At 42.8% G+C, this 63,747-nt stretch overlaps 1 protein-coding gene across 1 annotated transcript; it reads left to right on the top strand.

Annotated features, from left to right (window-relative positions):
- The first annotated feature begins 15,802 nt into the window (after positions 1-15,802).
- Positions 15,803-46,390, top strand: luzp1 (leucine zipper protein 1). The gene is made up of 3 exons (XM_068006747.1): positions 15,803-19,008; positions 33,898-34,119; positions 39,849-46,390. The coding sequence occupies exons 1-3, from the start codon at positions 16,030-16,032 to the stop codon at positions 39,885-39,887; spliced, it is 3,240 nt and encodes a 1,079-aa protein (XP_067862848.1). The 5' UTR covers positions 15,803-16,029; the 3' UTR covers positions 39,888-46,390.
- Positions 46,391-63,747: the final 17,357 nt, after the last annotated feature.

Below are 63,747 nucleotides of genomic sequence, written 5' to 3' on the forward strand. Positions count from 1 at the left end.
TTCGTGAAAGGCCTTATACAATTGCGTCTTTTTTTCCTTTTTTGACTTGATGAGTCATATGGATCAGAAAGGTCGTAGGTTCGATCCCCTAGTCTGTGCTGAGTCAACTAAACTCAGTTAGGGTGAAGCCACTACAACTAGCCTCTGCACCCCTGAATTAGGGAGGGGAAAACTTCCAGCATTCCCACTCCTAATAGCTATCCATAGCCTCTGCTGGAATCGTGCTTGTGTGTGGAGACTGGGTGGTGACGGGATTGGTCTTGGCTGTGATGTCCTCAACAATCAAATAGCTTTGGACCAGCAACAACAAGTTGCATTTACACAGTACCTTTAACATAGTAAAACATCCCAAAGCACCTCACAGGTGCATTATCAAAAAAAATGGACACCAAGCCAAAGAAGGAGATATTAGGAGGGGTGGCCAAAGAGTTGGGTTTTAAGGGAGGCCTTAAAGGAGGAAAAAAAGGCGGAAGGGTTTAAGAGAGGAAATTCCAGAAGACAGAGACTAGCGCTGAAGGCATGGCTGCCAATGGTGAGGCGAAGGGAGAAGGGGACACACAAGAGGCTAGAGTCAATGGGTTGGAGAGTTTGGTGGTGGTGGGGCGGGGGGGAGGTTGTAGGGGTGGAGGAGGTTACAGAGATTGGGAGGGGTGAACCATGGAGCGATTTAAACACGAGGAGGAGAATTTTAAATTTGAGTCATTGGGGGTGGGGCAGGTCAGTGGCGACAGGGGTGATGGGTGAACGGGACTTGGTGCGGGATAGGATGCAGAGTTTTGGATAAGCTGAAACTTAGAGGGTGGAGGATTGGAGGCCGGCCAGGAAACCATTGGAATAGCCGAAACTGGAAGTGGCAAAGATGAGGTTTGCAGAGGCAAATGAGCTGAGGGAGGGGCACTCATTGCCAAGGCAAAAAACGAATAATGGGCATTTTGGCAAGGTATTAGTGAGCAAACATAGAACTGAACCTTAGAAAGGGAATCAACACCTTCAAGGTATGAGAGGCATGGAGAGAAAAAGAAGGGAGGGAAACACACCATTTTACAAAAATCCTCGCAGCAACATTGGAGAAGTGTCAATGTGAACACAGAAAGTCAAAGAGTGCTAAGCCATTGGTGGTGTCCACACTGCATAATTGTCACATGATTCTGTGCTACATCAAGACATGATGTACAATTAGTTACCCAGAGATTCTACAGCCAATACATAGTATACATTCTTTAGCCTGCACATGATTAGCGATGGAATCACATTGTTAGCAAATCGGATCCCAACCGTTCCTCCTTATCATTCCTCAAAGACACTGTAAACATGGCCTTTAGGACTAAATGTTGCAATAAGAATATGGATGAGCAGTAAACCAAAACTGGACACTGGAAACTTTAAGAAATCTACTGAAGAAACCGAGTTATATAAAATATTTAAATTATTTAACAGTTTCCACTGAATGGAGAGATGTTATAACTGCAGAGCACCAGAAGCAATTATTGTATATGTAAGTTTCATACATTTTTCAAAGGAGTAACATTCTATTGGGATTAATGCAATATCAAATTGTGCAATTTTTCAGAGTGTGTGAGTAGAACAGAATCTTCTGTAGCACAATGCTATCTGCTTCCAGAAGCTTTAAATTCTTCTCTATTATTCCCCCCCGACAATTGTTTCCCCCTTTCTCTCTTCCTCTCCCCAAAGCAATTACTTTTGCTGGGCTGCTGTGTCATACGTGGCACCCCTTAAGTATCTTGCGGACATTTCAGCAGGCTATTCGACCATGTGCGGTAACACAATTCCTTCTATCTTTAAATTTTAAAAAAGGAACTTTTTGTTTCTATGTTATTCTGCACCAGGCGAGGCCTTTTTTCCCACAGGCAACTTATAGTTGTTTGACAGTGTTATACTTTGTGTAAGAATTTGTTTCAGCACCAACATTTGCTGCAAATGATTTACACTGCAAAATCAATGATGACATTAGTGCGCAGTATATCCAGAGTGATTAATTAGCAGTCCACGGAGCTCCATGGACCACAATATGATTCATCATCATGTGATCCGTGCACTGGTATTTAAAAACTATGGCTAATTTTACTCATTAAAGAAAACAACTCTGGATTGTGCCTCTTGGCTGTCCTGTTTTAATTGTCCAGAGGGAGGTGAGGGTTGGACATCCTGCCGTCAAAAAGCACCAGTAAGAAAAGCAAAATCAGCTACTTTGCAAGTTCCACAGAAAACCGTGCCCGCATCCCAGGCATGGAGCAGAATTTTCACTCTTACAATACATTGCAGGTCAAGAGATTTGCAGGACAGTAATGCAAAGCCCATCAGTCTACCTAATCTTATCTATTGCTCAGTTGATAGAACTCTCGCCTCGGCATCAGAATGTTGTGGGTTCAAGCCCCATTCCACGACTGCAACACAAAATCTAGGCTGACACTCGAGCGCAGGATAGTCTGAAGTGCTGTCATTCGGATGAGGTGTTAACCTGAGGCCCTTTCTGCTTACTGAACTGGTTCAGGTGAACCTTTAAGATCACGTGGCACTTTTCAATGAGTTCTCCCAGTATTCTGGCCAACATTCCAACACGCTGTCTATGTTTAAAAAATGATCGCTGCATTTGCCTGCATAACAACAGCGATTGAAATCCATTGTACGTGAAGTGCATTGGGACATTTCCAAGAGAAGTGACAGAGCATTAAGTAAATACAACTTCCTCCTTTCATGTAGATAACACTGCAAAGTCAAAATAACTCTGCGTGTTTGTTTTAGCGAACAAAATACGGCCTCTTGATTGATGTTATAGCACGGTTCAATGAGTCTTGTCTTCACAAGGTCAAAAATTATTCTAATGAAGATTACGGGCTGTTCTGCGAAACAGGTATCACAATAGTCAGCAAAGTTTTATGATCGGTTAATCAATGTTCATGGCTTACTAAAGAAGAATTAAATGATTGTTAGAACTATAGTCCATTGGGGCACACAGCTTATGATTATTCTTTCCTGAGGTTATAACTGTTCGACCCTTGATGTGTGAGGGATGGTCAGATAGAGCATGAAGTTTTCGACATTAATCACAAGGCGTTTGTTTTTTCTCTCCAATTTTCTCCCCCCTCTCCAGAAGGCACTGGCTGGTGAAGGGTACAGTTTCTCAGGTGCTGGTAGCCCTCCCAGTGCCTTGCTGTAGGTTTATAAACATAGCCATTGGTTGCTGGCAAGCTGCTTAGCAAGTGGGGAAGGGGGTGAAAGTGCATCACAGATGAAACCAATCATGTCCTTGCGTGACTTTTACACTCATATACTTTTCAATGGATAATGATCAGATGTGGGAACTTTGGTTCATTTTTCCACTGTCTAGTGCATGGATGATGTCACTAACTGTGGCACCCCAACTGAGATCAGCCAATGTCACAGAGACCTGTGATCAAACTTGGCACTTTCCTGGCCTCTGTGGCTCAATATCACAAACCACGCAATGCATTTACCCACTAAACCATTGGGAAAGTCTATGGAATGCTTAAGCACCGCAAAAATGCAGACAATGTGACATGGTTTGTCAATGCTAAGTTGAAAACAACATGCTAAAGTATTCTCATACATGCAACTACTAATACACATCACAAGTCATTTCTTACGCTGCATCTATACCATGCCTGTAGAGTCGGTCTGAAGTAGTTTCACTTTGCACCGACACAGACATTGGAATTTAAATGCAGCGTTAGAAACCTAGAGAAAAGCAGAGGCTGGGGAGACACGGTGTTCCGTGGCTATTCGCCAGTCCTCATACTTACCCTTTGCCGGTCTTGACTCTGGTTGGAACTGTAGAAATCTCAACACAATAGTTGTGTTTGTTTACAAGGCATTGAGCCTATGGGGAAGTTGCAACTTAAAAGATGCAGGGGGTGAATTTCTGCAGAGGTTCTCCTGTTCATGCACTGAGACTTGGAATCCCGGATAGACACATAAACGGGGTTTCCATCAACCTTCTGCCAAAGTTACGGCAGCCAATCAAGAGAACTCCCAAGGAAATTCCTGGCGGAATTCCCACTTCAATCCTGTGTTTGATTTCTGGAAGGAGAACCCAACATCACTGATTACTTTTCATGCAGCAACTTACTGACCCTGCACTCTTTACCATTTCAGGTTCATTCCGATCACAACTGAGCTTTTGAGCTAAAATCTCAGCCACGGTCCATGCATCTGAACTATTCCCTTTTATGATAAGACAAGATGATCTGGAAATGGAGATGAGCACAGCTCCAGTGGAAATTTTAATGCCAGCGATGGTCATATGGACCATGCTTACACATGTCTTCAGGCCTTGGTGTGGAATTGGATTTGTTGAATCTACCACAGTTTGGACTAGACTGAAGCATAATGTTGAATCTCAACTGCCCTCCACATCTTTAATAAGTGGGAACAAGATGGGTTTAATGCAATTTGATTTAATTTGAATATGAATTAGAAAACACAAATCCATTATTCTTGGCCGCAAACTGCAACTTTTAAATGCCAAGTCATTAAACAAAACCCTTCTGCTGTTGATACAGTCCTGAAATAGGTGATGGAAAGGGTTAAGCAGAACCAGATGCTATTTTGCAGTGTACTTTTCTTCAAATGCTTTAAAACCCATGAATGTTGCAATGAAAGTCATTGGATTATTAGAAATACATAATAACATCAGCAGAAAGTCTTAGAGTGTCATATTTAGACAAGCTTCAGTATTCAAACTATTTCAGTAGTTCATGAATTATGGTTGCAAGAGCCATATTTTATTGCATTCAGTTTGAATTTATTGACATTAATCGACCTTTAGCTTGAACCCTGAACTCTGCAGGACCACTAGCATAATTGCTTCTTAAGAACTCCGGAGTCAGTAATGCAGGCACAATATATTGGCTCTGTTTCACAGCAACAAACAAATTATAAATTGCAATTATATAAAGATTGATACCAGTAAAGTAATGTGGTATGTCAGACTTGACAGTCTGTGGGTCCATGAGCTGTTTTTGGTCCCCAGTGAGCTTCTGGATATTGTCGTTCTAAGCTTCCACCATAGGGACAGAGCCAACTCGTCTGTATACACAGCCAAGACCAAAATATGAATTGGCATAAAGTGGAATTGGCTTTGGGAATTTCTGGCTGCCAGCAATTCTTTTCTGTGAACACAGGCCAGTTGTAGGGATAGTAAAAATGGTATCCATATTGTGAAAGTGACATAAAGATTTCAACCCTGCCATCGTTTTTGATATCTCTGCAGCTACACTGTCCTTACTTGCAATGATTTACTTGTCCATTGTTTCTTCTTTTGGTACTATCATGATTACACTTCCAAAGTAATTAATTGGATGTGAAGTGCTTTGGGATGTCCTGAATGCATGATGAAAGCAATTTCTTTCTTATTCCTTCCTTTCTTTCTTTCTCCTACCACACACAAAACCCTTGGTGTGAAAGTGAATTTAAAATAAAATTGCTGGACTATAACTTGGTGTTGTAAAATTGTTTACAATTGTTCTTCTGTAAATACCTGAAAGAAGATGTGGAGATGCCGGTGATGGACTGGGGTTGACAATTGTAAACAATTTTACAACACCAAGTTATAGTCCAGCAATTTTATTTTAAATTCACAAGCTTTCGGAGGCTTCCCCCTTCGTCAGGTGAACGATGTGAAATGAAATCCTCGAAATGAAATCGCATTTATAATTCACAGAACAATGCTTGGTGATTACAGACAGTTTTTTCAACTGCCCGTTGCCAAGGTAATCAGTGTGCAGACAGACAGGTGTTACCTGCCAGGTCTCACAGAATATACAAATCACCAAAAAAAAAACAACAAACAAAAAAAAAACAGAGATAGAGAGGTAGAAACATAGAAAAGACAGCAACTGACCCGTTATATTAAAAACAGATAACATTTGTTCGCTGGTGGGGTAACGTGTAGCGTGACATGAACCCAAGATCCCGGTTGAGGCCGTCCTCATGGGTGCGGAACTTGGCTATCAATTTCTGCTCGACGATTTTGTGTTGTCGTGTGTCTCGAAGGCCGCCTTGGAGAACGCTTACCCGAAGGTCGGTGGATGAATGTCCATGACTGCTGAAGTGTTCCCCGACTGGGAGGGAACCCTCCTGTTTGGCGATTGTTGCGCGGTGTCCGTTCATCCGTTGTCGCAGCGTCTGCATGGTCTCGCCAATGTACCATGCTCTGGGGCATCCTTTCCTGCAACGTATGAGGTAGACAACGTTGGCCGAGTTACAGGAGTATGAACCATGCACCTGGTGGGTGGTGTCCTCTCGTGTGATGGTGGTATCTGTGTCGATGATCTGGCATGTCTTGCAGAGGTTACCGTGGCAGGGTTGTGTGGTGTCGTGGACCTAGTAAGAACGGGATATGACGCTCGACTCATCGATCGACAGTTCCGACGGGCCACAGCAAAAAATCGCATAGACCTCCTCAGGAGACTAACACGGGATGCAACCAACAGAGTACCCTTTGTCATCCAGTACTTCCCCGGAGCGGAGAAACTACGCCATGTTCTCCGCAGCCTTCAACATGTCATCAATGAGGACAAACACCTCGCTATGGCCATCCCCACACCTCCACTACTCGCCTTTAAACAGCCACCCAACCTCAAACAGACCATCGTTCGCAGCAAATTACCTAGCTTTCAAGAGAACAGCGTCCACAACACCACACAACCCTGCCACGGTAACCTCTGCAAGACAAAGGGTACTCTGTTGGTTGCATCCCGTGTTAGTCTCCTGAGGAGGTCTATGCGATTTTTTGCTGTGGCCCGTCGGAACTGTCGATCGATGAGTCGAGCGTCATATCCCGTTCTTACTAGGTCCACGACACCACACAACCCTGCCACGGTAACCTCTGCAAGACATGCCAGATCATCGACACAGATACCACCATCACACGAGAGGACACCACCCACCAGGTGCATGGTTCATACTCCTGTAACTCGGCCAACGTTGTCTACCTCATACGTTGCAGGAAAGGATGCCCCAGAGCATGGTACATTGGCGAGACCATGCAGACGCTGCGACAACGGATGAACGGACACCGCGCAACAATCGCCAAACAGGAGGGTTCCCTCCCAGTCGGGGAACACTTCAGCAGTCATGGACATTCATCCACCGACCTTCGGGTAAGCGTTCTCCAAGGCGGCCTTCGAGACACACGACAACACAAAATCGTCGAGCAGAAATTGATAGCCAAGTTCCGCACCCATGAGGACGGCCTCAACCGGGATCTTGGGTTCATGTCACGCTACACGTTACCCCACCAGCGAACAAATGTTATCTGTTTTTAATATAACGGGTCAGTTGCTGTCTTTTCTATGTTTCTACCTCTCTATCTCTGTTTTTTTTTTGTTTGTTGTTTTTTTTTTGGTGATTTGTATATTCTGTGAGACCTGGCAGGTAACACCTGTCTGTCTGCACACTGATTACCTTGGCAACGGGCAGTTGAAAAAACTGTCTGTAATCACCAAGCATTGTTCTGTGAATTATAAATGCGATTTCATTTCGAGGATTTCATTTCACATCGTTCACCTGACGAAGGGGGAAGCCTCCGAAAGCTTGTGAATTTAAAATAAAATTGCTGGACTATAACTTGGTGTTGTAAAATTGTTTACAATTGAAAGAAGATGGATAGGATTAGCTTGGGTTCACTCACCCTCGTTGCTTTTGCCAAGCAAATTTCTTGAGTAAGGTAATCACCATGTGGGGAAGAATTCGAGTCCTTCTGTTAAGATAATATTATTGAGCCACCAGATTGCTTCACATGCAAGGATTCTCAGCTTGCAAGTTCAAACATACCGCTTTAAAAAATTCTCCTATAACATTGCAACATTCAGGCTTAACATCTGGGTTTTGGGAAAGCTGCAAAGTGCAAATGGAATAAAGTGATTTGAAATGCCAAATAGTACAGAGTGTACAACACTTGACTTGCATCAATCGAGTACCAGGTGAGGGGGAGACAACCTTGTCCTCGCAGTTCCCTGAAATCTGACAAAAAATGCCCTTCCCGTTCATTACAATGCAAAGAAGAGTTCTTTCAAATTTTATTTGTGCATTTTCTTCAGTGTTTTCTGTGTAGGATCTTGAGAAGAAGCTACAACGTAATCTCAATTGGTAACCTTCTAAGATAAATTATGGACTGATTAGTATCAAATAGTGCACATTATTTGACTATCAATCAATTGCTGGTGTGCAGACTGGAATCCTAACTTATAACTTGGATAGCTCTAACGCATTTCAGAATATAAGCAAGCCTAAAACAAGAAACAGCCAAAGTGGAATTGGCTTTGGAAATTTCTGGCTGCCAAGATTTCTTCCCTGTGAACCTGTGCCAGTTGTAGAGATAGTAGAAATAGTATCCATATTTTGTGAAAATTACATAAGAATTTCATGCCTGTCAGCTTTCTTTCACTACTGCTACACTCTCTTTTATGTACAGATATCTACAGTCCTTTATTCTTTCATTCCATCCTTTATTTAGTCCCACTATACCGGACACAAATCCCAACCCAAGGGCAATAGGTAGCTGGCCTCAAGTGTTGTTCTGTAGTTGCCTGCTAACGGGCTCACGAGATTAACGTGAGTTAACTCACCCTCACTCCTTCCCCAAACCGACAACAATCGAACCCATCATTTAGTCTTTGAAGGAAAGTTCTGTGTAATTATTTTCAGTAAGAAAAAGAAAGTGATAACTTTGGGAGCAGGGTTACATCAGTGCAAGTGAAAACCATCCATCAAATTATGAATAACTGAGGAAAATCAGTGTTTCAGAGCAGGAAACAGATCAAAGCACGGGCAATGTTGTCCAATGCTGCTTGTCATTTGTCGTTGCTTTTGGTCAGAAACAACACCTTGGGTATGCTTCTAACTCGCAACCGAAAATTTCACACCAAGGAACAGCCCAGTTGTGATGGCATTGATTAAAGTTACAGTATTTCCTGATTTACGACGTTTTTAGAATAAACCCAAAACTTTTTAAAGGCGATCGGTTGGTCCTCACTCCTCTGATGGTCTAGTAGGTAAAGACAACATTTAGTATAGTTCCAAACTATACAGACCATGAGGTCCCAGGTCCATTTCTGGTCTTTGGTGAGTTACCTAATTTCTGTTGGGGTGAGAATTGGGGAGTTACAATTTGCCTCAGCATCCTGGGCAAGGGAGGGAGAAAATAACATAAATCAACCAGAGTTCCTGCTCCTGATTGCTGTGCATCACCCTCTGATGTAATGGCTGACTAGCGGATGGCAACCATTGTCTGGGCTCACACATGGTTACCAGGGTGAGGTATCCTAGCATGAATCAGAAGAGGGGGAGAAAATATCAATGTCTTCATGAAAAATTGTTTACAAATCTTTTGAAGAGGACAAAAGGCCTATATGTCATTTTCATCACAAGGATATCAATCGTAAATGGCACGCGATACATTTCTATGATTTGTCCAGTGTTTGCTCTTCCTGTCCTTGCATCCTCTTTAAGTTGTAATCAAGAATCGTCTCACCATCTCCTACTCTGATCTATTTTTTCCCCACAACCTTAAATCTGTGGAACTCTTTATTTCTCTTGTCCTCCAACAATCTACAACATAGGTTTTTGAATTGGGTTCCATAGACCTGGGGGTCTTTGAGGGGATCTATGAGGGCCTCAGATTTATGTCCATCTGGGGCCAGGCATGCCATGTGTACAGGGTCTTGAGAATTCTTGATTCCATTTTTTTTCTGCATTTGTTCATTTACTAGCATGTTATTTGTCTTGCTGTATGAATAAAGTAACATTTTAAAACTGCATTCAGCCAGGTGGGAGCAGGGAAGGAGTGGGTAATTACCCCGCTCCATTTTAACTGTCCCGAAAATCAGGCGGGGGGGGAGTTAAAATCGAGTCCTATGTTTCAGAAGTTAGGACATGAAGTCCTTGGGAGTGGATCAATATTTGCCAAAGTTCCCCGTTCTCCAGACTTTTAAATCCCAAGTTTGGCATCACTTAATCACTGCTTGCTTTACCATATCTTCTCTCCCACTCTTTTCATCCATGGTGTTGTCCTTAATGTGAGCTATGGTTTCTCAATTTAAAAAAATGAAAAACAGATTCCATTTTCTGATAAACTTTGATGAAGACAGAGTCTCTTTAAATCTGTTTTTTTTTGTTGTTGAATTGCCACAGCAGTCTTCAAAGAGTTAAAAATGTTGAGGCAGGGAGGCAACAAAGATTGTGTGTGGAATTCCTCCTGCAGTGAAATAAACTTGTTTTACTCTAATGATGTCACGAATGGGGAGTGAAATCCATTCAGGAGTTAGTGTAGTGTGGACAACACTCCCCATTGGTGAGATTATTGAAATGGCACATGATGATATCCCAGGAGGGGAAATTCTACACAATTATGTCTGTTCCCAGTTTGCCTGTGCTCAGTTGTTTGATTTTTAAACCATTTTTTTTCTCTCCTGGAGCTGTTGGACTCGTTGCACCCGTTTAGAAGGGCCAGAACGAGGGCCAATTTCAGGAATGAACCAAATTGGGTCGGACGATTTTTCAGGTGTCCCTGGCGGCTGCCAAAACAGGCTGTAGTCCCCTTACATGTCCCCTATTGCCTGTTTTAGGATCCCTCTGCCATATTGAGCAGCGCGAAGCCAGGCCTGCCCCGCTAAGGATTCTTCAATGGCCACTGTTGCTCAGACAGTGGCCATCAACAGCTGACGGGACAAGAGGCCCGGGGTTCATCTATTGAAAATGGGCGATCTGCCAGTGGAAGCGCGACAAGCATTGGCAGCTGGCCCAAATAATATTAACGAGGCCCAAGGCCCAATTTCGGGCCGGCCTCAGGCCTCCCAGTTGGAAAGCGCAATTGGTGTTCATTTCAAGCTCGAAAACAGGCCTAAAGTAATTTCACCCCCATTGACTCCTTTCTGCAATACGGTTTACAGGCTTCACCAGTATCTCACCTGCATATCCATTATTCACCTATCAGTCTTGACGATGAGACAATAGGCTACTCTACTGCAAAAGGCCTCCTCTCATGGAGTCCAATCCCGTCTTCACCCAATATCCCCATTTATGAATTTATTCACTCCTGCTTACCATCAAGTGACTCCTGCTGAGAAGTGCAAATGTATGGATAGCAGTGAAGGACAGGATTGGGCATTAACAACAACAACAACTTGCATTTATATAGCGCCTTTAATGTAAAACCTCCCAAGGCGCTTCACAGGAGCGATTATCAAACAAAATTTGACACCAAGCCACATAAGGAGATAGTAGCACAGATGACCAAAAGCTTGGTCAAAGAGGTAGGTTTTAAGGAGCGTCTTAAAGGTGGAGGGAGAGGTGAAGAGGTTTAAAGGGAGGGAGTTCCGTCGGTTTGAAAAGGTCCTTTTGAAATCTTCCACTTGCACAGGGACTGACAGAATCCTGTATAATTTTTTTGCCATTTTGCCATCCCCTAATAAGGTCACTGAGGGATTCTGGGCTGATATCATCACTCCCTAACCCATGGGGGCACTGATTTTATTCTCTGCAATCCAGCAGCAAAATATAATTATTTCCATGAAAATAATAATGTATCCAGGTTAGTACTGATGTTCTGTGCTGATTTTAAGTAAGAATGGCATATACAAATCCAAACTGATCTATTGGATCTACTTGCCTCGAATTTTGGTCTCAATTAAGTGTGACTTTAGATGACAAGAGCTTGCTGACCAGATTTTTGAAGCTGAGTGTTAATTTTAAAAACTTGAAAGTGCTCAGTAGAATCCAGAATCAGAAATCGGATTCAGATGCCCCCTCCCCTCAAAAAAAAATCAATTCAGATCGACCCAACTGTGTTCAATTCTAATCGCTAGTACCGTCATTAATTGGCTCCTGGTAGTGGCCAACACTCAAACTCAGTTCCTTTGTCTCCAATTCGGCCACTCGTCTCCACGGTCTTTGGCGCGGTCCTCTCCCAGAGTGAAACTGACTTGTCCAATGTCAGTTTCTCCCCAGTAAGTGCAAACCCGCTGCTTGCTGATCCACCGGACAGCAGTCAATACAAGGTCGCGCTGTAGCCGAAAGGTCTATTCTAACCCAAAGAACCGCGTACTGACGGCGACCGGCGCAGCACATGGGAACTGGGAGAAAGCATAAAAAGCACTAAGCAAATTCAGGAAGAGGTTTCTTACTTGGCAAGCTAAAAGTGATACTTTTTGTGTAGCAGTCTGGCAGATTCAGATATCCGACAGTTTGTGAATGGCAGAGGCTGACACTGTACGCGCGATTGGTGATTGAATCTTTCCAAACAACTGATTTATCGCAAGCGAATCTGTGTAACTTAGTCTTTTGTCGTAGGTCAACAGCATAGCGGACGTGTAGTCTAAAAGATAGCATAAATTACACTGAACTGAGCGGTTTGTCTTTGGCCAAGGGAACAGACACTTCAATGTTTAAATAATGTAGGTACGAGCCATTATAAGATTGCACTTCAGCAATGAATGATTAGATAGTCTTGATTCATACCGACCTGGAAATTCACTGAAGGTTAATAAGGACAGGTTTACATTCCAACACCACTAGTGTCTTCAGATTTCTGCGTTTATGCATTAGGTTGGACCAGGCTCGTTGGAGGATTCGGTTTATTCACTAACTCAGATTTGAATGTAATCACTTTTTTTTAAACGAGTGATAACATGCGTACATCTAATGAGATAGTCCCTGTATGAGCCAAGGTGGCCCTGATGTGCGAGAGAAGGAGACTCATTAACAAGCGAGACACCGCATACAGAGTCATAAAACACCATCTGCCGGTGGGGGTTCAGGGAGGTACAATTCATATCCACTAGAATCAGCACTTCATCAAAGAGGAAATCAATGTCACTGAATGCAAAGTGATCTATGGGCTATCAGCAGGGCACTAAAACTTCACACAGGATATCTGAAAGTGTACTAACATTTTTTGGGGGTGCTTTTTATCCTATTCGCTGCTGGCCGGAGCAGCAGGAGGAACAATCGGATTCTGCACCTTAAGCTAGGAAGTGATTTTTAAAAATCAGTTAAGAGTTCCCGTTCCTGATTATTATTCAGTGACTCCTGCTGGAAAGTGCGAATGAGTGGGTGTCGGGGGAGGACAAGATTGTGCTCGGGTTTGAAGATGTCCTTTGAAATCTCCTTGCACTAGGACTGTAGTTTCACACCATATTGTCTTTCCCTAGCAACAAGTCCCTGTTTCCAGTTTTCTCCCCCCACCCCGTGAATGGCCTGTTGACATTCATGGTTTAGGCTCACACAACGAATCGCTACTCGGGTGAGACATTGGCTTGCTGCAGAGCTGTGTCCAGCATGTAGGGAACGGGGGATTTCAAATCCCTCCATGGCCACACCACCTCCCCCCATCTCTGGAACCTCCTCCAGCCCTACAACCCTTCCAAATCTCTGCCCTCCTTCAATTGTGGCCTCTCGTGCATCCCCAATTTTCATTGCTCCATCACTGTCTAGGCCCTAAAGCTCAGGAATTCCCTCCCAAAATCTCTCTGAATCTCTACCCCTCTTCCTTTAAGACACTCCTTAAAACCTACCTCTTTGACCAAGCTTTTGGTCACCTGCCCTAATATCTCCTTATGTGGCTCGGTGTCAAATTTTGTTTGATAATCGCTCCCATGAAGCACCTTGGGACGCTTTTACTCCGTAAAAGGCGCTATATAAATGCAAGATGTTGTTGTAAGGTCAGAAAAACCCCAGTATGTACTGGAATATTGCAAGCTGTCATGGTCCACATGGAGTTGGATTAATTTTCTGAGTTCTCAATTTCATTGTACAGGGTGTGAGGGACTGGTATTAAAATGGTGACCCACATGACCTTTTATAATTTGAGTTTTTTTAAGTTCTTTAAACATGGAACACATTTTTCATCAGGTAACATAAACAGCACCGTAAGAAAATGACCCCTGATTTTGATTAATTTTTTTTTCTCTATTCATCTGTGTTGGTTTTAATAAGTCAGATGAAGTCAGCAACTGCAAAAATATTTACTAACTCAACAATATCTACAAGTCATACCCTTTCATTACAAGTGTACAAATTAGTCATCTTGTCACATTGATTTTCTAATGGTTTTGTTTTTTTTGCAAGTAAGTGCACAATATTATTGTTATATTTCCACCCAGAACCAGTATCCACTTGGGTATCAAAAGTGTATTATTTTCTCAGAAACATCTCAAGATGCTTGACTGGATGGTGCAGTGGGCTGGAATACTAACCATTTGCCTCCGGGGCATTAGCCCACACTAATGGGATGATAATCTCGCCTCAGCTAACTGTAAGGCCCCTAAGTGACATAAATCCCAAGTCCTCCGTGGGCACGGGTCGGTTGCAGAAAAAACCCGTAATTGAGCACAACCTGTCACTAAACTGCCCGTCTTACTCAGGCCTACAAGGACGGCTGGTTCAGAAAAAGGAACATAAAAATGCTGCTGATGCAGCAGGGTGCTGTGGTGAAGCTGGGGTTGAGGTAAAATGTTGGAGCAGAGTGAAGGGAACTCTAATGTACATTTGACCGTGCTAAATTGACCCGCGTAAATGAAGTTGAAACATTCCAGGTCGAATAGCGGGACCTGTACAGATGGTGATTCAGCTCTCATACACTATCTGCCTCTATAATTTCTCCAAGTGATAATTAACCAGAAATATATTTTCACAAAAAGACATGAAGGAACAAAATATTAATATTAAAAGGTGTGAAAATTTAAGTTGGCTAATCTCTTCAATTAGCTTCAGTGCCCCTAGGTCAGGAAGAGGAAAAATGTGCAGTTATACTGCTTCTGATTGCTATCCAGTGATCTCTACTGGAAAGTGCATATGTATAGACATTGGGTGAGGATGGGATCAAGCTCAGCTGTGATGTCCTCCATAATTGAATAGCCTGTCAGGCTCACACAGGAATTGGGAACTTAGGTAGTGTACCAGAGGGCTGCCTGCAACAGTATCAGGTGTCAGCCGTGGCTCAGTGGTAGCAGTCTCGCCTTTGAGTCAAGAAGGTTGTAGGTTCAAGTCCCACTCCTGAGACTTGAGCACATAATCTAGGCTGGTATTTCAATGGAGTACTGAGGTTGTGTCATACTGTTGGAGATGCTGTCTTTTGGATGACACGTTAAACTGAGCCCCATCTGCCCTCTCAAGTGGATGTAAAAGAATCCATGGCACTATAGCAGGGGAGCTTCCTGGCCAATATTTATCCCTAAAACAGATGATCTGGTCATTTATTTCATTGCTGTTTGTGGGAGCTTGCTGTGTGCAAATTGGCTGCCACGTTACCCTACATTACAACAGTGACTACACTTCAAAAGTACTTCATTGACTGTAAGTGTTTTGGGATGTCCTCAGGTCGTGAAAGTCGCTACATAAATGGCAAGTCTTTCCTCTTTCTGTATTACTATATCTCGTCAAGAGTCAGCAGCTTCAGGAGGGGAGGGAGGAAAACTGTAGGGAGGGCAATAAAGCTTTGTCATAGTCCAATCTCTTAAAAGGGATACTAAAAGTGACACCCTCACCAGGAATTTCCTCGGGGGTCCTCCCAATCGGCTGTTGTAACTTTGGCAGAAATCCCGTCTACGCCTGTACCCAGGGTTTCCGCCAAAGTTACAGCAACCAGTCGGGAGAATCCCAGAGGAAATTTGCGGTGATTGTCTTTTCTCAAGGGTTATAATCACCGTTCACTGTGTATGCAAAGTTCTTGACTGAGGTAACTACATTGAATACTGTTCATTAAAACTCCTGAAACCACCCTGGCGAGATTTCTCAAGTGTCTTCTTTTTTTCTTTACAGGTTAAAATGCTTTTGGATCCTAAAAGATCATTTCAGGTGCAAAGGAAGAAAAGATTTCCATAGAACCGAAAATAGTGCTTGAGGATAATTTGGGACTGAAGAAAGAAAGTCCAGCCACAAGAAGCGGCAGTGCTTAAATGCCCAAAAGAGGGAGGAAAAAGTGCACAGAAGAAAGATAAATTATTTCCCCCCTTGAACCTGGCCTTCAGCAAGACCTCTGAAGGAAAGGAGATGACTGACACAATGAACCTCAAAGAGACTTCAAACCGGCAACTGCGGCTAAAGCTGACCAGCTTGGGCCGCCGCATTGATGAGCTAGAGGAGGCCACAAAAAATCTGCATCGAACGGAGGATGAGTTAATGGACCTGCAGGATAAAGTCATCCAAGCTGAAGGCAGTAACTCCAGCTTACTGACCGAGGTGGACATCTTACGCAAGAGGGTACTTACCATTGAGGGGAAGGACGAAGAGGTCAGGAAAGCTGAGGATATGTGCAGGAACCTGAAAGAGAAATTGGAGACAGAGGTTAAGCTGAGTATAGACCTAAAAGTGGAGATTGAGAAACTGCAGGACAGGATGGCAGAACTGGAAAAATTGGAAGAAGCATTTAATAAAAGTAAATCAGACTGCACTCAGCTGTGCCTAAGCTTGAATGAAGAGAAGAACCTCACCAGGAAGTTGACTACGGAACTGGAGGTACTTAGATCAAGAGTAAAAGAACTTGAGTCATCGGAAAGTAGACTTGATAAAGCAGAAAAAAACATAATCGAAGAGCTAGAAAAATTAAAATCTCTGACCGTCATTTTAGCAGAGGAAAGAAAGACCATGAATGAAAAACTGAAGCAAAATGAACAAGTTATACAGGACCTCACAAAGAAATTAGAACAAAACAACAAGATAAATGTTTCAGATCAAAGTAGGAACTCCTCGAATTTCAGGACAAATGTCAATGAGAAAACGTATAATTACACAGGGGACAGAGGTGATCTCAGGATTGAGGAAGACATGTCCATTGGCCTGTCTTCTAAAGTTAGCCTGGCGAAGAAGGGTTTAGACTCTCTAAAGATAACACATAATGTTGGGCTCAGAAACAAAGAAGCCCAAGAAGGACAGGAGGACAATAAAATTAAGGATCTCACTCAAGAAATAGAAAGGTTGAAGAAACGTCTGAAACTGCTTGAGAAGGTGGAGGAGGACCTGAAGAAAACAGAAGCAAAACACAACGAGTTACAAGAAAAGTTTCTGAGTGAACAAAACAAGTCCAAACTGCTGGCCGACCAGATAGAGGAAATGAAATTGCAAATGTCAAGGAACAAAGCCTTAGAAAATGGTGAGACTGCACATCAGGAGATTCGCATTAAGTCTCGACATGACAAACCAAAGTACAAAGGCGTTGCAGCTGAACCACAAGTCCTGAAAGAAAAGATTCACGAGGTTTCATCTCAGCCAAGGTCACAGAGGGAAAAAGTGATAAACAGAGACTTGTTGCTAGAGGATGACAATATAGGGAAAAGTTATAGACGCCCTCTCAGTCCCAGTGCGAGTAGAAGATTTCAGAGGACCTCTTCCAACCCAAGAATGACAGCTACCAATGAAAAGAAATCAGAAGATAAGTCTTCTGTACACAGCTATAGCTCTGGACAGAAAGATCAGGATCTGCACCCAGAGAAGCTTAAGAAGCCTAGAGAGCAACCATCAGTGCTCAGTCGCTATCCTCCAGCAGCCAACGAGCCAAATGTAAAGAGACCCTGGACCACTCAGAGTAAACAGAGTGAAAACGGACCAAAGAATAAACCGGAAAAAGCATCCAGAGACTATAGTGACTTGGAGCAATCATCAGCACTTTCTGAAAGACAGAAGAAAACTCTCAGCTATTTACACAATTCTGAAAATGAGAATATTACGGTTCAAGATGAGGTTAATGATTCCGGTGAGGACTCATCATCAACAAGTACTCCTGCTACCCTTTTGAATGGAACAGTACCATCTTATAGGAATCATACATCTTCTCCAACATCCCACGGTGAGCCCAAGAATGCCTTTTTGGTTGAGGTTGAAGTACCCCTCGCTACCGATAATGAATCCCCTATGGTAAAGTCTGCAGAAAAATTGCCATCATTCGATGAACCAGAAACCATCATGGCAGTTACCTCCATGACAAGACCACGCAGGTCAAGATACTTGCATTCAACAAGGTCCCAGGACATCAGTTTGGAGTACACTGCTGTGAAATGTTACACAGACGAAGAACCAATAAAATATAAACACACTGAAGCCATTGCTTCCGAAGATGTAACTGTGAGTCAAAAGCCAGGCCCAGAGTTGAAGAGAGTTTGTAGTCCTAGAGAGGGGCTAAGATCCAAAGCAATTATTAAGCCTGCTATCATCGCCATAGATAAGAAGGAAGTGATGACAGCTGGAACAGAGCCTAGTGCTGGAGAGCAAAGGCTCTCACCAAAAACTGTGCCAAATAAAGTGACAAGTAGCATCACAATACTTCCATCAGATTTGCCTTCTCAAAGAGTCAATAGCTCTGTAATGCCAAAGGAAAAACATACTTCCACAAGCAATATTACTATAGGTTCAAGTGAAACATCTTTACAAAGGAGCAATATTAGTGTACCTTATGAAATATCAATCCGTAGGAGTGATATTACAATGAAGCCATCTGAGTCAGACAGCTGCGATGAGGACGAGACCGAATCAGAGTCTGAGGTGTCAGTTAGCAGCAGTATTACAATAAAGTCTTCCGAGTTTGCTGATGATAACAGCAGTGTAACTTCCTACGAATTGAGGAGGAGGAATCGCACAACTAACCAAGCGGAAACAGAGACAAAAAGTCCTGTGAATGTACTGGAGAGGGCTTCATGGAGAAACAGTCGCACAGTAGCCCAATCAGAGTCTACTAGATATGAAAGCGATGCCGGCACGGATTTTTCTAGAATAACCGTAAGGAGAACAAATCGTACCACTGCCTCAAATGAGGCAGCTGAGCAGAACAGCAGCGCTAAAGGAAACTTATCTGAAGGGTACACAAAGAGGTTGAATAACTTTTCAAATTCTCTGGACACAGTGGAACCTAAAAGTAGCCTAACGTCAGAAACGGCTCCACATCGGAGCTACTTCAGTTCAGCAGAAACAATTATACGAAGGAAGCAGAATGCCACAGTTGCATCCAAAGTGGCAGACTGGAATAACACCTATTCTTTGGTAAGTCCCATTTACAACAGTGGTGGGCCACTGCTTTCAAACTAATGGCGTGATGATTAATTTAGCAATACAAGCGTTTGAAATAGCAAAACATTTTCCTATTAATTTCAGCCTGTTTTATGACACAGTGATGGTCTGCATTTCTTAAGTGCCCTCTGAAGTGGTAGCAAGTTACTCAGTTCAAAAACCACTACTAGTCTCTCAGGGCAACTAGGGATGGACAATAAATGCCCATTTCAGCAACACCCACATCCCAAGAATGATTTTTTTTATTCAAAACCCTCATTTAGCATCCAGAAATCGGGCACAATATGGGCCAACTTCACCCCAAAATCTCAGTGGCAAAATGATTCCTTTCATTGCCAACTTGCATTTAATTATTGGGATCTTTTCTCAACTGTTTCTTAATTCTCTGTTAAATGCATTCTGCGCTCACTTATTTAAACCATTTTTTCTACTAAGACGTATAGGTAACTGAAGTCTCTGCAGACTCACAATTCCCATCTAAAGCATATCCCCAGTCAGATTATCTACAAAGCTATGTATGTACCAATTTAGGTCAGTTAGAAGCACTCATGCCTCTGAGTCAGAAGATTGAGGGTTCAAGCTGCCGCTGTAGGATGCTAAATTCAGAACTTAGGCCGATGCTCCTGAACAGTATTGGTGAGGGGGTGCTGCAGTTTGGATGAGACTTTAAACCAAAGCCCGAACTTCCTTCCCTGATAGGACCTTTTAGCATCCACCTGAACCGTGAGACTAATTGAAGAGGAGGAGGAGAAAGTTAGTTCTCCTGGTGTCTTGGCCAATATTCCTCACTCGGATAACACCCAAAAATATGATAAAGTGGGACCTTGACATGCACAAAACGAGTGCTGTGTTTGCCTAAGCAGTTAGTACAGAATTCACTATAGGCGAGAGATGTCAAAATACAAAAGAATAATTTGATATGTCTGGTTCCTTTTTTCAGGTGTACAACATTTTCATTAAAATATGTTACCATGGTAAAAATATTAATCTTAAAAAACTTTTCCTACAGTACGAATAAAATATGTAGAAAAATTCAGTGGTGACATTGATCGAACTAAAAAGGCCCCCTTTTAGGATAGCCTTGAACCTCATTGTGAACCCCTTGGATGTTTCCCTTCTGTTGCAGTAGTAGGCACAATGTTAAAGCATTGGTTAATTATTCGCCTCCTACCTCAGAATGATACAATCAGTGGGGGTATAAATTTGTCTTGGGGGCAGTAGTGCAAAGCAGGCGAGAGTGAATCGGCCGCTTGTTTTACACTCTGTCCGATTTTTATTTCCATTGACTTCAGTAGACAAGAAGGGGTGTAAAACAGACTGTCGATTTGCTGTCACTTGATCTGAGTCACAGTCCAAAATGGATTTCACCCCTAGTGTATTCTCAACATACATTAATAATGTGACATACACTTAAATAGCGCAAGTATGGCTATTTAAGTGTATGTCACATTATTAGTGTATGTCACATTATTAATGTATTGTCAAGGCAGGAAGACCCATACATTGATTATGAGTACTTTATCATTGATCGAGAATTTGCAATGAACGATGCCAGCGGGCTAAATGAGTGAGTACTGATCATAAGAACAAAGAATGGGTGACATAATTGAGAAACTGGTCATTTCAGTGGGGATGATTGTACCAACTGGATCGCTTGAGGTTTGGCTAGATTCGGGCTGAAACTGACCAAGTCAGCTGGTTTGAGCACTTCAAGATGTTCAAAATGTAAAAAGCATATAGAGGAATTTTTTTTTAAAAAAAACACACCGAGGCCAGAACCACATCAAACACGCTGCACCAGGGTCTGGTAGGAGGCATGCTTGTGGCCTCGGTTTACCCTTATGGCAAATTCCTGATCTCAAGCTGGGCCAAGCCATGAGGGAGCCAAAAAGAGAATGGTGTGCATTTCCTCCACAGGAAAACCAGAACAAAAAATAACTTCAGCAAGTCAGTCACCTTGGGTCTCTCTTGTGCACCTCCTAGTGGCCAGTCCCTGAACATCACTGGCAAAGAATCAACAACAGCTTGTCCGCCCTGCACGCAGGGAATGATGTACAGCACTAAAAGGACCCAAGGGAGCTTGGAAAATTTTTTTTAACAACTCAAAAATATTTTAATTTAAAAAAACAAGTATTCTTGGAACTTTGCAATCCATAATCAGGAATGGGACGAAAAATATCCTGAACGAAGGGGCTGTTTTTAACTGTGAGGCCAGTCATTACTCACAGGCCACACGATGTTCTTTTCGAGAAGTTAAAAAGAGCTGTACTGATTTATGGTTTGTGTATCACGCCATTCATGCATTAGTCACCTTACTTTTAGGAGAGGGGTGGTCTTCCACTGTGAATCTGCCCAAAATTGGGTGAGATCGCAGCAGAAAAAAGGGTGAAATTGGGCACTGAGGACTACCCCAACCTCACCATCCCAGCCAGGATTCTCCTACCTACCCCCCCGCCACTGGGACTGTCCCTTTCCCTATCCACCCCATGCAAATGAAGGGTGGTGGTGCCCGGGTCCCTGGCGGGTTTCCCTTTCATCCATCTATGTTACCTCTGCTTCCCTGGGGGAGGTGGCGATAGACCCTGGGAAGCCACGGTAATGGACTTGTAACGGCTTCCTCTCCCTCTGCCCCACATCCAACACTTACCTGTTGAAAGCCTCGGTCTTGGCCAAGGCCTTCAATGGGACATCACTAATCTCCGGGCCCTTCTGCCCTTTAACGCTGGATCTTGTGGTGCTACAGCACTTCCCTGGCAAAATGGGTTGCCATAAGCAAGCGAGTGAGCCCATCACAAGGAGCATTGCAAAAAACATACAACGGTTGTGTGTAGTTAGTATAAAAGTTTTGTGGATTATTTTTTTTTATTATTCGTTCACGGGATGTGGGCGTCGCTGGCGAGGCTGGCATTTATTGCCCATCCCTAATTGCCCTCGAGAAGGTGGTGGTGAGCCGCCTTCTTGAACCGCTGCAGTCCGTGTGGTGACGGTTCTCCCACAGTGCTGTTAGGAAGGGAGTTCCAGGATTTTGACCCAGCGACAATGAAGGAACAGCGATATATTTCCAAGTCGAGATGGTGTGTGACTTGGAGGGGAACGTGCAGGTGGTGTTGTTCCCATGTGCCTGCTGCTCTTGTCCTTCTAGGTGGTAGAGGTCGCGGGTTTGGGAGGTGCTGTCGAAGAAGCCTTGGCGAGTTGCTGCAGTGCATCCTGTGGATGGTACACACTGCAGCCACAGTGCGCCGGTGGTGAAGGGAGTGAATGTTTAGTGTGGTGGATGGGGTGCCAATCAAGCGGGCTGCTTTATCTTGGATGGTGTCGAGCTTCTTGAGTGTTGGAGCTGCACTCATCCAAGCAAGTGGAGAGTATTCCATCACACTCCTGACTTGTGCCTTGTAGATGGTGGAAAGGCTTTGGGGAGTCAGGAGGTGAGTCACTCGCCGCAGAATACCCAGCCTCTGACCTGCTCTTGTAGCCACAGTATTTATATGGCTGGTCCAGTTAAGTTTCTGGTCAATGGTGACCCCCAGGATGTTGATGGTGGGGGATTCGGTGATGGTAATGCCGTTGAATGTCAGGGGGAGGTGGTTAGACTGTCTCTTGTTGGAGATGGTCATTGCCTGGCACTTATCTGGCGTGAATGTTACTTGCCACTTACGAGCCCAAGCCTGGATGTTGTCCAGGTCTTGCTGCATGCGGGCTCGGACTGCTTCATTATCTGAGGGGTTGCGAATGGAACTGAACACTGTGCAGTCATCAGCGAACATCCCCATTTCTGACCTTATGATGGAGGGAAGGTCATTGATGAAGCAGCTGAAGATGGTTGGGCCTAAATGTGAGGAGAGTAAATGTTCTTTTGTTCAGTTACACTCCACTTCCTCGGAATGCATAATTTTTCAAACTGGGGTCCCCAGACTCTAGGGGATCCACAAAGAGAGGGTTCTTGATGTTATTAGATTTTTGACCATCACCATGACTTAATAGTACATTATTTTCCCTGTACTAATAAGCAACAACTTGCATTTATATGGCGCCTTTAACATAGTGAAATATCCCAAGGCGCTTCACAAGAGCATTATAAAACAAAATTTCACACCAAGCCACATAAGCAGATATTAGGACAGGTGAGATAGATTTTAAGGAGCGTCTTAAAGGAGGAGAGAGAGGCAGAGAGGTTTAGTGAGGCAATTCTAGATCTTAGGGCCTAGGCAGCCAAAGCCACGGTTGTTAATGGTGAAGCGATTAAAATCGGGGATGTGCAAGAGGCCAGAATTGGAGGAGTGCAGAGATCTGGAAGGGATGTAGGAGGAGGTTACAGAGGTGGGGAGGGGAGAGGCCATGGAGGGATTTGAAAACAAGGATGAGAATTTTAAAATCAAAGCGTTGCTGGTCCGGGATTTTGTGCGATACACAATTCACAACCCACTAAGCCATTAAGAGATCTCCAAGACAAAAATCTTTAATGCCCATCAAGAAATATATCAGGACTTGCTGAAGTAAACTCAGAAACACGTTTGCAGGGCATTGGCTATTATCACAAAGGAGTGGTTAGGCACTGTTGAGGCTCTGCAGGAATGGAGACAAGCAAATGTAGTACATTTTATTTGAAAAGGACAATGAATTTTACCTGGACAACTATAGGTCCATTAGCCTAAATTCAGGAATAAAGTAAAATAATGGAAGCTATTCGAAGGGATAAACTAGAGAAATGTTAATATAAATAAGCTCGCCTAATGGCAGATAAAGTCATTATCCAGTGTAATACTAAGCCATGATGATGAGGAGGTTCCAGGTTTAATTCGTAATCTGTGTTGATTAATAATAGAGGCACTACAATTGGCCTCAATGAATCTGAGCTAGGGAGCAGCGGGTTGGGGGAGAATCACCCTGGGTTCCTGCTCTAGATCGCTATCTGGTGACTCCTACATGTGTGGCTATCAGCCAAAATCAGGATTGGGCTCAACCTCTGAAGTGATAACATTGTTTCCTTTGGGCGGCTGTCACCGTCTTTCGGAAATTAGGACAAGGGGTGCCCCAGGAACATGTAAATATTTGCAGGGGGTCACCCACCTCGAAAACTACCAGTGGCATAGAGATGTTGTCAAATACTGATGACACACAATGAGCGACAATGACAGTAAGGGTAAACATCTAAGCTTGCTACTCTCTGGCTTGGTATTCCAGTGGTCCACCAACTAAGCAGCAGGAAGGTTCCTTTAAATAGTTTTTTTTTAAAAAATAGTTACAGTAATAACATCATTTGTCACCGTTGTTCAAAAACTGCTGTAACCTCCCTGGCAAAGTGTCTCAGCGGAAGATGCAGTTTCTCAAGCAATTTGTGGAAATATCTTTATTGGGTGGAAGTAGCCAATTAGTAAAAGAAAAAAAAAAGAGCAAAGCAGGAATTTTTATTATTCTGGCAGTGCCAAAACCAATATTATTCTTAATACTGCCATTTATCATGGTCTAGCTAACTCTGGACAAAAACAAATCCTTCATCAGGGCTTTCATATAGTGTTTACTGTAGCACAACTATTTGCTTCAACACTGAAAATAAACAATCTGCTGTAACTGTTTCCTTAGCTTCATCATATTTATTTATTCTCGGGATATGGGCACCGCTGGCAAGGCCACATTTGTCGTCCATCCCTAGTTGCCCTGACAAGGTGATGGTGGTGGTGGGCCTTCTCCTTGAACCACTGCAATTCCTGGGGTGATGGTGATCCCACAATATGGTTAGATTGGGAATTACAGGATATTGACCCAGCGATGATGAAGGAACAGCCGATATACGTCCAAGGCAGGATGGCGTGTGACTTGGCGGGGAACTTGGATGTGATGGTGTTCCCATGACATTGCTGCTCATCCTTCTCGGTGATATAGGTTGTAATGGAAGGAGGGAGGTGCTTGTCAAAGTAACTTTGCTGAGTTGCTGCAGTGCATTCTGTAGATCGTACATACTGCAGCCACAGTCTGCCGGTGATGGACGGGGTGGAGAATGAGCCTGGCAAGAGGGGCACCAATCAAGGGAACTTCTCTGTCCTGGATGATAAGTTTCTTGAGGTGTACATTTCAGAAATACCCAGAAGAGACACTCTGAGACTATCCTTTATGATGTTATCCAACATAGGATTGATGAGAGAGGTGATTACCTCGCTCTTAGAGAGAGGTTCCGTGAGTCTCTCATCTAACCATACATAAGGTCTGGGACCTACAGTCCATATTGTGGATAAAATCCAAACATTGGCCTTGTACTCTCTTAGCATTCAGCTTCTCGATGAGGGCCAAATGAGGCACCACATCAAAAGCCTTATGAAAATCAGTGAAACCTGTGTGAGCCTTACAAGATTCCATGCTGATTACTTGTGCAGGCCTTAAACGCATGCCATGACAACCCAAAGAACCACCTTAAGAGCCATTAATATCAGTAAAACTCCACACAAACAAATTTTGAGACAGTTTGGGGGCAACTAGCGAGAAGTGCCAGAGGCAGTAAAAGCACTGATTTCCATCAGCAAATGGTAGCCAGGTAGACAGGACTTGGGAAACACTTAATGCCAGCATGAAACACTGATGGTTGGCACGTATGAATAACGGGCCCTAGGGTGAGGTCCTGAAGAATGACCAGCACCTGTAGCACCATAGAGCAGCAAGGAGCCAGCATTTTCAGGAGCAAATTGGCGAGCGATTAAAAAAATATATATTATTCTGCACTTCAAACTACCAGGGACGGTAATGGATTGAAGATGCAAAGGGAAAAATCTGATCGGTTTGCATCACGCAATAGATTAGAAAAGCAGAATTAAGTCACATTCCTGAATTAAATTGAATACTGTTACTTTGGGTGCAGGAAGAGGCGGGACCAACCTGGAAAATGTTCCCAGGGAAGTAATATGCAGAGTAATCCAGGTGAGGAGACAACTGCTCAGAGAGACAAAAATACAAAATACAGATAACATTATTTGCACCAAGAGTGTGGCTGAATCTTTTTGAAAAAGTAAATAAATAAAATGCAGAAACCTGTGTTCTGTTTGAATGCCCTTTGATTTATTTGCTCTACTTTATCCCATGTCCCATGGTCCCTCAAATAGCACCTCCAACACAGAGGCAAAACTCTGACTATTTCCAACCAAATGCAGGACCACAAACAGACTTCATTCCAGTGTGAGTCTTCTCCCGGGGCTCTGGAGGCAACAAAAAGACAGATTTTCATCGAGAAGGGGGCATGGTATTTAACTGGTAAAGGTACTGGACTAGCAAACCACCGTGGCAATTGAATGCAATAAATCTGTGGGCTGGCACTGGAAAGAATTACCATAAAAGATGCCAATGTCCTAAAAACCCAAGTGGTTCACTAATGTCCTTCAGAGAACCAACTACCCCTACCTAGTCTGGCCTACATGGAACTCCATTCACACGCTGCATGATTGATCGACTCTTCGAGGTAGAAATTGGTCCTTGCGCCTGTTGTACAGGGTGCAAAAAGGACCAATTTGGAGGTGGAACATCCTGAAAAGAATTCACAGGCCAGTCTGTCTCGCGGCTCCTTAACATGGGCTTAGACAAAGCGGAGGCATTGCTCTCCGGTCCGTCTAATTCACAGGCACAAATTCCGCCTCCTCCCATGCTGCAGTTGGCTGGAGGACCAGTGCCGATGTGTTCTCCAATCCCTCTTTGTCCTCACTGTTGGTCCTGGGTCAAGTTAATCCTGCAGGTGTCGCACCATCAAGTTAAGTTGATGGACACACAGAAAGAAAACTGAGGCCTGGTAACTTCGTCTCAGAATTAGAGGCCTGAATCCAGTTGGGGAACACATTTGGAAAATAATAATCAACTCAATTTATTAATCAGAAGAACAAATTGAAAACTATTTTGATTTAAAAGTTCATCTTATAAAGCGTTCTTAAGTGCAGGACATGTATTGTGAGCTTGTATAATAGCCTTGGTAATGGTGCTCACCATGCCCTATATGCCCTGCATGGCTGAAACTGCTCTATGTAGTTCCCACCTTCCACCCTCCATAAACTTGAGCTCGTCCAAAACTCTGCTGCCCCTATCCTAACGCGCACCAAGTCCCATCACCCCTGTGCTCGCTGACCTACATTTGGCTCCCGGTTCAGCAAAGCCTTGATTTTAAAATTCTCATCCTTGTGTTCAAATCCCTCCATGGCCTCGCCCAATCTCTGTAACCTCTTCCAGTCCTACAAACCTCCCAGATCTCTATGCTCCTCCCATTCTAGCCTCTTGCGCATCCCCAATTTTCATTGCTCCACCATTGGCGGCTGTGCCTTCTGGAATTCCCTCCCTAAACCTCTCCTCCTCTCTCTCCTCTTTTAAGTCGCTCCATAAAACCTACCTCTTTGACCAAGTTTTTGATCACTTGTCCTAATATCTCTGTATGTGGCTTAGTGTCAAATTTTGTCTGATAACGCTCCTGTAAAGCACCTTGGGACGTTTTTACTACGTTGAAGGCGCTATATAAATGCAAGTTGTTGTTGGGGCCTCAGACTGTTAGGTTATTGGCAAGCTTCTCAGGTACCATACGAGTGCCATGAATTGACATCCAGAATGTCGACTGCTTACTCAAAACACAAGCTGTTGGCAACCCTGCACATCCCATTCCATCGTATTCCTACACATGTATGTACTTTCCAGTAGCGATCACGGGTCCAGTTCAGGAACATGCACCATAGTAATTCACCCCTCCCTAGCCCAAGGCTACTGAAGCCAACTGTATGGTCCTTATTGCTGTTCCAGCTTGAATCAGTTAACTCAAGTGCTCAATTCCTAAGAATTAAATTAAAAACTAGGTTAATTATTGGTGTTACGTTCTGTCTGGTAAAATACACTATAATTTGCAGAATTACAGGATAGTACATCATTCATCATATTATAAGCTAGGTAACACCCTCTCTCCAGTGCTTCACTCCGGTTAAGAGTGTTCAACGTTTGATTTTTTTAAAAATAATTTCCACAATGCTTAATAATCAATTAGTACTAATCTTAGAATCCTAGCGTTGATACAATTCTAAGTCCATCATGAAGGGCTATGCAAGTTTGTTCAGTGAGCAGATGAGCCATGCAAACCAGAAAGGTCTTAAGTTTGATCCTTGGATGGTGCTGACTTAGCTGATCTCAGCCCAGGTTACTGGCAGGGGCACTGCAGTTGGTCGGTCCCAGCGTCTCTGGGTTGGGAGGAGGGGAAATTCACCAGGGTTCCCTCTCCTGATCACTGTCCAGCAACCTCTGCTGGCAAGTGCGCTAGTGTGGACAGGATCTGGCTCAGCGCACTGCTTACAGGCAGCTTGCCGCTTGGGGAGGGCGGGAAATCCGGCAGAGCATGGGCTGCGTGGGCCTGCAGCAGCATCTTAAAGGGGAGGACTGAAAAGATCAGGTGTTCAACAGAGCAGCAGGTTTAAGCAGCAGAGAAATATAAAGAGTACAAGAAACAGCAAGGAGTTAAACTTAAGGAAGCCTTTAAATCCCCAAAACAACGAAAAAAAAGTAATTTCTCCAGCTTTACCTGACTGCACTTTATGATCCCTTTAAGTAGAGCTGCAAATGGCTGCTTCCTAACCTGTACCGCCCACGGTTTGCCAGTGGGTTGAGGAATCACCGGTGGCAGTGCCTATTGACACCAAAATTGCATCAGTTGTCCCTTATTTAAATATATTAATGAGGCCCCTGCCTGTTTCAGGCAGGAGCACAGGCCGCCTAAATCGAGGTCCTCCAGCAAATCAGAACAGGCCGACCTCCAGTGCTAAGTCAGTGTTTTTATTTAATTTTCATCCCCTGCTACTGCCTTATTTACAGGCGCAAACGGGGCGGCAGCAAGGCGAAAATCGGCCCCATTGAGTTTCTCCCATGTTTCACGGCACAGTGAGAGCCCTTAATTACCCCACTGCCTTATTAGTCCCTTGCAAGTCCTTCATTATCCTACCTGCAAAATTTAAATTTTTGAACTATTGAATAACCTGTACTGAATGGAGGTCCCCCAGTCTGTGCTGAGTTAGCTGAATTCAGCCGCTTGACTGGCATCAGCGCCACGGGCTAGGAAGGGGGCAAACAAAAAAATACACCATGGTTCCGACTCCCGATCATTAATTAGTGACCCCTGCAGGACAGTGCGGACGTGATGCGAAAACAGAATTGGGCTTAACTGAGCTGGTCCTGGTGGTTCAGCAATCTGTCGACACTCACTCTCAAAGAACGAACGAACTTACATTTATATAGCGCCTTTCACAACCTCAGGACGTCCCAAAGCGGTTTACAGCCAATGAAGTACTCTTGAAGTGTAGTCACTGCTGTAACGTAGGAAACGCGGCAGCCAATTGGCGCACAGCAAGGTCCCAAAAACGACGAGATAATGACCAGATAATCTACTTTTTATAAATACTGGCCAGGAAGAACTCCCCTGCTCTTCTTCCAAGTCGCACCACAGGATCTTTTATGTCACCTGAGAGGGCAGACAGGGCATCGGATTAACGTCTCATCTGAAAGACAGCACCTCTGACAGTGTAGCACCCCTCAGTGCTGCACTGAACAGCCAGCCTAGACTTTGTGCTTAAGGCTCAGGAGTGAGGCTTGAACCCACAATCTTTTGACCCAGAGGCGAGAGTGCTACCACTGAGCCACTCTAGGCTCATGTGTGGAAAATGGTCACTTGGGTGGGAAGGACGTTGGCGGCCATGGAATCGTACCTCAGTGCGGGGTCAGCGCCTTCAGGAGAAGCAATGGGGAAAAAAAAACTTCCAGTAAAACATCTACTGAATAGAACAAATTCTTGGGAGAGATCAACGTGTCTCAGCAACAATGCATACCATCCCTCTTCACTTGGCTCTGCGTCCTTCGAGGTAAAGACAAAAATATGTAACAGGATACTGCGGAATATATAAAATATTCCAGAAACAGCCCAACCATTGTATAAACAATCACCTCATGGTTACTTGGGAGTTTTTGTTCTTGGGGAATATTTTCCATATTTCACGGTTTCGCCTCTTATTCCCCCCCACCTCACACATGCTCTTTATTTTATATTTAGTTATGTTACTGATAGTACAGCACAACTGTGTCGGAGCATATTCCCAAATTCTTACAGAATGCCACTCTTCAGACCACACACAAGGTCTAAACATAAGGAGAGCACATTTGGAAACAAAAAATGTAAACCTGGGAGAGAGCTCTCTCCGCATGTGCTCCAAAAACCATAAACGTAAATGTAATTTGTTGAAGGGCGTCTAGAGCTTCCATGAACTCCTACATAAAATTAGTAAATGAATCCAACCCTTTCCCCTCCTGTCAGTTTCCCACAGGGCAGGGGAAGCAGTGAGTCCAGAAACCAAGCACAATCACCAGAACGGTGCCACATGTCTGTATGGTTTGGCTGTGAGTTATTTTAGGTCAAAGCTAAATTATTGCTTATGTTTGGGGAGGATAGTGATGTACGAGTGCAGCGGGGGGAGCGGCGGGGAGGGAAACCTCTCTCGTTTCTGACTGCAACATCTGGTGCCCTGCAACAGACAAGATTTCCAGCTGCTGGGGCAAGTAGACACTTGTACTGCACTGAGATGCTGAATGTTTTAAGTCTGGAGTCCTGCTCTTTATAGCATAGGCACATAGGAACAGGAGAAGGCCATTCAGCCCCTTGAGCCTGTTCTGCCATTCAATTCGATCATGGCTGACCTGTATCTTAACTCCATCTACCCGCCTTGGTTCTGTAACCCTTGAAGTTTACTGCCAATTGGAAAAGGTGCAATTGTTGGCTGTAATCTAATCTAGATTAAAATAAAGTGGAACCTTAACTTAAGTTTGAAATTAAAGCTTGGATTTTGCCATTTTGGCAGTTTGGGCCATGCAGCTGTTCTCGTCATCGCACTCAGATGTTCTATATCGCCTGTGCGCAGCACACAGCATAAAGTTGGGCAGCAGGGTCGTATGCCCCGAATGGAGCCATCCGATTTTCCATCCATTAATTTAAATCGGCAAATACCAGGTGGGCTGTGCTACTAGCGTGCAATCATCCTGCCTGATTGTCCTCGATGTAAAAGAGAGACTTGTATTTACAGAGAGCCATTCCATGACCCCAGGACGTCCCAAAGTGCTTTACAGCCAATGAAGTACTTTTGAGGTGTAGTCACTGTTGTAATGTGGGGAACAGGCTATTAGCATTCAGTAGCTCTTCACTCCACCACCCCAACATTCAGGCAGACAGAGAAACCTTGTAAAGAAACCAGACATTTGCCCTGCAAGATTGTTTTTGTTATGGAGCATGTGCGTCTTACAAAAACATTTACAGGGAAAGTGTCCCAGAATGTTCGACCTATTAATATATTAAAAATTTTACATCTGTACACATGTCCTGTGAACATTTTTGCCTTTATAAATTCCTATTTCCACATTTACAGGTTGTAATGGTACCATCCACCCTGCTTTCCCCACCCCCCCCCCCCCCGCCCCCATGGAGGTGTTGCAGCACCACTACTGGCAGGAGGATATAATTACAGCGTGACTAGTTTACATAGCCAGTTTCCATTCTAATTTGTTTACATAAGGGAGCCAATTTTCATCCCTGTTTTTGGGCAAGAGCAGGTCAGGTCATTAGTGCACTGAAAACCATGATGCAGGCGCATTCCCACTGCCAGCCACCACCATTTTGATGGGCCCTTGAGATAGACAACCCAGGTGGGCACCTGAAACAGGCAGGAGTGTCATTGCAGTATGCAAATTAGGATTCTGTGACGTAAATAGGACTCCCAAAGCCATTTTTGAGTGAAATAGAGAGAGGAACGCACAGTGCTGGTCCCGCCCAGCTGTACTGGAAATGGCCATTTCCAGCGCTTTTTAAAGGGGCATTCACCTGCAAGTACTCACACATTGGAAGCTGTTTAGAAAAAAAAATGATTGATCTATATAGATTTTTTTGACTTAGAAATGGCTGAATTTCTGTTTGAAGTTCCTTCACAACCTTCAGGAAGCTCAGGGAGGTACTAGCTACTGCAGAACATGGGCGTTGTCTTGGGTCACTCCATTCTTGTTGGAGAACGAGGAGCAGCAACAACATGCGGGGGAACCTCAGGGAACTGCAGTTGGGGCTACAAAGAGCTCACAAAGGAGGAGGGCTACCTACAGGCGTCCGCACCCTGCCCATGGGCATCCTTACCCTGCCCACGGGCGTCCTTACTGGCCGCTGCCCATAGGCGTCGTTACCCTGCCCATAGGCATCCTTACCCTGCCCATAGGGTCGATAGACCCAAAGTCCTACCTCCAGTTTACTGAGGAGCAGTGCATTAGGAGGCTGTGCTTCTCCAGAGAGGCTGTCACAGACCTGTGCAGCTTCTTATAGCAAGCCTTGCAATGCTTTGGCACAGTTGGCAATGAATTGCCTGTGGCAATAAAAGTCACTACAGCCCTCAGTTTTTTACACCTTGGGCGCTTTCCAGGCTGCAGCAGATGACATAAGTAATGTTAGTCAGACTGCAGTCCATGCCTGCATCAAGCAGGTCACTGACACCCTCTTCGTAAAGGACAACCAGTATATCATGTTCCTCATGGACACCTGGAACCAGTAGGAAAGGGCTGTAGGTTTTGCAAATATAGCAGGCTACCCCCCCCCCCACCCCCCAAGTACAGGGAGTGATTGACTGCACCCATATAGCCATCAGGGCACCTGCCATTGAGCAAGTAGCCTTCATGAACTGTAAATGCTTCCACTCCCTTAATGTTCAGCTGGTGAATGATCACCACCAGTGCTTCATGCAGGACTGTGCCCACTTTCCTCGAAGCTGCCATGCTGCCTTCGTCCTCCATCTCTACCCTCCCCCACCCTTTGACCCAGCACAACAAGTCGGAGGCTGGCTGCTTGGGGACAAGGCCCATCCACCTTACACCTGGCTCCCGATACCTCTCCACCAAAACCCATGTTCGCCAGCCGGACCGCAGTACAACCTGAGCCATGGATCCACGCTAGCCATCCTTGCTCCCCTTCTAAGAGGTGCAAGCTCGCTTTAAATGCACATCAGGCCTGCTGGAAATCACCCTGCCACCCCCTTCCCCCCTCCAAACCGGGAGCTGACCACTAGCACTGGAAATGCGCAAGCAGCTCACCAATAGAATGTCAATGAAGCCCGACCATCAAAATGGTTCGGGCTTCTCGCTGACGTCGGGTGGAGCTCCTGATTGCTCCGCCCACCATCCACCCGATGTCAAAAGCGCAAATAAATCCCAAGAAGTTATAATGGAAAGAAAAATAAGGACAGAATGTACGACTGTAAAATGGCAACTGGATTACATCTGCACACCTGGTCCAATTATCTCCGCCTTCTAACCTTACCTCACTGGAAGACTACATTTAGTCTCAACTTGCCATCTGCAATGTCTGGGAGATCAATTGGTGTCTTACTAAAAATATAAAAGCTGGGGAAGGGGGGGCTGGGGAATATAAACTTTGAAGATTAGAATGTTAATGAAATACAGGTTGAATCATGTATGGTTGCTAATATAATGCCAAATTGCAATGGAAATCTGTATCTACAGTCTGTCCAGGGCTCCTCTTACATTCCAGAATGTGACACATCTATTGTTAAGAATGTTGTGTATTCATATTTATATTCTGCTGCATTTAAGAGTTGAGAATAAGTATTTAAATTTGGCATTTAAGTAAGCACTGCTAAATTCTTAAACTTTGTTCTTTATACTTTGCTATGTATTTCTGGAATCTTCTGGCATTCATTAGTACACTATTTAAAAACAAAAACAAAAGCAATGGTTTCAAATGATTTGGCAATGTACAGCATCCCTCCCTTGATAAGCGTCTAAGCCTGAGGGTTGTGCTCACATAGTTCTTACTAACTCCCTCTCTTTGTCCAGACAGGGCAGGACAGCTCAGACTTGCACTCTGCACTCAACTCCAGCTTGATGTCAAAGAAAAAGGAACTAGCGAAACAGATCCTGTCAGATATCGCCACAGAGCGAGTGCCAAGGAGTGAAACTGTGGGCAAGAGGCAATCAGTGAAACTTGAACTGAGGAGGAATCCTGGGGGCAGTCCCACCCATCAGACTGGTACCAGGACTGAGGACAAGACCCCTGTAGTACGTATCCTTTGAGGATGATGAATTGTTGGGAGAACTAGAGGGAGTGACGCACAGTAAGCTGGCCGTCAGCACAATGGGCTTGGATTGACATTCAAAATTAAAACACAAAAATCACGTTTCCACAAACATAAGAGACTTTGAGGCAATATATTTCTGTGCCATGATAATTTGACATAAAACATGAGAGAGGAAGTATCCGTATAACGAGATGCTGATTCCGTTTATAGAAACTTCTTCAGTTAGTCCTTAAATCCTTCATCACGGCAGTCCCCATGTTTCTGAACTAATAGGTTGTACCACAGCGAAAGTTATGCTTTCACTTATTTCGCAAATAACACACACCATTTTACAATTCAACTGCTCTGTTGGTCGACCTGTCCCTCCTGGGAGGTGGTTTGGATTGGGGGGGTAGGCAGGTTGTGCAAAAGGAAAAGAAAGAAACTTGCTTTTATATAGTGGCTTTTACAACCTCTGAACATCTCAAAGTGCTTTACAGCCAATGCAGTACTTTTGGAGTGTAGTCACTGTTGTAATGCAAGAAATGCGGCAGCCAAATGCGCACATCAAGGTCCCACAAACAGCAATGAAATAAATGACCAGATCATCTGTTTTAGGTGCTGGTTGAGGGATCAATGTTGGCCAGGACATCGGAGAGAACGCCCCTGCTCTTCTTTAAATATTGTTATTGGATCTTTTACGTCCACCCAAGAGGACAGACGGGGCCTCGGTTTAACATCTCATCCAAAAGACGGCACCTCTGACGGTGCAGCATTCCCTCAGCACTGTAGTCACTAGGAACAGTCTCAAGACTACTTAATATTCCCCAAGTTCTAGGTGGAGGCCAAATATCACTTATTCCGATCAGGTTATGTCCCCTAGATGCTTTAGCTAAACGTTTATTGTGGAGAGGACTGCACTTCACTACAGTGAGATGATGAACTATCTTGCAGCCAGCACTGAAAGCTGTATTTCCCTGGGATGCCCTTGCTCTCCAGTAAGTAGGCCCAGCAAGTAGTGGGCTGGGTCGCCTGGAACTGAGAAGCTGGTTTGCTCCTTGTAGTCTCCGAGGCCACAATAGCTGAAAGCTGGGGTATGGCCAGAATAGGCTAATTATTTTGATAGCACGGACTAATTAAAGGTGAGGCAGAGTCTAACAGCATGTCAGGTTGCCGAATAGGGCTTCTCAGCAATAGCAAGCCACAATGCAGGAATGCTCCAGCATACTTACAGATACCGGATTATCCAGGCGGTGAATGCATCATTTCCCATACAAACCACCTTGGCTTTTGTCTCCATTACAACGAACACCATAACTTTGTAAGTCGCCCTGTATAGGGTTGCCAACTCAGGTTGAACATATTCCTGAAGGTTTCATCACATGACCTCCAACGCCCCACCCCCACACTCCTGCCATTGGTTGACCAACATGTCCATACTCGCGACGCACCACTTTCCTGCGACCAATTGGAGAGTGAACAGACTCTTCATTACCCGATTGGATGATTCTTGGCTGTCAGTCAAACAGCCTTTTTTCCCCATGGCCAATATTTTTATAACTAATGAACAAAAGTGTTCAAAGAAATTTTTTTTTAAGACAACAGTTTTTTTTAAATGTGCCTATGATTTGTCTTCTGGGTTGCTCGTAGCAGGGTCCTGGAGATGAGTTTTTAATTCCTGGAGACTCCAGGACAACCCTGGAGGGTTGGCAACTCTACCCCTCTATGTGATACAAGGTCACGTAGGAAAAACATCCATATTGACAGCAGTGATTAGTAATTAAAAACTGGCAGTAACAGAGCAAGCAAACTCCCAACCGCAACAACAACAACAACTTGTATTTATATAGCGCCTTTAACGTACTAAAACGTCCCAAGGTGCTTCACAAGAGTGTTATCAAATAAAATTTGACACCGAGCCACATAAGGAGATATTAGGACAGGTGACCAAAAGCTTGGCCAAAGAGGTAGGTTTTAAGGAGCGTCTTAAAAGGAGGAGAGAGGTGTAGAGAGGCGCAGAGGTTTGGGAGGGAATTCCAGAGCTTAGGACTTAGGTAGCTGAAGGCAGAGCCACCAATTAAAATTGGGGTTGCTCAAGAGGCAGGAATTGGAAGAGTGCAGAGATCTCGGAGGGTTGTAGGGCTGGAGGAGGTTAGAGAGAGAGGGAGGGGCGAGGCCATGGAAGGAACTGAAAACAAGGATGAGAATTTTAAAATCGAGGCGTTCCCAGACCGGGAGCCAATGTAGGTCAGCAAGCACAGGGATGATGGGAGAATGGGACTTGGTGCAAGTTAGCATACGGGCAGAAGAGTTTTGGATGAACTCAAGTTTATGGCTGGTGGAAGATGGGAGGCCAGCCAGGAGAGCATTGGAATAGTGAAGTCTATGGATGAGGGTTTCAGCAGCAGATGAGTTGAGGCAGGGGCGGAGACGGGCGGTGTTACAGAGGTGGAAGTGGACGGTCATGGTGATGGAGCGGATATGTGGTCAGAGGCTCATCTCAGGGTCAAATAGGACGCCAAGGTTGCGAACAGTCTGGTTCAGCCTCAGACAGTGGCCAGGGAGAGGGATGGGGGATGGAGTCAATGGCGAGGGAACGGAGTTTGTGGCGATACTCAAACGGAAAGGCTTGAAAGCAAGAAAAAATGGGAATCTGTATACAATATAAATAATATAAACAAGCTTGGAACTGTATTCAAGGCTGCAACACATGAGGTTTTAAAGTATGCTTATAAGTATTATCCAATTCCCTTGATCATGTTGCTGCCTTACAACAAATACGTCAGTCTATTATTTTCTATTTAACCACAGAATGCATTGTATTGGAATCGTTGAAATGATTGCCCAGCAACAAACATGGTCATATAATATGTTAAAGTCTTGCATGTAAAGCTGTTAAGATACAAACCTCTGGGTTTAATTGGAAGTGCGCACGTATACTATTTGTGGAATGTGTGTTACACAATGTCAAAGGCAGTCTTGAATACATAAATGACGTGCAATTGGTCACATCTGTGCAAAGTTCTTCCATGCATGTTTTCCTCGGCATTCTTTAAACCACTGCTTGAAAGTATTTTATCAAGCTGTGCCTGCTTAAACATGATGACCCATTAACCACTGAACCAACTCAAAGTTAAACAAAATATGAAGAAAAGAAAGAGAACCTAAATGACCCTCCAGTTTCATTTTGTAAGATGCATCAGGAGTTTTGCAGATGTTTGGAAGGGAACGGCTTGGAAAGATTTTTTTTTTAAAAATAGAAAGTTTTTGTGGGTTCTTCAAACTCACCTGGTGATAGAGAGGATCCCCAATTTCTCCAACAATCTAGTGGAGGCAAGTGGGAACATTCCCAAGTTCCCCAGCAGTTTAATGGAGAGGGGGAAATATCTAACTTCAAGTGGCCTACTGGAGGGAATGCATCCCAAGATACCTGGTCATGTAGTCGGGAGAGGAGGGGGGTGCGGGGATGGATCTGAATCATCTGGCAGTTTAGGTTTCTCACTGCATGTGCTCGGACCTTTTTGGGGCTCTTTTTCTTTTATAGCTGTACTTTTGGTGGTCAAAGTATGAAGCCCAAATTGTTCCAATTCCTTATTCCTAGTAAATAGGCCTTTTGAGCTTTTAGTCCACAGCGTTCATTGCTACTGTACAACAGCCAATGTGATAAACACTTTTAGTAGCAGGCAAGATGGAACACTAAATGCACTAAACCCTGGGGGAGATTTTAACTCCCTCCTCCTGGTGGAAACGGGACGATAACGGAGTTAAAATGGAGGTGGTGGACTTGCCACCCAGTCCAACTCTGCCGTCATTTTTCCCGGGACCTTCCACTGGGTGGCCGAGGAGCCTGCATGAACCAGGCAGGAGCCTCATTTAATTTCTGCAAATCGGCGACTTACAACACACATAGGATCCCAAAGCCATTTTAACCACCTCCCGGGCGGAGAGTGAGTCATGGTGTCTCCTAGCGGTACAGCAGAAGAGGCCCAAACTGGTAAGTTTTAAAATTATTTTTGTGGGGCCAGAAGGAGCTCTTCCAGGCTCCACAAGAATACATTGCCGTCTTGGGTCTTCCCGGCTCCTCCCAGACCCCCCACCCCAAGATCACAGCCCTTCTCCCAGGCCTACCATCCTGCTAGCCTCCAGGCCACCCCATATTGCACCAGCCCGGAGACAGCAAGCAGCAGAGGGGCATCCATTTGACATCTGCAGTTTTCCAGCGGCATTATAATGAGGCCCTGTCCATTTTAAAGGCCGGTCCTCCTGCTGACACTAATATCTACCCTTTTACGTTATCATTTGAAAGGTCACAAGTTCTATGTGGATGAAGAACGACGTTCAGCCCATTTGATACCATCTTTCCAGAATACCATTCCTACTATCATACAACTTTAAAATCAGAAAAAGAAAGCATATATTCACCTACTGCCCCTCTTTTTTTGGACAAGCCTAAATAATGCTAGTACTGATATTCAGAATATGCTCAGTTCTTACAGGCCTATTACTGCTTCAATAGCACTGTGTACTTATCTGTTTTGTTACAATATGGACGCTCAGACTAGATTGATGGAACTGGCTGATAGAGGCCTGGTGCTGGTGCCCTCAATACTGGTACATCCCATTCAGTCCAATGTGGCTCTTAACATCAGGATTTTATAAAGTATAATTACTCTTAGGTGGACGTAAAAGATCCCACGGCACTATTTCAAAGAAGAGCAGGGGAGTTCTTCCCGGTGTCCCGGCCAATATTTATCCCTCAACCAACACCTAAAACAGATCATCTGGTCATTATCACATTGCTGTTTGCAGGAGCTTGCTGTGCGCAAAATTGGCTGCCGCGTTTTCTACATTACAACAGTGACTACGTTCCAAAAGTACTTCATTGGCTGTAAAGCACTTTGGGACGTCCTGAGGTTGTGAAAGGCACGATATAGATGCAAATCTTTCTTTCTTTTCTCTAATTGACAGAAGAAATCACTTGGCTTCCCATTATGTGCCAATGATTTAAGTATTCAAAGAGTTACTATCAACTAAATGAGAAGTTTAACATTGTTGATCTTCCATTATCCTCCACTTTCATCCATAGACATTGAGATGGAACCTTCCAACTTACAAGTACTTTTTGTGGATAGGCTACTCCTCCACTTGGGTCCTTCAGAATGGGTTTCCCACTTTTCAGGCAGCAGCCTGATTGTTTTCACCCATCAATATATGTTCTTATTTTTAAATTAAGAAATATAAATGATGATCCAAGGGCCATAATGCAGGACATAATAAGGTTGAAAACACTAGGAATAAATGAAGAAGTTGTGGCAAGGTGACACTAAGCTTGGGAGGAAGGGGAGATTTAAGGAGGTGCACCACCATTTATCAGACCCTGGGAAAGATTGAAAGACAATGGGATATGTCTTGATTTCAACACAGTGAGGAGGCAGGAAGGAGAAAGGGCGTTGGAGCTATGGGCATTCTGTAAATAAGTGTCGACACTCCTGGGTAATGGATCGAGAGAAGTTGGGAATTTTACAGTTTTATTCATGAATTTAGGAGTAATAGGCGCTAATTGTTGCATCAATTGCAAAGGTTAAAAACCATTCAGCTAAGCCTTAAATGAAAGTCCAAGTTAACTGTAACAGAATGACTACACAATGTTTGGAAATGTAAAATTATGTATTAAACAAAACTTACACCTCGGACCCAAAGGATTAATATTGGTTTCCTTTGACTTTCCAGGGTATTCTCTCCCAAATAAGGATGACCTCAAGACGGTGAAGCCTCTGTTATTGGTCTTCAAAGTCGCACTGCAGTTTTTAGTGTTAATAAAGCACTGTACAAGCTTCTGCAATATAGGGATCATTTTCATCCTGTACACTCTCTGAACTAAAGCAATCATATTACACCTATATTTTTCTAGAAATGATTACGTTTGGACGTAGTTCTGCCAGCTGTTCGCAATAGACGGGGGAGGCAACTGCAAATACTTCACTCAGGGGAAGGAGAGCTCCATCCTTCCACTATCACTGCGTGCACTGAACTAAAGATGGAGCCTGTGAAAATTTTAACTGAGCCTGGGAGTATCAGGATGCTCTTAAAGCTGCACCATTACTTTTGAGGGAAGAGAAACGGGCTAGGAAATCCAGACGAATGCAGTAGAGGCAAGAGTTCAAGGCCAATTCAATCATCCAGTGGTGACTTCCCTAGGCGAAAGTTGTACAAATATGCATATTTGATTTTCAAGAAGAAAAAGGATAAGGCCCCAATAAGTATTGACTACCCAGTGTAGAGTGTAATTCAGTGTGCTGAATAAGCAACCAGTATGTATATAATTGTTCTTTGTACTCGGTGAAAGTTTTCTTTTAAAAAAAAATGTAAAAAGAAATTAAAAAAAGAAAAAAGGGGGCGGTTGATAAACCAGAATATGCAAGAGTACCACAGTCACCAGTTCGCAGTATGTACATTATGGGAGGACGTTAGAATGGTCTCTGGGGGTTAAAGACAAAAGGATTCTTGAGAGTATCAGGATATTCAGCTATTCTACTCTATTCATAACATCCTTAACATTTATGTTTCTTTGCATGTCAGAGGCCATTCTAACTTTTGTTTTTTATGTCATATATACAGTGACCAGGAAGCACCACAAGAACTCTTAGTGCAATTAAAAGCTTTGTGTTCATTAAATCTGAGGTAAAGATAAATGATTGACCGTTAACTTTCTCCCCTCAGACATTCCATAGTGAATATTGAGACCAGCTGGATTAACCGCAATGGTCTTTTCCGGTCTTGTACATTCCTATATTCCTATAACAAACACCTCCCTTCACCCCCCGCCCCCCCCAGGAGAAGGGACAAGGGGTAGCACATAATTAACCTTAACCTCAGTAGACTGCACACTAAGTGCTCATAATTGAAGGGCATTTAGTGGCAGCACAACTCCCTGAGAATGAGAAAACAGGTTTTAATTACCAGAGCAACACTGAGCAACGTAGCATAGATAACATGTCTACCCCAGTGCTCAGCACCAGGCAGGGTTGAATGGCAAGTACATTAGAGCTCTGATAAATCGTCTGTAGAACTCACATCTTTTTTTTCCATAATTGAATTTATTTACTGCCCCCAATGTTAAACAGCCATTGTTACACCCGCCACCACATTTTCTCCTTCAGCAAGAAGGAGGCATGGTCTAGACTTCAAATGTCTCCACATTCCTCATTAGTGCCACACCAGTCTACAATTAACCAGCCAGAGATTTACGCTTGTGGGACGGACTATACAGCTTATCTCCGAGATGAAAAATTTGCTGTATATTCAAGACCTTTAGGTCCGAAGGTTAACGGCACTAACCCAGAAACAGGGCCCTGAATCTCTCCAAAGAGCAGCTACATCTGATTTGCATCCATTTGTGAGAGGCACACTTGTCCCATTGGCTGTAGTGCTGCTGTGAATTTGAACGTTGCATCAATTGTAAATTAGGATGTGGTACCCTAAGCAGGTCATTGCAGACATTGTTACTGCACATAACTGATCTCATAAATGCATCTTTCTGATCCCATTGTTCCTTGGGCAAATAGCACTTGTGCTGAAAAGCCATCTGGAAAATCATGCTGTGTCTATAAAAGGAGTCACGATAAATCAGCCAATGAATTTCTTAAAAGGGTCACTTTCATCCATAACAAAAGGAATACATACTCACTTTTAGTCCAGATAAAACTTTTGCCGCAGACAGAAGACACATCATAGCTACACTGTACTGGCATATTCAAAATATTGGCTTTTGTGGCATTTGCCTCTTCAAAACCATGTCCATCTCGGGCATAGACCCAAGTATCATAACATAATCTCTCCACACTGTGTACTGACAGGGAAGTGATGGCAACTTTTTTTTGTTTCATGTAAAGATCATGATCAAGGTAACATGCAGTTTATGTTCCAGTTGATGACTTTTAACCATTGGAGGAACACGGACATATCTGACCAGAAAGGCTCAAAAATATTAAGTGGTTTTGTTTTTTGAAACCTTGCAGTTTAAAAGCAGCACAAATTGTCACTGTCGTACGTTCAGTGGGGCATTTGGTCTTCCAATTGTCATTAGTATCCCTTTAATGATAATTGATGTTACCGTTAATTAATGTCCAAGTACAAAAGAAAATATCTGGTGAAAGTTCTGCAATTTTAACAAAAATGGTGCAATATTTGGTTTTAAAAATGCACCTTAATACTGGTGCAACCATTAGGCTGATATTTTCAGAGGTGTTTTAAAACAATTATCTTCCCGGACCGGTGCCATGTTAGCTTGTTTCAGCCGGGACAGCAGCTGGGATGCTAGAAATGGCCTCTGCATAATTGGGCTAGGGAGGTGGGAAGTGGGGAAAAGAAAATAAATAAATCAGCCAGAGTTCCAGCTCTCATTTGCTACCCAGTGACTCCTGCTGGAAAGTGCCTGTGTGTGTGTGGACACCCAGTGAGGGTAGCATCAATAGCCTTGCTGTTTTACACTCCTACAAGCAAGAATGGTCTACTGGGTGAGGCCCTGGAGTGCTGGCAGCATCTATAGAACCTGTGCCCCATTTAGAATCAGCAACTTCAGGAGAGGAGTGGAGAAAAAAATGGCAACAGAAGAAAGTTCTGAAAGATTTTTAAATGTCCTGAGTTTTTCCCTCTTGACAATTGAAAGTTTAAGATTTGATTTTGAGGCCGTCTTCTGGAGGTGTTATATCTGAGTACATTTTTCTTCTATAAATGATTACTAATAGGTCAGAAAGTGTAAAAAAAAACAAGAACCAGCATTTGACATTGACTCATATCTTATTAAAAATTTCCCCGCAGTAATAGCTCCAAAATTAAAATAGCCATTACCACCTCAGTGAGGAGATTCTTGGACAGGTTCAGTTTCTGGGGCAGCCAAGAACGACGGTTATAAAAATGTCAGCTGCAAATATACTGGGTCCCACATTGCATAAGTTCCTACTACAGCATAAACTTTAACAACTTGGAGTTTGTGAAATTGTAAGATTAACTTGCGTTGCAGGTGATATCTGTCCTGTATAACCGATATCATGCACATCCTCTGATTGCCACCCAATGACTCCTGCTAGAAAATATAGCCATCTGGGCGTTGGCCAGGGACGAGATTGGGCTTGGTTATAATGCCCTCTACAGTCAAATAGCCTATGGAGACTCACTGTCGAGGTTCATGTGAAACTTAACCAATTGGATGAAGTTCTGGAGGACGACTGGCAACCTTAGGAACATACCTTAGCATGACTGAGCACCTTCAGGATAGGCGGGGAGAAATTGGAAAGGGTGGGGGTGAGGGTAAAAAGAAAAGATCCTGTTCTAAAAGTGAGTATTATTACGCTTCTGTATTTATGGAACATATTGTGTAATTATACTTCATTATTTCTATGCCTATAGCATCGAAATATGGTATCTGTGGACATTGGGCAAGAACAGGATCGGACTGGCTGTGATGCCCTCTATGGTCAAATAGCCTGCTTGCGCATTCACCACCTTGGCTTGTGCATGATAAGCGTATTGCTAACCTAATCTTAGTTATCAGCGCCTGGCCCATGGTTTCAGATTATGCCCAGCTCTGATGCTGGCAGCTTCTACCACTAAATGCCCACTTGTGGATAGAAGCTGGTTTTAACCAGAGGCGGCTAGGCCTAATTATCATAGAATCTCACGGCACAGAAGGAGGCCACTCGGCCCATCATGCCTGTGCCGACTCCCCTGCTTGTTCTTTCCCCATAGCCCTGCAAATTATTCCTTATGATTATTCCAATGATTTTGATGGCACCAAAAAACGCAGACATGTCGAAGGATCATATATTTAATGTTGGTCGAAGGAAGAAAGAAAAATAAATCTAGAAGTAATTCCTTCCAAAAGAAATGTGAGGTAATACTACCAGTGTACTGCTTCTGAGTAATGATTCTAACCCATGGTCCGCTGTTTTAAGCTGGCATGGCCCACAAGATTGGCCTACTTAACGGTAACAGTGAAGTACTGATTACAATCAAAACCTATGTTTCAGCAAACCGTACACCATTAAAGAGCTTCCTGGCCAACATGAACTGCCTCAAATTTTTTGCACATTAAAAACAGTCAACAATCTCCTTATCAACAACTATATCATAAATCGATGTAAATGTGCAATATACTGTATACTGAAACCCACCTAGAATTCTCGACAATTTTATTTTACAAAAAAACAATCAAGTGCCAAAAACAAGAAGAATTGGAAAGGGAGATCTTTTTGTCGATCTAACAGGTATTGCTTGAAGGCTGGGGTACCTGCTTCTGATTTTCCGCCCATTCACCTCAATGAACGGGAAACGTAGGCTGAAATGTCAAAATTAAATCTACACTACATGACCGCTATTTTCTTAACTTTGCCATAATATTCACAGTATTTACATCAACCTAAAAAATGTCGGTAGATGTGCATCAGCCATCTTGTTTCATTGGTTTGTCAAATTAACTTTGTGCCATACAAACCTAATTTTTCTTTTTTTTAAAAAAAAAGGATATGTACAGATGACTTCAGAAGATGGCCTTGTTTTAAAGGACATGTCTATAGATTTGATCTTTGATACTACTGAATGGGACTTAGCATTTGTATTGGGCATGCTCAACAGACCTCAGTGCATCATGAGTAATTTCTTACTTACCCGTTAAGTTGTTGCTAAAGAAAGAAAGAGACACGCTCTTTAAGGATTCTGTCTACATGTTTGTCTTATATAGGATACTGCACTTGATGGCAAGGCGGGCTTCAGAGAGTTTTTGGCGTGTCGCAGGAGTGTAAGAGGCTAAATAAAAGTGGATACTAGTCCACTGGAAAGTAGAACATATATTAACATTGAACTGCATAGCTCACAAACATGAGACATCTTGTCTTTCACCAACCCACTGCTCACGGATCATTTCTCCAATTCAACCCACATTTTTGAAATCCAGCGTGGAAGCAATCCTCCCATCCTACTCTTCTCTGTATCTACACTGTTGATATCAAGAATCCTTCACAATGTCTTCTGCTCTTAGCTCATTCCTTCTCATGACCTCAAAACTGTGAAACGTCATACATCCCTCAGTCTTCCCTTCTGCCTACAATCTACAGGCTTTTAAAACCAAAGCTCGGTATCATTTAATGACCACTTCCTGATTTGTCCCACCTTCTCTCCTGTACTTTTCAATCTTGCTGGTGTCCTGAACTTAGCCCCTTCTCCCAGGTTTCTCAAATTAAGCATATACGGTTAGATTCAGCGCTCCCAGTGGGGAGCTGTGCTCAAAAGGTACCGTATGTCGGAGAACCGGTACTACAGCATTGTAGCCTTACCTTTGACCCACGTTCCCTTCGAGCATGGCCTTCCCGATGACTGGATTTGTCCTATAGTGATGACGCAGTGCCATTGGTGCAATATTCTGTTTAATGAATATTTGGAGCTGGGTCTAAGAACGTTCTGGAATGTGGCGCATGATTCAGCCATAATTCACTCAAGTGTGTTATTCACTCTGCACGCAACCCCAGTGGTTGATCAAGCCATGAAAAGCGAAACACGCTCACTCCTGTAGAACAAAACTTGCACAACTGTTCTTTCCTATGAACAGCATCTAAAATGTCATATAAAATGTATCATGATATATTGAAAAGATATTTTAAAATGAGATTATGATAATTTTGAATAGCATTACAGCCTTAATTCACACTGGCCCTGAAATTACACTTAGAATGTGCTCGTCTGCAATTCCTCTTTCTGCTATTTTAGCTAGGGCATTAATCCGTTCATTTTAAACAGATTAACTCCTCCACTATAATGACAGACAGAGGAATTTCTGACATGGTGTAATTTCAGAGCCATCATAGACTGGTACAGCAGTGACATCACATTAAGCAACGCTGGTGCCTGTTCATTGCATAGACGCACATAGCCAGGGATTGGCTTGATGTAAAAGATTTTTTTTTAAAAAGCAGCAATTTTAATAGTTTAAAAAAACAAGACCGTAAATGTAACAAAAAGATGTGTAACAAAGTAGTTTCAATAACATTATTTATTTGGGAAAATGCATTCTATGTATTTTAAATAGCTTGCAATATCATACTGTACTGGTCTATTCACCAAGTGACTGCAAGAGACTTCAGGTCAGAAGCGGAAAGCAGCTTACATTTAGTGTCCAACGCATGTTTACCTGGTTTGCTCCTTCTGTGGAGTTTTCTGCATGTATTTCTCCTGACTTTAAACTGTCCACTGCACAATTAAAAAAAATATATTAATCATAAGGCATTTGGTGGCGATGTGGTTGTCTTTCTAGTTTAACAACAACTCCTGCAATGAGGGTAATGCAGTTGATACATGCTGGAGTTCCAATGTATTTTGCCACAGGGTGATGGAATGATTCTCAACATAACTGTTCATGGTCTCAGTTGTTGCTTCTTTGGGAGGCAACTGCCGCAGGGAGAAAGGAAGAATCAGTCTTGACAGCCAATTCCTTCAGGGTGCTGTCACGTACCTGCTGGTTATAGTATTGGCAGAGGCATGGCAAAGTTCTCCTGCTAATTCTTTCTACCCAAGGGAGGAGCGGGACTTGGGGAATTTTTTATTGCGGGGGTGGGGGGGTGTGCGGAGGGAAAAGATCAAAGTAAAATAAATCCGTACAAAAATAAAAACATTCCCAAGGGTATTACGCTGCTAATCCTCTGATTCGGAAGATACCTTCCAGATCAGAGCACTTCTTCTGGAGAAGAGTGAGCTTTTAGCAAGAACCTGCAATCACTCAGCATCTCATGAATTAAAACTGAGATGAGTTGGCATTTCTCCAAATAACAAGAGCGAGTAATGGTCCTGCGGCAACAGAAGCCTCCAGAATTTGACAAAATATTTTTCTTCTTCAATAAGAATTAAAGAAAAACAGATCAATAATATAAAAAGACAGATCAATAATATCAAAACACATAAAACGGTGGAAATACGCAGCAGCTCCACCAGAGAATGATGGTTACACTGAAATATTAACTCTTCAGTCCTAATGAAGGGTCCCACCCAAAAGATTAATCTCTCTTTCAGTCACTGACTGACCACCTGTGCACTTCAAGCATTTTGTGTTTCTACTTTTAAGAGTTCCAGTTTTCCTCTACCAGTGCTGTTAGGGGAGGGAGAGGGGAAGCCAGGGCAATTTGGATGGAGTGCACAGGATGTGTGCTCTATTACTGGACCGTGACCTCAGTGCCCAAATTTCCTCTCGGACTTAATTTACATAGTGCAGGCATACACCAGGAACACTATTGGGCGCAGGCAAAAAGGGAACAGGAAGTTTGAACGCTTCCTATGCCTTAAAGGCAACAGCCACCTTAAAGGGGCAGGTACAATGGAAGCCCCATAAAAGTAATATTAATTTCTGTGGCTGAGAAGGCGCACGGCACAGCGAATTTGCAAGCTGTCTTTGCTAATGATTATTGGATAATGTATTTTAGCCAAACAGAAGCAGGTAATTTGCAGTTCTGTGGTCTTTCCATTTATTTGTTGTCCCTGTGAATTAGCCCATGGCTAGGATGGCAGCAACACCCCAAGCAGGTGACTGGACGACCCTACAGTTAGCGTCGGAGGGATTTCGTTAAAGGGCAGCACCATGGTGATGAGCAGTAGGTGAAGGAACAGAAAAAACAAGTGTGGGTGTGAAGAATGATGGTGCAGTACCAGGGGGACAATGTTAGTTTCACTGTGAGGCTTCTCTTTTTATGTAAGGTGGGATGGAGTAGTTGTCCTGGAGGGAAGATTGTTGCTCTGCAATAGGAAGATAGTTGTTAGTAGCTTAGGAGAGGGCCAGGTAAATTTCTTCAGCAGCTGTCAAGGGGGCTTTTAGTTGTTTCCCCTCATCCGCCTTCAAACAAGCCGTATTACAAGAGGCAGAATGGCACAGTAATGAACAGCACAACCATTTTTAATTTTTAAAAAAACAAGGACAAAGCCCTTTCACAGGGCTTTTACAGGGGCAACTTGCCCCTGATCTGCACCTAGCACAATTAGAGGAAATCTGGGTGCAGAGCCATTTGACACCCTTTGCCTGTAATATATATTGCTGCACCCCCTTCACATACAGACACCAGAAAATCTGTAGAAATTTAGGGACAGAATGAGGGAGAAAACAATTAACACCCATTTCCCCTCTGCATTGCGCCTAGTTTTTGGACAATTTGGGAACATGGCAGTGTAAAAACAACCATTAAAAATGTCCAGTGTTTGCAGTTTTTTAAAAACCTCAATAATAAATTCTTTCCCAGTAATCCAACAATTGATTAAATTTGCAACGATTACCTCACGAATATTAAACCTTTGGTGATCAGATATCAACATCTAACACACTGAACATCAACATCAACTATGGCAACTACTGCCAGGCAACATATGGACTCGAAACAGAGGAGAGTCTATTCCTGGTCATTTGAAGTCTTCTTTTGTGCTACAATATTTTGAGTTAAACAATGTAAATAACACAATGAAGTCAGGATTTAGTACTACAAAAAATTGAATTATCAAATAACTTGAATTAAGAGTGGTCTATAAAGCCACACCATGTACTGTATTGTATGGGTTGGGAACATAGGAAGGAACATAGTAACAGGAGTAGGCCATTCAGCCCCTCGAGCCTGTTCCGCCATTCAATTAGATCATGGCTGATCTGTATCTTAACTCCATCTACCCGCCTTGGTTCCGTAACCCTTAATACCCTTGCCTAAAAAAAAAATCTATTATAACATAGAAAAGATGTCCTGCAGTGATATCGTAGCCAACATCTCAACTAACAGTTCAGAAACTGTATTAACGCACTTTCACCTCACTCTCACAGTTTATGATGTTATGCAAGTTTTTGATGTGATTACTGGCCTTGTAATTGTTTTCAGGTATCCATCATTCTGTATAACCTATTACTTTCAATTAATTAACCAGTTATTTCAGTTGCCTCTCCTTTTTTTAAAATTGAAAACTAACTCTTAACCACAACTGAAAATCAAACAATATTAAGCAGAACACAATAAACCCAGCAATATAACCGAGCAGTTATACAAATGACCTACAATCAAGATGCAATGTCAGTTAACAGGCAAATAGCAACCAACCCAAACACAATGAATGGACTGTACTCTGCGAAAACAGACAACATAAAATCAAACTATATTTTCATACTTCACTATGCTTTAACTGTGCAATAACTATAAAAACTACACGTATATATGCAGTTCAGCACTGGACACACTTCAGGCTTAAAATGTCCTAGTCATTACACAAAATAGATAATATTCTGCCCCCAAAATATACCAGAGACAATGGTGTCTTAAGACACTTCAAACTGTAATAATATTTGCTTACAATTAGGTAAGCCATGCTATGTTCTGGAGTTCAAGCATTCACAGCAAATATTAGCTTGAGTACATAAATATGGTAGCACTCTGCAGCAGCAATAATGGATTTACAGCTTCCCCATTGGGTTGCCCTGTGAGCCATACAGAACAGGAAGGATCCAGATTTAATCCCCAGTTGGTGCTGATCGAGTTGACCTCAGCCCTGATGACCATAGAGCTGCTACTATTAGCCTCAGCATCCCTCGGCTAGCGAGGAGGAAAACATAAGCCATGGATCCTTGCTCATGATCGCTATCCAGTGTTGCCTGACGGATCGTGCTCAGTTTTGAATCAAACAGCCTGCCAACACTCAGTGTAGGGGCTCGTGTATGAAGAGTAGTCACTTGGCCAGGATACCAGAGTGGATAATGTCTGTGGAACCATGATTCATCACGAGTCAGCACCTTCAGGACACAATGGGTAAAAATTGAGGGGGAAAATCCACAATGTTGCGAAGAAGCTGGAGATTGTATCTGTTATGAATGTAGGAGGTGGTTGTTACGTTTTTTGGGGGTTTTTACACAAGTTCTGTTCTTTGGGTTCAATGTCGTCAACCACTCCTGCAAGTGGCGTCACCTCTCCTACAAACCAGAGGGTGGCTTTACCTGCCCAACATCTGGCAAATGTAGAAAGACCCAAAGGTTAAACAGAGAACCCTTCTCACTGTATTCCGACTTACTGGAATGTATCACATACTGCCACGTGATCTCCTCAACTTCAGAAAAGAGAAGAATATACATTCTATTAGACAGTGGCTTAGGCTACAAACCAATAAACAAATGTATTTAATATTAAACAAGTAAATGAACAGTACTCAACACAAAGAGTATATTACAATAATTACAAAACTTATTATTCTCCTCAAAATATCAAAACAAGACGACAATTCTCCTGCATTGATCCTTTAAATGCAGTCGCTCACTGCTTACATTGAAAAATTGTAAACTATTTTACAACACCAAGTTATAGTCCAACAAATTTATTTTAAATTAAATTCCACAAGCTTTCGGAGGCTTCCTCCTTCGTCGGGCGGATGGTGGAAAAAATAAGCCATGGATCCTTGCTCATGATCGCTATCCAGTGTTGCCTGATGGATCGTGCTCAGTTTTGAATCAAACAGCCTGCCAACACTCAGTGTAGGGGCTCGTGTATGAAGAGTAGTCACTTGGCCAGGATACCAGAGTGGATAATGTCTGTGGAACCATGATTCATCACGAGTCAGCACCTTCAGGACACAATCAGCACCTTCAGGACACCTTCAGCACCTTCAACCCCAGTCCATCACCGGCATCTCCACATCATGGCTACATTGAAAAACATTGTCAGAGAGCTTCGGACTGGCCCTGTATCTGTGTTGGGTTCAGAATGAGTGCTGACTGGGAGAAATAGACCATTCAAAATTCTTTGAAGGATATTAAAAATGATATTTCTTTTAATTATATTGGACAGGATGTTTAACCACACAAGTACAGCTGCCATTTAAAGTTCAAGACAACTCAGCCTATCTGTCTGCACCCAATTAAGGTGTCGAAATGACCAAACTGGACAGACCAACACTGAAGCAGAAAGGTGTCAAGAAATGTTCCTTAACAATGAATCTTAGACCATAATGTATATTTTCTGCAGTTTACAGAACCAGCTAGTAATAACTGACTTTAGCAATAAATAAATCATCAGAGACAAAAAATACTTCATTTTGGTCACAATGGCATCACACCCGAGTGGAACAAGCTTATTCTATAGTATGAATACGAGTAGAGAACATCTCTCAGTACATTTGCTAATAAGTCAAATTCCAAATGACTTTCAGATATGATCAGTGTCAGGTGATGATTGACTGTTTATTCAAATACAATTATTTACATCAGCAGGGCACTGCAGAATCTTTCTCCATCCACTCCAAATGGCAGTCCAAAATAAAATAATTTCACAACTTAATTATTTTTATAACTCAGTCAAAGGCGTCAAAAAGCAGTGGCAAGTTACATCATTGAAATAATTTTACACAACTACATTAATGCTGATTGTTTTATAAAGATCAATAAAGATTACACTATAGTGAGATATGAACAATGTCTATTGTAAAAAGACCTGCAGCTGTGCTCTGGTTTAAGAGCACAGGTAAAAATTCCTCAACAACATTATACAGGGCTTACAGTATCTGAAACAGATAATTCATATCAGTGGTCTCTTCCTGCCTCAACAATACTCACTCCAAACCAGTCAGACTAGACCACTCACAATTCACACTCATGCCAACAGACTGATGCATTGAGGCCAAAACTACATGGTCAGATTTATTTACCAGTTAAATAATACAGATAAACCAAATGATACAGCAAGGTACTGAATCAGCACAATACTTGAAAAGAATACAATTACAGTGAGTCAACAAGGGAATACGTCCTTTGTAGAATGTATTTCCTACAAAATCTGAAAAACAACAAGACTTTTGAGTGAGTCAGGGTTGTTTCTTCGTGGACCTTCCAGATGTGACGTGCACATGTCGGAAATCTCAGTTGAACTATAGAGTTTGGATCTCCTGCCAGAATAAAGCTGAGCAACCAGATTTGTGCCAAGGGATGTCTTTTATGTAGAAGCCATTTCATTGATGTAAACAGACACAGTTGATCTCACACTTTGTGAGGTGAAGTGCTAATGTCTGAATCTCATTACTTTCTCCGCACTAGACAGTTTTATTTTAGGCTCTCTCTCAAGAGAGAGTCAAACCACCTCCCCTTGACATTCAACAGCATTACCATTGCCGAATTCCCCACCATCAACATCCTAAGGGTCACCATTGACCAGAAACTTAACTGGGCCAGCCATATAAATACTGTGGCTACAAGAGCAGGTCAGAGGCTGGGTATTCTGGGGTGAGTGACTCACCTCCTGACTCCCCAAAGCATTTCCACCATCTACAAGGCACAAGTCAGGAGTGTGATGCAATTCTCTCCACTTGCCTGGATGAGTGCAGCTCCAACAACACTCAAGAAGCTCGACACCATCCAGGACAAAGCAGCCCACTTGATTGGCACCCCATCCACCACCCTAAACATTCACTCCCTTCACCACCGGCGCACAGTGGCTGCAGTGTGTTCCATCCACAGCAACTCGCCAAGGCTTCTTCGACAGCACCTCCCAAACCCGCAACCTCTACCACCTAGAAGGACAAGGGCAGCAGGCACATGGGAACAACACCACCTGCACGTTCCCCTCCAAGTCACACACCATCCCGACTTGGAAATATATCGCCGTTCCTTCATCGTCGCTGGGTCAAAATCCTGGAACTCCCTTCCTAACAGCACTGTGGGAGAACCTTCACCACACGGACTGCAGCGGTTCAAGAAGACGGCTCACCACCACCTTCTCAAGGGCAATTAGGGATGGGCAATAAATGCCAGCCTTGCCAGCGATGCCCACATCACATGAACAAATTTTAAAAATCAGAGAGATTAGAATGTGTCTGTGCCATTGTCTGTCAATCTGCATAAATTAATATTTCAAATAGGATATTCTAGTCACCAAGTGACTTATTAACTTAATTAATGTCTGAGCAAAGACAATTAAACAAAAAAATAAACTTCCATTTGGGAGATATGTTCCCCATTGAATGCACAAAGTTGGAGTGTGAAGCCTGTCATGTGTATTGGCCAGCACTGCTACAGAAGAACGGGGTCCTCCCAGAGACACAGCTAGCTGCGCCAATTGAAATCAGGTTTACCCTAAATATTCAACATGACATTAAATAAAATACAAGAATCCCCCTATTTTGTGATAAACACTCAGGGCCAAATCTTGCTGTGAGCGGTGAATGCCATTCGTTAGATTTGCACTGGCCCATAGACTTTCTATGAGTGTTTGCACAGCAAGGTCCTGAAAACTAGAAATCCAAAAAGCATGGCGCCCTCTACAAGGCATCTGGGACCTGTGTGAACAGGGCAAGCAACTGTGTGTATCTCCTTAACCAATCAGATTGAAGCATCGTTAATAACAGCACAGAGTCAGAACCAGGAAGTGTAAGTTAGAAAAGTAAATTCAATGTCAAATCAGGTACAGAAAGCAAAAATAAAGAGAGGGTAAGAAATATTGAATTAAGAGGCAGAGATAAAAGAGACAGAAAGAAAAGATTGATTTACATTTTTTTTAAATGCCCAAAATTAATTAAACTCTGAAGGAATGAGACTCCACACTTGAAAAAGTTAATTTTCAGTGTCAGAGAGGTTGTTTGGCAGTAATTAAGACTTACTACGCCGTTAATAGGGTATTTAGACTTGAAATGATTTGACTTAACTTTTTTTGGCGAGTTTAGTCCGTATCTATCAGGCAAGTACAGGAACTTTATGCTGTTCAATACATTTGAACGGTGAGTCAGACAGCGAGATGCCGTTTTCGCACAGCTTTTGGGAGGAGCAGGGCATCTCTGGCGGCAACTCCCAGATTTCCACGTTTAACTGCGCATGTGCGGTTGCTGGAAGTTACTGTCCAATTTGCACCTAAATAACGGCAAAATCCGACCCATGATTTAGGCTCATGCACCTTTGGAATACTAAAGAGGTGTTGTATTCTCAGAGGTGGTGTCCTTCAGACCAACATCTACCTATTGTGGTGGTTCAGGTGGACATTAAAGATGCCATGGCACTATTTGAAGAGCAGCAGGAAGTTCTCCCAGTTTCCTGGCCAACATTTATCCCTCCACCCAACACCCTAAAAACAGAATAATTGGTCATTCATCTTAAAGCTCTTTGTGGGATCTTGCTATCTGCAAAATAGTTGCCATGTTTGCCAACAACAATCAGTTGTATTTCAAAAGTTATTCACTGCGTGAAATGCTGTGGGATGTTTCTGAGAGATGATAATAAGGCATTTTTTTATATAAGCAAAATACAAGTGTCTGGACGAGATCCCATTTTAAAAGCAGTAACACAAGCTGAGGATTTAGATTTAGATTAAGAAAGCTTACTCTACAGATTAGCATCATCTGAACACTTTAATTGTACTGATGTCGTGTAATACTCCCAGATGTGTCTTTCTGCACAAATAAATAAGTAGGAAGCAAACCAATCCCATAACTGCACACCCTCCCCCACCTCCCACATAAAGGCATATTAAAAACTGCATGTCACCACAATCTCCTTTAATTCTTAAGTCGCTCCCAAAATAATCCTAAATTGACTGGGAACATAATCAGCTATCAGATCAGAAACCATGCTCGTATCGTTGATTGACAGTTGCAAAGGTGAATAAATACTTTTAAATGACTGTTCCTTAGCAATTAAAGGAAATTAAAAACTATTTTTCAAGTCGTGGGTTATCCTATGATCTAATTAGAATTAAAAGAAAATGATACCTTGGCCGTGCACCGTGAAGCCATGGGATAAAAATCATATACCACTAATAAGTCCACCAACCCGCAGGAACAGTAGAAGAAGGACCCATGGTATAAATGGAACATACAGCTGCCAACTCACTTCAGATATGAAACCTACCACCGTAAGTAAGATGATGATGATACCGGTGCGTGTCGGTAATGTGGTCAGGTTCACTTGTGGTTCAAAAGAAGTCATGTGCCACAGCTGGGAGCCACATGCACTCCATTAAGAACATCTCACGGTTCAAAGAGGACTGTGTGCACTGCAAGAAATTAAATCCCACAGGAATAGTTTTATCACCACACAAAAGGAAAGCAAGAACAACTAGAAATGGACATTTCTTCACACTGAGAGCGTTTGATCTATAACCAAAGCCAGTTATCTACCATAATAAAATGATTAAAATACCAACAAATACAAAAATTATATATAGAAATGAAGACAAAGATATTTAAAGTCTTTACCATATGCATTGTATGTAAATACTGTCTACATTTTAAGCAGCTATATTGTAAGTCTTAATGGAACTATCTGATTCACCGAGTATATCCATTTTTTAAAATGAAGAAACCAAGGTGAAATGCCAAAGCCCATAGTGTAGACCACTACCAAAATTGAAAAGATCAAATGACATAAATCAGGAATTAGTGTTTAGGTGCGGCCTATCTGGTGTATTAAGAGCCTGAAGATTGTTTCAAGAACATGTTCCAGTTTGGGCTTCCTCCAGCAGACCATGTCTGCTATGAGTTGAAATCTGCATCCTTATACAAGCTGTGAGTGAGATAGCATACTCCAGATTAACAACTACCCCCTAATTATGGTATGTGGTGCACTGGAGATCATGTGGGATGCCTGCCATATTGTCCTGTCTTCTCCAACAAATGGAATTTCCAATCTACAGAGTTCATTCCTCCAGCCAGAACTAAAAGTGAGTAGCCAAAGCTGTAATTTATTACCATGGGAATCCTTTCAAGAACAATCACACCATTGCAGTTACCTCACACACCTTGTGAGGCGGAGTGCTAGGCATTACCATCTTCCTGTAAAACATCTCACTGTTAAACTTCACCAATCGGACTGACTTTCCTCTCCTTTCTCTTCTGCTACCAGCTACTGGCTTTAGCAACGTGCCATTCCTTTGTGAATGATGACTCCCAAACCTCACCAATTCACAGCAACATTCTAAATCCTCCACTAGCATGGCATAGTTGACCATATTTTGCTTGAGCGTGGCTTTGAACTGCTTGTACCAACTGCTAGTGTTAACTTTCCCCTCCTTGACCTCCTCACAAAAGATTCATTTTGGGAGCTGGACCTCATCCATTCCCACCATGTGGTAGATCCAGTTCAGCTGCCCATTTACGATCATCAACTTAATGCTGCACCTCTTGTGAGGGATACTTTGTTCTGCCTTTTGATATTCAGGATAAGATGGAAGCACTGCATGTGAAATCTGAAGAGTTCTTTGATATGAATTCTGTAGGAGTTCCAAAAATCACAGCAACATTTACACCTGGAGTATGATTTTGCTGGGATACACTGAATGTGTCTAATGGGAGCAAACTGCCATCCAACCGTCTTTTAATAGCTTCCCATCATTTGCCCCAATTTTCCCATCTGTTCTCTGTAAGGCCCTGAGCTTTTCTGAGGTACAGTTACACAGGTGCTGGCAGCTCCCATGTCCTTCCCTTTATTTCACTATTCTTCATGTGGGGAGCCAAACTGTGAGTTCTAAAGAATTCCAGAACTAGAACTGACTGGCTATTTGGACTTGTGCACTAAAAATCACATTAAAAAGAAAATCAAGCAGAAGCCCAAGAGATGAATCACTAGAACAATTGAGGTCACATCAAAACAGAATGGATTTACTATGTACAAGATAAAAAAATTATCAGCATTTCATAGACGGAGACATGAGCTGGGCCTGGGAATCTTACCTCAACCCCTTTGTGGTGTGTCTTACTCCATCACCAGATTCTTACTCTGGTGTCCTCCTTAACTTGTGCCAACCCACAAAAGCCCTCTACTGTGATATTGCTAAGTCCCACCAAACTTGTGCTTTATTTAAATATATTATAGGCACTGAGCGGATGTCATACACTTACTCACAGGGAGAGAGAAAATACCTCCCAGCTGGCTATCAGGACATTGCTCACAAAAATCAAGGACATTGCTTTGACAAAAGTATCATTTAAAGTTCTAATGCTGCCTCAAGGTTGTCCCATTATGCTGCGGGGCAAAGCTCTTCTGCACACCTGCCGATCCTCTGCACATGCAGGGCTGTGTATCAGATGGCTTCCATGCTGGGAAATAGCTGTGAGCACCTGACACATCTACACTGCACTCTTAACAGTGCTAGAAGCAAAAATCATTTGTGACTCTGAGCTTCTCTCTCTTGTTGGCTGAAAGCATAATGTATCTCATTTAGTGCCGCATTAGTCTTTTAGTTATAAATGTTTCTTTGGTGGACATCAGAGAATTTACTTACATGCACGTGCCAGAAATTGAGATTTTGAACCAATCATGCTTTGAAATGGGATGTCCGCTGAATGGATTTGATAGCAGATTGATTTTGAGAGATATTTCTGTGATGCTTACAGTACAACTCTTCAACTATAATGTTAGTACATTACCACCAAAGGATTCGAATCAACATACATTAATTCACTTTAAAAAGACAAGAAATTCTGGATTTCTTTCACTATCTAGGCAATTTGAACCTTGAAATTATACTATATGATATTACCACATATATGCTTTTTTTTTGCTATTTCATTTTAAATGGATTGATGCATTAAAAGAGCAGATGGAGGAACATCACAGGAACATGTTAAGTACTGGTTTGACATTATCGCCAAAAGTAATTTATAGCCTCGAGTGTATAAAGGATTTAAACACAGGAAAGGTTTGAAATACCCAGCAGATTAATCAACACCTAAAAGAGGAAAGGATTGGTTTAACATCTGGGTGTGACCCTTCATCAGGGTTCGGTTCTAAGGTTTTGCTTTGATGATGTTGACCTGCCTTCATCCCTGCTGCACTACTTTAAAAATAGAAATTGTCATGGGAACATAGGAATTACTCGACGAAAAAAGACCAAGGTCCATCCAGTTCTCCTTCTACCATCCTGGTAGTCGCTGATACAACGACAATGGAGTTGTTGACTAATCACAGCAATCAATCTCTATCAATTAGTCTACAACAGACCCAGACATGAGGCGAGGAAAACCCACAGTGATGGAGACCTTTGGGAACCATAGGTCCAAAGTCACCTATTCCTCCCAAGCCTGCTGCACTTACCATATGGCATGTCTCAAATTACTCATATTCTGTATCCCAAAATGTTATTTTCTGAAAGAAATCTATCTAATTTGCATTTGAATGAATCAATACTAACTGCTTCCATCATCTCTCTAGGGAGCCTTTTCCATAGATTGACTACTTTATCATTGAAATATTGTTAACATAGATTAGTTGTGAATTTACCCCCTTCGAGCACAGGCCGTGCCCTCTGGTTCTACTATTCTGGACAAGGTGAAATAGCTTGTCATGATCTACGCTATCTAGTCCCTTTCAAATAGTTAAACCAGCATACTCTCAATCAAGTTCATCTTCCACCTGGCCTTGGGCTTCCATGGAGGCCAGGATAGGCACAGGTACAATAATGAGCCAAATCTAACCTGTGGTTAGAATGTGGAACTCACTACCACAGGGAGTAGTTGAGGCAAATAGCAAAGATGTATTTAAGGGGACAGCTAGATAAACAGCTAGATGAGGGAGAAAGGAATAGAAGCTTATGCCAATAGGGTTAGATGAGGAGGGGTGGGAGGAGGCTCGTGTGGAGCATAAACACCTGCATGGACGTTGGGCCGAATGACCTGTTACTGTGCTGTACATTTTATGTAATTTGTCTTATGACTGTAGAACGCACTGCCAGTTGAGATTATTGTAGGTGTTGGAACAAGTTTCAGATCACAGATTAACCTGATGTATCTGGGGTTAGATTCCCAGTGAAAGAAACTGAACTCTGTAAAGTTACTTTGAAGTCCCTACAAATCCTATTAAGATCAAATATTTGTAACCCTGCCAAGAGAAGTTATTTTTGGCTTGATAGGCAGAATTGCAGTAAACTTCCAAATGTTGGAATATGTACTGAATAAAGTACAATTAAACCAAGGTCCTGTCTGTCCGTTCAGGTGGACATTAAAGATCCCATGGCACGATGGGAAGGAAAGTTGGGAGTTCTCCTGATATCCTGGCCAACATGACTCCCTCAACCGAGACAAAAAAAAATTCTGATTAACTGGTCATTCATCTTGCTGTGGTTCATGGAACAACTGTGCACAAAGTAGCTACAATGTTTGCCTACATCACAACAATAGTGACAGGTGTGATAAGGTATAAAATAAATGCAAGCCTTTCTTTTCAGTGTTGCAACTGCACTTTAGCTTTTTGACTGTGCTATAAAAATGATGGACAGTTAGATAGAGCTGCAGCTTAAGTTATGAAAAGGTGGTGTCCTTTGCACTTTCAATCTAACTCTAAAGAGTTGATTTTATCTCTGCGCTCCTCCAATTCTTGCCTCTTGCGCATCTCCGATTTTGATCACTCCAACATTGGCGGCCGTGCCTTCAGCTGCCTAGGCCCCAAGCTCTGGAATTCCCTCCCTAAATCGCTCCGTCTCTCTCTCCTCCTTTAAGACACTCCTTAAAATCTACCTCTTTGACCAAGCTTTTGGTCACCTGTACTGATTTCTCCTTATGTGGTTCGGTTTTGTTTGATAACGCCCCTGTGAAGCGCCTTGGGACGTTTCACTATGTTAAAGGCGCTATATAAATGCAATTTGTTGGCCTTAAGACACCAATCCTGCTTGATTAAAGTTAAGCCAATCAATTTCTAAAAACGACTACAGTTGTGTTGTGTATGGCTACACATTGCTACTTGAGATAAGTGGGCAAAAAGATTTTGTAAAAATTTAGATGGAAAAAGCTGAAATAGGAGGCTCACTAAATAGGCTATTGAATTTTTTCTCATTTTTTATTTACAGGATGTGGTAATGTTGGCAAGGTCACATTCATTGCTCATCCCTAGTTGCTCTGACAACCAAGTAAATATGTAGGTGAGACTGGGTCGGGGTGGCAGATTTCCTTCCCTGTATGACATGAATAAACCAGTTGGTTCTCACAATGTTCCAGCAGCTTTCATGGTCACAAATTAGCAGATCTTACTGAATTCAATTCACAATTTGCTGTGCGGGGAGTGGGGGGTTTGAACCCATTTTCAGGCTTACCATTCCAGTACAATAACACTGCACTACCATGCTGAGGGTGGTACATGTATATCTAGTCACTGTGTCACCCGGTGATAGGATAAGTTTGTACCTGTAGTTTCCCACACTGTGTTTTTAGTCTTAGCCAAGGGTCTGTGAAGAGAGAGGAGAAACTGGTGATCTAGATGTCCCAAGACACTGTCACAAACCTAACAACTACACAGTATAAGCAAAGGTCAAAGAGTAGGTCATCCAAGAGCCCCATCAAATGAGAAATTGGAGAAAGAGGGGCAAAAATACATTTTGCTCAAAAATTGGCATAAATAGTAATAAGGCTCACCAAAATGGAGATATTTGAAAAGAGATTTTCTTTTTTTGAAATGGTCAACAAACAAAAGGCAGGGTAGGGGTAAAAACTGGTATCAACCAAGGAGTGGTTAAATTCCACTGCCTACAATTGTGAAAGCAGTTTGAAGTATGACGAAAATGTACAACTTCCATGGCTGCATATTAAATCCGATGGAAGAGTTACATGACTGTACTGCTCACTGAAGGACAGCACTGATTTGCAGAACCATTCCACTTTTTTTGGTTGTCTGTAGTTCAGTTCCTTTCCTTCATTTGTTGACGGAGGCTGCGGTCCGTAACTGCAAAAATGTGTTCAGCTGTATTATTTAAAACTATCGTCTTTCTTTCTCTTCAATTTCCTCCCTTCACCCCACCTTCCTTCAGGCCTGGTGATATATTGGGGTACAGTTCCATAGCTGGTGGCAGCCACGCCCCCAGTAGCCACACTTCAGTAGTGCTTTGCCAATCATTAGCTTCTGTCAGCTAATTATAGGATGGCCATGGAGAAACCTGTGGCAAATACTGTCCTCTCTTGCAACTGAACGAGTGAGCAATAAAACAAAAGCTAATGGGCTAACTCGCTGAACGCAATCTGATGCACTCAGATTAAAAATATACGGGCCAAAGAATAACCAAAAGTTTTTAACTTTTGAGACATGGCTGAGGTTTTTGCGAATAAGAATTCAATGGGTCATATATTGTGGCTGGCACATGTTCAGACAATATAAAGCAACATTACCTCAAAGAAATGCAATCTGTCATGCAGTTGCTTGACAGGACATGCCCAGTCTATTTATATTCCGTCTTTAAAATTGACATTGGTGTGTTCCACTGAGAGCCTGCTCAATTCTAGAATCATAGAAAATTTACGGCACAGAAGGAGGCAATTCGGCCTATCATGTCAGCCCTGGCTGAAAATGAGCCACCCAGCCTGATCCCACTTTCCAGCACTTGGTCCGTAGCCCTGTAGGTCATGGCACTTCAGGTGCACATCCAGGTACTTCTTTAATGAGTTGAGGGTTTCTGCATCTACCACCCTTTCAGGCAGTGAGTTCCAGACCCTCTGGATAAAAAAAAGTTTTCCTCTGCTCCCCTCTAATCCTTCTACCAATCACTTTAAATCTATGCCCCCTTGGTTATTGACCTCTCTGCTAAGGGAAATAGGTCCTTCCTATCCACTCTATCTAGGCCACTCATAATTTTGTACACCTCAATTAAATCACCCCTCAGCTTCCTCTGTTCCAAAGAGAACAACCCCAGCCTATCCAATCTTTCCTCATAGTTAAAATTCTCCAGTCCTGACAACATCCTCATAAATCTCCTCTGTACCCTCTCTAGTGTAATCACATCCTTCCTGTAATGTGGTGACCAGAACTGTACACAGTACTCAAGCTGTGGCCTAGTTTTATACAGTTCCAGCATAACCTTCCTGCTCTTACATTCTATGCCTCGGCTAATAAAGGAAAGTATTCCATATGCCTTCTTAACCACCTTATCTACCTGTCCTGCTACCTTCAGGGATCTGTGGACATGCACTCCAAGATCCCTCACTTCATCTACACCTTTCAGTATCCTCCCATTTATTGTGTACTCCCTTGGCTTGTTTGACCTCCCCAAATGCATTACCTCACACTTCTCTAGATTGAATTCCATTTGCCACTTTTCTGCCCACCTGACCAGTCCATTGATATCTTCCTGCAGTCTACAGCTTTCCTTCTCACTATTAACCACCCGGCCAATTTTTGAATCATCTGCAAACTTCTTAATCATGCCCCCTACATTTAAGTCCAAATCATTAATATATATCACAAAATCAGATTATAAATAAAAAATCTTCTTGCTTCTTTTAGAGCACAATCTTTCTGACATTTTACTAAGGTTGTTGCTATAAAGAATTGAAACTAGTTAATATTTTGTGTGCCTTTTGCACTGATCAAGGTGAGCGAAGTTAATAAAGGGACACTTTCCATCTCCAGCACCCAAGGAGACAAAGAAGCATATACCCAGGCTCCTGTGTAAGAGATGAAAGGTGAAGCAGAGGACTGGCTTTTCACAGATTCTAGCATCCAACAATCCCAGGTCAGGCAGAGCACGGTCAGGTGCAGAGTACCTCAGAAGATTCACTCTGCACTGCATCAGATTGATGGGCTTGAGTGGGACATCTTGCGACGTGTGCGTTAGTTAGACCATATTCTGCAGCCTTCAGCTCAAAAATGCGTCGTTCACATGCCGTAATTTTTTCAGCAAATTCCGGCCCGACTGTTAATATAAACAAACAGGAATGCATTACGTATCATAGTCTTGAATGATCATTCCAACAGACAAGATTGCCATCAGGTATTGATTAAATCCATTCTCATTCCAGCCACCCTGTGGACCCTCCAAGGGAAACTGCTAACTTATTGCCCATTACTGTTTACTAAGGGGCAGTTTTATACTGTGGACCATGTTCCTTAGGAACTGGATTGAGACTATCCAAACTCATTACACATAGAGCCCTTACAGCCATATCTTACATAATATTTTACAAATGTTTGAACTCATCTATCCATAATATTTATTAAAAATCTTACATCTGCGTACATGTGCTGTCAAATTGTTTCATTGGAAATTCACATGTCCACGTTTAGAATGGAAACTTCCTATATAAAGTTATCATGCTGTGATTACACCCTCCCACTGGTAAGGGCACTGCATTGCCACCATTAGCAGGAGGCTCTAATTAAAGTTTGACAAATTTATATAGGCAGGTTCCATTATAAATGTGGACATAAGAATATATGATGGAAATGTAAAATAAGGATAGACTTTAAGGTGGAGATTGAATTATGTTTGCACACCCTGGTCCAATTATCGCCTGCCACCTAATCCCGCTTTACCTGACAACTATACTTGGTCTTAACTCACTGTGCACGACGCCACAGGAGATCGACTAGTTCACTACTAAAGATAATACTTCTTCATTTATGAGATGTCATTGATGTAAGTGTGCAGAGTACACACCAACCATTAACAATAAAATGGCAGTGTGGAATGAACGAGTTGGGTAATATATTGTCCTTACAAGACCACATTTTTCATGGATAGCTACCAACTTACAGCAGTCAAGGACATAAAAGAAATAATTAACTTGCATTAATATAGCACCTTTCATGACCTCAAGATGTCCTGAAGCACGTCACAGTATGAAGTGCTTTTGAAGTGTCATCGCCCTACAACCCTCCAAGATCTCTGCACTCCTCCAATTCTTG

Source organism: Heptranchias perlo, chromosome 26 (assembly GCF_035084215.1).
Source record: "Heptranchias perlo isolate sHepPer1 chromosome 26, sHepPer1.hap1, whole genome shotgun sequence".
In the NCBI taxonomy this organism is placed as follows: Eukaryota; Metazoa; Chordata; class Chondrichthyes; order Hexanchiformes; family Hexanchidae; genus Heptranchias; species Heptranchias perlo.

What these genes read in the sequence shown, in the direction of transcription:
- luzp1 (XM_068006747.1), top strand. Translation starts at nt 16,030, where the DNA reads ATGACTGACACAATGAACCTCAAAGAGACTTCAAACCGGCAACTGCGG. An exon ending in GGAATAACACCTATTCTTTG is followed by an intron (nt 19,009 to 33,897) that starts GTAAGTCCCATT and finishes CTCTTTGTCCAG; the next exon opens with ACAGGGCAGGACAGCTCAGA. An exon ending in CTGAGGACAAGACCCCTGTA is followed by an intron (nt 34,120 to 39,848) that starts GTACGTATCCTT and finishes TTGACTTTCCAG; the next exon opens with GGTATTCTCTCCCAAATAAG.